The sequence below is a fragment of the Eublepharis macularius genome, chromosome 13 (assembly GCF_028583425.1).
Source record: "Eublepharis macularius isolate TG4126 chromosome 13, MPM_Emac_v1.0, whole genome shotgun sequence".
Lineage (NCBI taxonomy): Eukaryota > Metazoa > Chordata > Lepidosauria > Squamata > Eublepharidae > Eublepharis > Eublepharis macularius.
In genome coordinates this window covers 35,228,255-35,300,077 of record NC_072802.1, presented here as the reverse complement: position 1 = coordinate 35,300,077, position 71,823 = coordinate 35,228,255, and the positions used below count along the sequence as shown (strand labels likewise).

The 71,823-nt window shown below is 46.0% G+C and overlaps 1 protein-coding gene across 1 annotated transcript; it reads left to right on the top strand.

The window, feature by feature from the left end:
• Nucleotides 1-18,570: 18,570 nt before the first annotated feature.
• On the top strand, nt 18,571-62,957 carry GPR50 (G protein-coupled receptor 50). Its single transcript, XM_054996687.1, has 2 exons — nt 18,571-18,730; nt 62,086-62,957. Exons 1-2 carry the CDS (start codon nt 18,571-18,573, stop codon nt 62,955-62,957), a joined length of 1,032 nt encoding a protein of 343 aa, XP_054852662.1.
• The last annotated feature ends 8,866 nt before the right edge of the window (nt 62,958-71,823 follow it).

Here is a 71,823-nt window from a genome sequence, read left to right as displayed (position 1 = left end):
ACCTCAGTCATCCCTGCTTCCTGCCCTGTTTTTCTTGTTCTTATTGTTTTGTATGTGTATTTTAGCTTGGTTTTAATGATGTATTTTGTTTGGTTTTTAATGGTTTTTAAGATGTGCTTTTATGATGTATATTTTTAATCTTTTAGCCGCCTTGGTGACCATGACAAAGGCAGAAGGGCAGGGTAGAAATGTGTAAATAAATGAAAAATATACAGAAGTCTGTCCTTTCTTGCTCAGACTCTTATTGGTACTGACGGCTGTAGTAGCTCAGCTAGGAAGGATCTGCGTGACATGTGCCAAGCTATTCATTCTCATAGACAGCTGCCACATTGAACTACTGTGTTTGTGAATTGAAGCGTTCCTCCAGTGTGTCTGTATATGAATGTATGGACATTATTTTCTGGCCTCTTTTCCTGGGAAATTGAAGCTTAAGAGAAAGGAATGTGAGGGCTACTGTCTTCTATAAGAGATTGGTTCATTGTAAATCTCCTCTTAGCTTCACTTAGGATTGCAGGGAGGGGAAGGGTAATGCGTGGATGTGGGAGAACTAGCAGCAGACACTGACAACATGGGGTCCACACTGTAGTGTGTGTACTGTTTTTGTGCACCACCTGACTGCAGGGATGTTCAGGCTGGTTTGTTAGGGAGATTTGTCTCATGTACTGGCCAGGTGCTCAAGCTCAAGCTCTGGGTTTGGTCTCCTGCCTCTCTGCACATTGGAGCAAGGAAGGAGCTCCACTGGAGCATAACCTAATATATACAGTCAGTCCAGGACATCAAACAGAGTGTTAGGGTCCTTCCCTTGTGTAGCATGTAGAACAGCTTAGAGAGTATAATGGTTTTGCACTGATTGAGAACCTATCTGCACCCTCCACTGTTCCCAGGTCCAATTGACAGATGTGGTCTGGGAGTTCTAGGGTTGGAATCAAGTGCTAGCCTCGAAGGGACCCAATTCAGATCAGGTCGGCATCACGCGAGAGGATGGAGCTTGAGCCTTCCACCCAGGCTGCTTTCCTGACCGGAAATGGCTCTAGGGAGCTGCTGTTTGGGAAACTTGAAGTGTAGTGATGGGAATACCTGTGTACTGCACATACATTTCCCCAGTGGGAATGTCTACATGCATAGAGAGCAAGCATGATGGGAAGGCAAGGTGACTGCACTGGAGAGGATTCCTCCATGGTGCTGACCTTGGGTTCGTTCTTTGCCATGTTTTGTCTCCTGGTGCTTGGCTTGCATTTCCTGTACCCAAGAGTCTTAGTCTGCAGCCTACCATCATGGGGTTGACACTGGTGAGGTCATAATTCTAGTCCCCCCTTTTCCTGTCACATGACTGTGATGTTCTACACTCACCGTTTAGTAGGACTCGTGCTGTGTTACTTTGATTCTTCTGGCTGATTCCTTGGCCTTTATACTGCATTATACTGAGTTGTAGCAGGACTTTAGATGGCAAAAAGCATTCTGTAAGTGGTAGGAGCTTCTTGCCTGCTTCTGGAAGGGGTGACATCCCTGCATGTTCCTACTATGTCAAGTGAGTGCCACTGATTTTGGTGGCTGAGAGCTGTTCCCTTGATCATTCCAAAGGAAAACAGATGTGACTGTTGCCCAAAGATTGTTCTGCCACCCTAAGGAGAGAAATGAGCTTTCCATCTGATTTAATTAAAGGAGGAGGAATTTGTAAGGAAAACGCAACATCTCTACATATTTGATCAAAATTAATTGTGTATTCTACATTGGCATGATTCATGTAACCACCCTGCCTCTAATATGAAAAAGGATACTTCTATTTATAAAGGATTCATTAAGAGGCATTAACATTGTCTCTAAAGACATAACAATCTAATTAAGTAGAGCTTGAGATGGAAGATTAACATTTTACTTATTTTTCAATTAGGTAAGTTGTGTAAATGCTACAGTATACTTGTGGACTTTATTCTGGAGTTATCTTAGAATAGAGGGAGCGGTTACAAATTTAACACATGAAACTGGCTGGTACTGAGTCAGATGCATTTTACCGTTGCTAGTCCACCTAGTTTAGTGTTGCCTGCTCTGAATGGTAATAACTATTGTGTTTTGTGTTCCTTCCACACTCCATGGGTTAGATCCAGACAATGTTTTTTCCTAATGGAAGGCACTTCTGTCAACAGAGTGGAACTTTGCTGCCTCTTCCTCTCCTGCTGCAGCCCAAAAGGCTGCTCCTGGGGGTCAGGGGGCCTTCAGGAACTGCTCGAGAGGCAAAGGTCTACAGCAGAAAGGGGGAACTGGCTAGGGATCACATTCCCCTGGTGGGTATGGGGGATCCACTGCTCCCACTTTTCGTCTCTCCGCTTACTTGGCCAGCAGGGGGAAAGGCAGGGAACGGACTTCCTGGGCATGATCCCGGGGCCGGTGCAACAATGTCATGGATGTCGTTGCGCTGCCCCAAAAACACTCCCATGCTTCACAGTAGGCCAGTTTGGGCCCCAAATTGGCCCGCTGCAAAGTGCATGTGCGCTCCCCAGCCTTGTGCAATAACATCACTTCCTGGACGTGAAATCATCACGCTGTCCCAGAGCACCAGGAAGTTAAGCTCTGGGTCCCCCTGCTCCTGCTGTGAGGGTAAGGGGACCTGGCAACCCTAGAACTGGCAGAAATTGCATCTCTTCTTCCATTTGTGGAAAACGTGATCTAAATCAAACCCTGGCCATCATCACACGGCCATAAATTTAGCGCCAAACTAGTGCCATCTCCCGCTGAATTCTCACCTTATTCCAGCTCTCTTGCGATTTCGCCATTCTCCCCAATTCACGCTTTGTGACTCTTTATGTCGTCTTTATCCACTTCCATGTGAATGCCCTGGTTCGACTATGAACGCTTTGCAACACCAAAACGCTCACTCTCCCTGATAATCTGTCTCACCTAACACTGATTCTCCTGCCCTACACTCCCACAAGCCCCAGTGTGACCCGCAATTAAGCCTCAAAGTAATTTTTAAAAAAGAAGTCAGCCTTATAGCGCTATAGCGCTATTCTGCCATGGGTGGGAAACCTCTGCTACCTATCACGGTTGGCTTTTGGGTTGGCCCAGCACACCATTATAACAGAAGAGTGATATAACGCAAATATGCGAAAAAAATTTTTTAAAAGGGGGCGGGATTTTTAGGGTCCCGTTTCTGGAGGCACTTTGACTGACCGTCAAATTGCGCTTTTCCCTTTTAATGTGACTGACTGGAAGCACAAGCAGTCGTCAAAAGATGGGAGAATCCGTTCTAATAACTGCATTTATTGGAACAGAGATAATAGGACTTGCACAGTTTCCCTTCCCAAACCGCAGGCTTAGAGTCCTAAGATGAGCAATGGCCTAACAAACCGGGGCCTTCCTCGTGGTCCATAAGACTGCAGTTCTTCAGCTAATGTCTGGGATTGCCCCTTACCTGATGTCCTGGAAGCTCTGTCTTCTTGCAGAACCTGGTAGTGCAGCACGGTTCCTGAGCACCAGGCCACCAAGCTGAAGAAAAGATCAGAGGTCCATCTTCTTCCCTGGAAGTAATTTGATTTCAGTGAAACTGAAACCACTCCAGAAGGTGAAGCAATGAAAGGCTAGGAGGGAGGGCACCAGTGCCAGAAGAAATCAGCTCAGCAACGTGGGAGGAATAGCTCAGTAGCAAGATGGAAATCCAATTGAACGTGCTTTTGTCGTAGCTCTTCAGGCTGGGCTTTCAGTTCCCCTGAAGCAAAAAGCAAGCATTCACAGACTCCAGAGAAAGGCTGCTTTTCCAGCCAGCTGTAACTCTCAGGCCTCTCTCTTCCTCTCTGGCTATTGCCATTTCAGCTACCCAACTGTTTCTGTACAGTTTCCACCCAGTCCGTAAGTCCCAGCTAATAGTCCACCAGCCATCATAAGCTAGGCCGAAATGTATTTTTGCCTTTTGTGTGGGCTGAGGAAATATCCCAAGACCAGTTGAAAGTCATTTCTTTGCTTGATGGCTAAGACAATAGAAAAATATATGAAGTCAAATAACCCCCTGGGATGGTGGTGGTAAAGGAGGAGTTCTAGGGCTCTTCAACCCCTCAACATCCCTGCGAGATGCTTTAAGTTCTCAGAGGCTTGAGCAGGCTTATTTTTTCCTTCCCTCTTCTCTTTGCATATAACACTCAACAGTATGGCTGCCAGACTGGGCAGACGTGGGGGAACTTACTGTTTTGTTTCAGGAAGTGATGTCATCACGCCAACCCACCTCCAGGCTCCCTGGGCTGGCTGGCCACTCCTGGGTGGCACCACACAGCCACACAAGGCCAGCCTGGTGCCTTGGCTGGCAAGTCACTTCTCCAGCCTGGAGGCAGCGCTGCGCAGTCACAGAAGGTTGGGTAGCCAGGCTGGGCAACTGAGGGGTCGGGCCAGGTGTCTAGTATTTGGGGGATGTTTTTTCCAGACAGTCCCCCAAAATACTGGACTGTCCTGGAAAAAGCCAGACCCCTGGCAACCCTACTCAACAGCTCTCAATAATGCATGTCTTCTGGAGAACGCTCAGTCTTCATCAGGCTGTTTCCCGCTCCCTTTCTGTTTCTTTATTTACAAAGTCTCACAATCTTGGATTCACTATAGTGAAGGAAGGTGGCATAGTAATATTTTAATAACTCAGTTAATAAATAAAAGTTTCATATTTTGAGCATACCTTGGGTATCTTAAGTAGGTAGACCCCTTGTAATGATTTTAAGTAAATGTGTGTATGTAAATGCTTGGTGTGGTACAGATGAAGTGTGGGGGTGAAAGAGAGGGATGAGTGAGTGATATGATTGGTTGGTGACTGAGTGTGGGCGGAGTGAATGCAGTTTTAGACTGAGAGTGGAGAGAAAAGATTCAGTCAGGGCAAGAAAGGCAAGCTGTGTGCAGCCTGAGCTTGTGTATGGTGTCTGAGAGAAATATAACCTATGTGGAAACCTGAACTGTGTGTTTGTGAAAGAACATTCAGTCATGGAAAAGCAGGCAAACCGTGTGAGTGCCTGAGAAAAGGTCTTACTTGTAACTGAGAGAGAAATTAATACCAAAAGCAGGCAAACTGTATGTAAAGCCTGAGAGAAGATCTGTGTGACTGGGTTTAAGTAACTTTAAGAATTGAGAACTACTCTTTTGAAACCATCAAGTTTTAGAAATAATATGAAACTAATACGTTCTTATAAAAATAAAAGTTTACTTTGTTTTTCTATATCCTAGAGTATCTGTCATTCCTATATCCCATTCCTTTCCTCAGGGCCACATAGTACCACAAAAAAGCCTGACCCTTGGGCACGTTACTAAAAGGAGAAATTTAAGTTATTCTGGAATTTAATTCCTGGTGGCAGAAATCTACCAAGAGGGGCAAGAATAAAAGGCTTAAAGACCAAATCTACCCAAGAGAAAGGGGTTGTAACACCCCCCATTTTTGGATGGCCTTATTCTGTTTTCTCATTACCCACCCTGAGCCATGCTTTATGGTTTGGTCTCTCCCCACTTTCGATCCAAGCACCATTCATTCTTGGTGTAGCACCCTTAGCTGGCTCCTTCTCCCTCCAACAGTGATGTCATCCCTGGGATTGTGGGCCCATCTGAGTGTTGCATTTTTTAAGGGGCATCTGTGGCCCAAAGTACACATCACGCTTAACACATGGTCCCAACAGGGACTTGCGGCATGACACCAGCTGCGAGTTCCCTATAGCGACTCAATTCTATTTAGGAGAATTGGTTAGGATTTTGATATGGGGGCTGGGGAAGAAGGGGCTCCTATCTTCCCTGTCCACTGCAGTCTCCATTGGAATTGAGCCTCTGGGTTGCTTCTAAATTGAGTTGCCACAGAATCTTGCAGCTGCTGTATGGCTGCCAGTCCCCATGGTGATCATGTGTAAAGCATAATATAGAGTTTGGGCCTGTGTGTCTCAGGTGGTTGTCAGAGCAACGGTTCTAGCGTCCTTACTGAGCTGGGAAGCAGACTGTTTTCCCTTCCAGAGGCTTAGGTGTGGTGGGAGGCAGGACCCCCCTTAGCAGGCTGGATGTGGCCTGTGGGCCATATGTTCAACACCCCTGTTCTAGAGTTTCAGTCAGACAAGAGTCTTTCCCAGCACCTCCTACTTAAGATCTCTAAACTGGAGATATCAGGGATTGAACCCTGGGACCTGTGTACAATGTGTGTGTTCTGCCATGGAGCCATCATTTCTTCATATTTTTCAAAGCTTTGTTCTTCTCTTTCAGGCGGAGCATCCTCCAGCTCCCCACCACCACCTGCCACTTGGGTGCCAGCCAGCATGAAGCAAAGAAGATCACAGGACTTGTCTGACATATCCCACATTTCCCTCCCATCCTTGGTGGTTGTTTGACAATCCTGACTTAAATTAGAAAGCCATTGTCTTTCTCTGGTTCATTGCTACAACATGAAAGATATGTCTAAAGCACAAAGGAACGGGGAGAGCTGCAAGCTGCAGACAACCGTTGTGGATTGGCACTGAAGAATGCAAGATGCTTTTCCTAGCAGGATTTCAAGGGTCTCTCTTTTTGACTCTTTAATTCTGCTTCCTCTATTGCTTTAGTTAGATGTGTTGATTGACAAAAAGCTTGGAACCGGGTGGAATTTCAATGGGTGTGTGAAGTCGCAGCTGACTTATGCTGATCCCCTAGGGTTTTCAAGGCAAGAGATGAACAGAAGTGGTTTGCCATTGTCTGATAATGACCCTGGACTTCCTTGGTGACCTCCCATCCAAGTACAGACCAGAGTTGACCCTGCTTAGCTTATGAAGTCTGACAAGATCAGGCTAGCCTGGGCCATCTGGGTCAGGGCAGTAGGATTTCAATAACTGTGCTTTAGAAAATAGGCAGATCTTGGAACACTTCCAAACAAAAGTGGAACTTGTCCCCCCAAGCTCTTGGTCCAGGGCTGGGGGTACAACACATGTAAAAACAACACCAGCTCCTGCAGCCGCTTTTTCTAAAGCTGCCACGCTGAACCCAGAGATGCTGCCTTTCTCCATAAAAGATCTGCAGCCAAAAAAGAGAGGATGTGGTCGAGGCTTCTTTTTCCCACCTCGGTCTCTTGATGGCCCCTTTGCCACCTTTCCCTCTTACCTGTTGTGAGCTCCAGCAGTAGATGAGGAAGACAGATAGAGGGACCTGCTGCAGAAGAGCAAGGCAGCAGTCCCTTTACTTGGATTTGGGGCTCAGATGGGCAGGAGAGTTGGGGTGGGGGGCAAAGGTAGGAAGGAGATGCCATAGTTGCATTTCCTTTTTGTGGATGCAAGGCTATCAATGGAAAAGCCAGGTAGTGGCTCTCCAGTCAATTACCATCAACCCTGTTTATCTTAAGGGGCTGAGAGTGCTTCAATAAACCTTGGCATTTATAAGGCACTTTTCTCGACCATTCATGGCACTTCACACATACATCAACAAATCCTTACAAGAAGACTGTAAATTGGAATGGCACATCGGACAGGAATTTTTTCCCCTGTCCCTTTAACAGAAGTATAATGCGTGGAAATGGGCAGCTGAAGCGTTTCTTGTTATGAATGAAGTTAAATCACATGACCTGATCATTGCTTGCAGATTGCACTGGTATTAAAGGAACAGCTAGGGGGGCCCAGTTTAAAAGTTGGCAACCCTAACTGTAGGCTAGTCTTGTACTGTTATCCCTATAGTGCGATGGCTATGGAGGGAGGGCGAAAGGAGGATCCTGGCCTAAGGCTGATCGAGTGAGCTATGAAACAGACTGCCCAGCTCACAACTCCCCAACACCAATCTGAAAGCCAGTGTGGTGCAGTGGTTAGTGTCTTTGCCTAGAAGTACAGGCCTAGGTACAATTCCCTACTTAGCCATGAAGATCACTGGGTGACATTTGCTAAAGATGGCCACATGGTGGTGCCATCAAACAGCTGAGGAATTTCATTATTTGTCTTCCTCCGCTAAACTGGCTGCCAAAAGGGAGATCCGTCTTATGTTTGACAGATCTGCTCTAAGGCTTATCTCATCTTCCCATTCACATCTTTTCATCACTGCACTCCTGTCCTCATTCACAAATCTCTCTGCTTCTTTCTCATTCACCGTTCCAGAATAGCCCTTTGGCCGAACGTGAGAGCCTGGAAGGATACAGCTTTGTGTGTGCAGGCAGATTATGCTAAACAGAACCTGGAAGCAGACTGAATCCCTCGCTCCCTTTTGGGCTAGTTGCAGACTATAGAAGCCAGCATATTAAGAAATGTGATCTAAGCTTTGGGGGCTAAGAGAAAAATACCGGCGGTGTTTAATTGACCATTAATTAATGCAAATTAGAATCTGAAGTGGAGGAGAAGGGTAGGTGGCAATAGACAGAGAACCAAAGGCATGTGCTCAAATATCTCGAGTCTACTAAAGGTCACAGACACAGAGCCAGTGGAAAGAAAGAGCTACAGAAGTTATACACTGGAGATGCCAGGGACTGAACCTGGGACCTTTTGCATACCATGCAGATGCTCTACCACTCAGCCAGCACCCCTCCCCAAGTGCTATTCTGCACAATTGCTCCAAAGGGGTAAGCTTGACTTTTGTTTTCTTATAAACTTCCTTAAAACATAACAAATACTGATAATTGTATTAGACTAGTTGTGTTCAGATTGTTGCTGTTTTACACTGGCACACAGAACCTCAAGCGTAGAGCACCCATATCTTTCCCCTGCCCCCTCAACACATTCTATGGGCAAATGCCTGCTTACATCATTCTTCTCTTCTCCACTGTATCCTTACCATATCACTGTGAAATAGTTTGGGCTGTGTGTGTGTGACTGACCCAAGAGCACCCAGCAAACTACCATGGCAGAGTGGGGATTCGAACCTGGAACCTAGTTCTTGTTGCGATAAGCAATTCAGCATGCCTTGGACATTTGTGTGTGTGTCACTTTCCTTATAAGCAAGTTGCTTCACTTTGTCTAAGGAAGGAGCACCTCTTGACTCCTTTCTCTCTGTGTCCATTGAGAGAATCTATCTGTCTGTCTGTCTGTCCATCTATCTATCACTGCTCATATGGCTATTGCCTTACGCAGAAATTAAAATGGGAAGAACCTTACTTGATGTCCTTTCTCTGGTGTTTAATTATTGCCCCTATATATTTTGCCACAGAAAGAGTAATGGAATCATTACTCTTTGTATCCGATAATAACCATGTCACCTGCGCTCTTATATTAGGTAGTTCCATATTTTTAAGTAGAGGGAGGTCTCGTGGCCTCCAAACAGAGAGGTCACATCTGCCTCTCTCCCCCCTGCAATGGGGAATTTTCCTCTTGCATCCATGTAGCTTAAATGCTGAACTAATCAGATGTGCTATAGAGAAAGTAATGCTTTAGATTACAACTGTTTCTATCTTCTACAAAATATTGCTGTGAATGGAATTTACCTCAATAAACTCTTTTAAGTTCTATTTTTCTACAATTTAATTGCCTGAAGATTCATTACCGTATGTTGGGGGGAAATGCTTCTGACTGGGTAACTCTGCTACCAAATGAAGTTTAGCTTTTTCTTTTTTTTTTTTTTTGAAAAATTTTTTATTGGGTTAGAACATTTTTATTTTTACATTACAATCAATTTTCCCCTAATTTTTCGTTTCTAACCCCCTCCCTTTCCCCCCCTTTTGTTGACTTCCAACAGCTTTTCCACCCTCTGTCCCTTTTCCCTTACTTCTAATAAATTCCTCTATCTAAAACAGATATACATTCTCCATTATATTAAGCAGTACATCTTTAACTCCTTTACTTATTATACACCCAAACTATACGTCTTTAGATAAACAATTTATCCCATTTTCCAGTTTTGAATATTTCTATATAAACCTATATATCATAAACCATAAAAATTTCCCACATTTAAATCAAACAATTTGATTTGTTCTCTATGTATTACTCATTTCATCTTTTTATGGTAATTCTATATAACTCCTCAGATACTCAATCAATTTAACTCTTCTGTACATTCAGTTTGGTGCGTATAAATCTTGTCAAAGAAAGAAAATATTGTTAATTACTCAATCCTCATGTTTAAACCTTATCATTGATTATTCTCTATCAGTTAACCTATACATATCTATATATATCTCAATCAATTAATCTAACTGCTTATAAATTCACATTTCTCTTCCTCCCCCGGTAAAGTCACCCCTCTCTTTTATACTTTTATTATACTTCAGTAGTTCTCAAACTGCCACAGTTTTCCTCCCACCTCCCATTTCTTCTCCAGATATTGTTTCAGCTTCTCCCAGTCTGTGTTAAACTGCCCTGAGTCCAGATCTCTCAGTTTTCTTGTCATCTTGTCCATTTCAGCCATATACAGCAATTTGTAGATCCAATCTTCAATAGTTGGCACTTCTTGTACTTTCCATTTCTGCGCATACAAAAGTCTAGCTGCTGCAGTCATATAAAAAATCAACGTCCTATGATGGGCTGGAATTCCCTCCATTCCCAAGTTTAGCAGCAGGAGTTCTGGGTTCTTATTTATTTGAAACTGTAAAATTTCACTCATTTCTCTTATTATTTCCCCCCAGAACTGCCTAGCTACCTCACACGACCACCACATATGATAGAGGGAGCCCTCATGTTTCTTACATTTCCAGCATTTATTAGAAGTATTCAAATTCCCTAGCGCAATCTTCTTTGGTGTCATGTACCAACGATAGATCATTTTGAAAATGTTCTCTTTAATATTAATACATGTCGTTGTCTTCATTGTAGTTTTCCACAAGTATTCCCATGCCTCCATTGTTATTTCTTTATTGAAATTTATAGCCCATTTCACCATCTGTGTTTTAACTATCTCATCTTCAGTATACCATTTCAGCAATACTTGGTATACCTTGGATATTCTTTTCTTGTCTTCTTTAAGAAGGGTCTGCTCTAGTTCCGAGTTCTCTGTTCGTATGCCCCCTTTTGCAAAGTCTGAGTTGTATAAATCTCTAATCTGTCTATACTGAAACCAATCATAGTTAGGTGATAGTTCCTCTTGCGTCTTTATTCTAAGTTTAGATACTTCAATCTTAGTTATTTCTTTATACGTTAAACATTGTTGTTCATTATCCACAGCTCTCGGATCTATCACCTCATATGGAACCACCCACAAGGGGGTTCCTTCTTGTAAGTAAGTTCTATACTTCTTCCAGATTGTAAATAGACTTCTCCTTACAAAATGATGCAGGAACATCGAGTTGACCTTTACTTTGTCATGCCATAGGTATGCGTGCCATCCAAAAATTTTTTTATATCCCTCTAGGGCTAATAGTTTCTTATTCTTTAATGTCATCCACTCTTTTAGCCAAACTAGGCAGATTGCATCATGGTAAAGTCTCAGATTGGGCAGTTGCATTCCGCCTCTCTCCTTTGCATCTTGTAAAACTTTTACTTTCACTCGAGGCTTCTTGCCTGCCCAAACAAAATCTGATATTTTCCTCTGCCATTTTTCAAATTGTTTAGAGTCTCTGATGATTGGTATTGTCTGTAACAAAAACATTACTCTTGGTAACACATTCATCTTAACTGCTGCAATCCTGCCCAACCATGACAGGTTCAATCTATTCCATTTGATCAAGTCTCTCTCTATCTGAGTCCATAATTTTTCATAATTATTCTTGAACAAATCTATATTTTTTGCAGTCAGCTCAACTCCCAAGTATTTCACCTTACTAGTTACTTCACAATCCGTTGTTTCCATTAACAATTGTTGTTTCTGCTTAGTCATGTTTTTGCATAATATCTTTGACTTCTTTTTGTTAATGAAGAAACCTGCCAAATCTCCAAACTCCTTGATCTTGCCTATCACTTTTGGCATGTTCTCCAGTGGGTCTTCTACAATTAACATTATGTCGTCTGCAAATGCTCTGACCTTATATGAGTAGTCCTTTATTTTTATTCCTCGTATTTCCTCATCTTGTCGAATTTGTATCATCAGAATCTCCAATACTAAAATGAACAACAATGGAGATAACGGGCAACCTTGTCTTGTTCCTTTACTAATCGTCAATTTTTTGGTCAATTCATCATTCACTACAATTGCTGCAGTCTGGTCTCTATAGATTTCCTTGATTACTCTGACGAATCTTTCTCCCAGTTGTAGCTTTTCCATAGTGGCAAACATAAAATCCCAGTTTAAATTGTCAAACGCTTTTTCAGCGTCTACAAAGAAGAAACCAACCTCTTTGTCACAACGCTTGTCGTAGTATTCAATAGCATTGATCACTGTCCTTAAGTTGTCTCTTATTTGTCTGTCTGGCAAAAAGCCTGCTTGTTCCTCCTCTATGACTTCCGAGAGCCACCCCTTCAATCTCTCCGCCAATATCTTCGCAAAAATTTTATAGTCATTATTGAGTAGTGATATAGGCCTATAATTTTTCACGCTAGTCAGATCTTGGCCCTCTTTTGGGATCAATGATATATTCGCTTCGCTCCAAGTGTCTGGAATTCTTTGATCCCTAAAAACTCCGTTCATCACCTCTTTTAGGAATGGTGCCAGTTCATTGGCCATTGTCTTATAAAATTTAGCCGTAAGTCCATCTGGCCCTGGCGCCTTTCCTAGATTTGCGGATTGTATTGCCATATTTATTTCCTCATCAGTTACTTCACTGTTCAACTTATTTCTCCAAGCTTCCGAGATCTCTGGAAGTTTGGTTTTCTCCAAATATGATGCTATTGATTCTTTGTTTACTTCTTTTTTATTATACAGCTTAGCGTAAAATTTATAAAAGGCTCTGCTAATGGTAGTCTGCTCCAAATACGTTTTGTTTTCTTCACAAATTTTATTTATTATTTTCTTTTCCCTTTTCTTCTTTAATTGCCATGCCAAATATTTCCCAGGTTTATTAGCACCCTCAAAAGCTTTTTGATTCAGTCTTTTAAGGTTCCACTCCAATTCTTTGTTACTCATTGCTGTTAACTGTTCTTGAAGAATTTTGATTTCCTGATGTATTTTCTTTTTCCCTGGTCTCTTTTTTAACTGTACTTCTTTGGCCTTTATTTTCTCCTCAATCTCTTGTCTTTTCTCCTCTTTCTTTTTCCTTGCTCTACCATTTAAGTCCATTAGTATGCCCCTTACAACCGCCTTGTACGCGTCCCAAACTTTACTGGTTGGTACTTCTTTATTCACGTTGTATTGTATAAAAAACTTAGTCTCTCTTCTCAGTGTTTCCATATTCTCACTTTCCTGTAACAGGTCCTCATTTATTCTCCAGGCTTTCCTTTTTCTCCTTTTTCCAAATTTCCACATAATTGGGTTGTGATCTGAGCCTACCATCGGCATTATTTCTACCTCCTTAGTCCATAGCGCTAAGTCCTTTGAGGCCCAGATCATATCAATTCTTGATAATGTAAGATGCCTTGCAGAATAAAAAGTAAACTGTTTAGTTTTAGGATATTCTCTCCTCCATACGTCTTCGAGAGTCTCTTGTTGAATCAACTCAAAAAAAAGCTTTGGCAATAGTCCTCTTTTCTTTTGTGCTTTTGTAGTCTTTTTGTCTAATTCCAAATCTGTCACTCCATTGAAATCTCCAGCAAGAATTATCTGGTCATATACAAGATCGTCTAGGTGCTTCCTTAAGTCCTCAAAGAAGCTTTCCTTTGCACCGTTAGGTGCATAAAGTCCGACTACCAACACTCTCTTTAAGTTCCAATTACATTCCACTGCTACAAATCTAGCTTCCACATCTCTCATAACAAATTTTGGCTGCAGCTCCTCTTTTATATACAACACCACTCCTCTTTTTTTCTTGTTGGAAGCCGCTACAAATTCTTTGCCCAATTTTCCAGATTTTAAATATTTTACATCCTGTTTTCTAATGTGGGTCTCCTGCAAACAAACAATATCACATTTTTGTTTTAGTAGCCAATGAAAAATATTTTTTCTCTTATTCGGTGAGTTTAGTCCATTTATATTCCAAGATAATACTTTACACTCCATATTCATGGTTTTGTTGGTAAGTCTTTTTCATTGTCCTTGATAAATCTCTCCATCTCCCGCTCAGATCTGATACGTTTTTTTGCCCCTCCAAACTCAAAGGACACTCCTTCCGGTAACTCCCATCTGTATCTGATATTCATGTCCTTCAAAGTCTGAATTAGCACTCTATATTTTTTCCTGTCCAATAACACTGATCTGGGCAGTTCCTTCATTATAATAATCGTCTTGCCATCAATCTCCAATGGATCTTGAAATTGTTTGGTCACAATCCTCTCTTTCATATTTCTAGTTGTAAACTGCACAATCACATCCCTTGGTAGTTTCCTCTGGGTTGCAATTCTCGAGTTCACACGATACGCCACATCTAGGATAGCCACAATTTCCTCCTCCTCCTTCCCCAGGTAATCAGCCAACACCTCAGTCATCTGTTCTTGCGCTGACTTCCCTTCCACTTCTGGCAGACCACGAAAACGAAGCTGCTTCTCCATGTGTTTAGTTTCTGCAACTGACATCCTCCCCTTCACCAGCCTCATCTCTGTTTGTTGCGTGTCTATTAAATTCTCCATCGCGTCTTCTACTGTTTTAACTCTCTGCTGCGTTCCTTGTAATTCACTGCTAATCGTTTCCACACCTTTTTTCACTTCTGACAGCTCCGACTTTACTGTCTGTGTAACTTCCTTGACCTCTTTAATAAGCTCCAATTTCGTGTCCTTAAGTTCTTTCATCATGTCTATAAGTTTTTTGTCCAAGTTTTCTATTGCCGATTGCCACTCTTTTTTCGACATCGTGGGGCTTGCTTTAGCTCGCTCCCACGAATCTGCTCTCTTCCTCAGCTCCGTGGCGTATAATTAAACGTTTTCCTTTTTTTTTTTAAATGTCCCAATCTTTGCCAAAATTAATTTTTTATATCCAAAATGTCGGGCGTCTTTTCTCTATGGTTTCTCTATGTTATTATAATCCAAGATGGCCTACTTCCTCTTCCGCTGAAGCCACGACCCTTCCACTTTCAAAGATGGCGATTCCCCACTTCCTGTCCTTTGGCAAGGGCCGCTTCCCTCCAGCCACTCTATTGTTGTTACGCACTTCCTGTCTCCCGTCTTCCCACAGCAGGTCTCGCGATGGTGTCTTTTTCCCACAGCTCCAAAACCACAGGTATTCAAAACAATAGTCCGATTTTTGTAATAACTTCTTTAAACTTAGTCTCTTTTAAAATACAACTCCTGCCGAGTCTTCACCTCCTTTTCGCTAGTCTGTTGCAGTTTAAAAGTCTACTTTCTTTCCTCTCTGTTTTTGTCAATCTGTCCCGTTTCAAGAGATAGCGATCTTTACCTTCTCTCCAGCTTTCTCGGGTTGTAATCGCTGTTTCGATCTTAAATTCTCCTCTCGACTTCCCTCCCCGATCGAAGCTTGGGTATGTAGGTCTTATGCCAGCCGAATTGGCCCCAAAATTGCCGCAGAGATTATAGCCGACCCGTCGCAAGGTGGGACCTCAAGGATCGGGGGGGAGACTCCTTGTGTAGAGCCCCCCCTCGTCCGAGATCTAACTCACCCTAGGGTCTTGAGCGTTCTTTGCCTGCTCCCCGCCTGAGAGCAGTCGGCCGCGGGTTATTTTCACCCCTCCGGCCGGTTAAAACGGCAATCCGGTCAGCTCCACAAATGGAGCTGCGTTAGACCTCCATGAATCCCAAACCGGAAGTCCGAAGTTTAGCTTTTTCTAATGGGTCTCTCAGATCCTAGTCCAACTCTCTAACCACTACACCATGCTGTCTTACCTGCATGGGATTGTTTGCCACAGAATTTGGATGTCTTTGTCCTGTTGGGAAGCCCCAAACAAAGGCACAGATGCTGTGTGGGTCTGCCCAAACTAACGAGTTCATTCAAGTGCTGCTCTTTGTACATAATGCTGTATTCTGCTTCATCATCGTTCACATTTTTGTTGCACACGGGTACACAGACATGTATAACGCACCTCATAAAGAGTACATTCATAATGTATAAAAAAGGAACCATGTAAACATCCACCCCAATAACATAAAAAGAAATGTGAACAAAAGAGAATAAACGTTGTTTAAAAATAAAGAAGACAGAAGCTGTCACTGTCCAACTGCCTAAGTATTGCACAGCTGGGGCACCACCACAGAAAAGGCCTTGCCCCTCAGAAAGGAGGGAACCTTGAACGGGGCTGCAGATGATTCAGATAAGTAGCAGAAGGCCCTTCCATAGGTTCAAATTCCAGAGGGGTAGAGCTTTGTTAGTTTGTTGGAGCAAAGATAAAATAACATATTACGGTACCTCAAAAACTCACTGACCTATTGAAGCAGGAGCTTTTGTAGACTGGCGTGCATTCCATTGGTTGTGAAGTTAGAACTGATATTTCCCTTTCACCACTCTGCAATCTGAATGTAAAATCCAAATCTGTGAAGAATCTCCAGTTAATTTTTCTGCCATAATCCATTCCACACGGACAACATTTTCATGGCACGAATGACTCTCAGAGACAGCATTCCATATATAAAGCATCACCTTAAATTCTTAGCGATGGGTTTTGAAAGAAGGGTCTTGAGCTTCAGTAGTAACATTTGCTTCTCCTTGTGTTGGCAGGTTCACACATACATATACCCTGCCCTTGACAACTGGCAAATAAATGTGTAAAGTGACAGTTCAAAAGCTGTGCATTTGAAATGACATGCCTTTTATTTATGTGTTTTAAACTTTTCTGTCCTAACTAGGGTCCCCAAGGCAGTGAACATCAAAAAATTAAAACATTTTAACAATAAAGTATGTATAAAATAATTCAATAAAAACATCTAAACACACAAAATTCCAAAAACAGAGAGGAGGGCCAACAGACTTGACAATGAGAGTTCTGTCTCTAACAGCCCGTTCACACGTGCAACTTTTTATTGGATGCTGTAGTCACCTAATGACAAACACCTATTTGTGAGCTGGCCCATAGGAAACTCCATCTGGGATCAATGGCTGGGGACAAGCCAAGGTAATTCCTAGAACACACAGCAGTCACTTTGCTTGCAGCCAGAGGTAACTCTAAAGTCACTAAAAAGCAATTAAACACCATTGAACTCAGTAGAATGCAATTAGAGTAAATATGGCACAGCACACATGAATTCTTCCTCCCGTTAACGTGGAACATCCATGTTTGGAGGCTATGTACTACCAGCCTCTGGGAGGCAACAACAGGGGGAAGCTTTGTCCTCTTAACTCCTACTGTGAGCTATCCATGGAGATCCGGTTGCCCTCTGTGGGGAACAGAACTAGATGGATTTTTCATCTGATGCTGCAGGGCTCTTCCCATGGTGTTAAGGGGCACCAGGCATTTCCAAACTCTCATGAACCCATGGCGGAACATGTCCGGAAACACAGCCCCAGCTGGCTTTCCCAGCTGTGTCTATCAGAGATGCTCTCCTCTTCTGTACGGCAACAATGAGTGCGCTCTTGCTGTGTGCAGTAGAGGCTGATCTGAAGGATGTTCATCCTTCAATACAGGCAGCACCGAGGAGTCATCCTAATTACATACTACAGCTCCTATCACCTCAGACTTAAAGCTTTCCCATGGAGTCACAATATACGTGCAGGTACGAAGAACCCCTGGCTTTTTAGTATCCAAGCAGAGGTCAAGGAGGTGGCATTGCTCGTCAAGCCGGTCTGGGCAGACAGATGCTAGGACAAGACCAGTGAGGCAGAGGGGTGTTGGGGTGGTGGGAAGGTGGAAGACCCAAAAGCCCTTGGGCTAAATGCCTGGTCTTAGACCTGCAGCAGGCTGACCTGGAAGAATTCTGAGGCAGTAGTAAGAGCGCCAGCCTCAGGTTGGGAAACTCCTGGAAGTTTGAGGTTGGAACATGGAGAGGGCGGAACTTGGGGAGGGACCTCAGTGGGGTATAATGCCATAGAGTGCATCCTCCAAAGCAGCCATTCCCCCCCACCCCCGCCCGGGGAAATTGATCTCTGCACCCTTGAGGTAATTCTGGGTGATCGCCAGCTACCACCTGGAAGGGCTGTACCCCTAGAAGAAGAGTCGCCTTTTTAAAATGCTCCCCCATAAAAAATGTCCCTGCAAATAACACATTACCACATTGGGATGAAAGGTTCTCTCCAAGATCTCTGCACGCTGTGTTAGTTTTCTACTTGCAGGGAAGTATTGGGCCAGTGGCACGCGTGAAAAACACGCTCCCGGCAATCTGAAGCGGTACAGTCCATTCTACCACCGCCTCAGCCCTTTACCCGCTCAGCCACCGGTATGCGTGGACCAAACCAACGTCTCCGGGGGGGGGGCTCACAGGTCACTGCCACGCGCTCTGAGTTGAACTCGGGCGGGCCAACAGGGACTCCTTTGGGCTGGGAAGTTTGTCTGAGGCGCCGGCCGCGCTGCTGCCAGGGCCGTGCGCGCCTTTTTGCGCGCCCCGGGAAAGGAGCCGCCTGAGGCTGCCTTGCGCGCACGGCCGGGGGACCCGCCGACTCCTCCGGCTGGCTCTTCGTCGGGGCGGGACTGGCGGGACTGGCGGGCGGGCGAGCGCTTCTCTGCGCCTCTCTCCCCCTCCGCGCCCCGCCCGATGAGGTGGGCGCGCCGCGAAGGGCTTTTCTGCCCCCTGCCTCCCCCCCCCCGCCCCGCTCCGGTCTCGCTCCCGCTCGAGGCTGGCGGCGGGCTGCGCGGAGATGCGGGACGGCAACGGGACGTGCGCGGGCGGCCGCTTCTCCCCCGCCGAGGCGCGCCACTCCTTGGCCGCCGTGCTCATCTTCACCATCGTGGCGGACATCCTGGGCAACGCGCTGGTGATCGCCTCGGTGCTGAGGAACCGAAAGCTCCGCAACGCCGGTGAGTGCTGCAGCTGCGAGGCGGGCGGAGGGCGCCTCTGCTCTGAGCCCCTTGACACGGTCCCTCGGAGGCGGAATGCCGACCGCCGTCTGCGTGCGCCTCTTCGGAGTCTGCTAGGAGAATCGGATCGCTGGGGGCAAGATCGCGGTCACGGCTGGGCAAGGAGCGAGGAGCTAGCGAAATGACAGCTCGCTTCCCGACCCCTCGGATTTCCAGGCAGAGGGGGCTGAGATGTTCCTTCTCTCCTGGCAGGGAAGTACATAGTTGTGTGCACCCACAGCCGCCATCTGATGGGGTCTTTATATTTTAGCCAGGGCTGGGCATCCCAGTGCCTTATTCGTAGGATGCCACCGCCCCATCTCAATCAAGGAAAAGTAACCAGGAACAACTTAGAGACCAGCAAGATTTCCAGGGTATAAGCTTTAGAGAGTCACAGCTCCCTTCTTCAGATGGGATTCTAGATTCTTCAGATCCGAGGAAGGGAGCTTTGACTCTCCAAAGCTTATACCCTGGAAATCTTGCTGGTCTCCTCTATTCTTGCTTTACTGCAGACCAACCAACACAGCTGCCTACCCAAAACCAGGTACAACTTGTATGGCAACCTCCTATCTGCCTGTTTCAGGATTCCATTGCTACTGATTTGCTTGTTCCAGGGTGTGTGGGACGTGGCTTGTCTGAAGTGGCAAATTCTTCTGGCTGCCTTCTGCAGGGCTTTGGGGACCTACAAGGGCTTTGTTTTCGCTACTCAGGCCTGAAACAGGTAAAGTCATGGTGGAGAGGGATCCAGTGCGTGTGCAGTGACTGAGGTTACTCCAAATTTTGGGATATTGTTGGGGAATCAGGTGTTAAAGGGAGAGGAGAGGAAATTCTAGGAAGCATTAAGCTTGCAAGTCTGTCCCTTTCAGATTAAGCCTGTGTGAGACTTAACACAGTTCTGTGTGAGAGATGCCGAAGAATGCTTTTGATGGGAGAGAAGCAAGTGTTCAGAGTCTACACAGATCGGTGAGAAATGTCACAGCCTTAGTGTACAAATGTGAATTTCAGAGCCTGCACAGAGAGGAGATTCAGCCTGCAGGAGAATCATCTTTCCGAGATAGTTGGGCTCTTAGTGTACTATTGAATCTGCTCTTGAGACAGCGATGTGAGTTCGAAGTATGCTCGAGCATCTTTCAATAGCAATGTGCTCTCTGCTCAAATCTGTTTCAAATGATAAATCAGCTGCAAGATTGATTGCTTTGAGCAGAACTGTTACGGGTGGGAAATCCAGCTAGCAAACCGCAGCTGCAAAATCCATTTCTGGGAGAGTAAGTCAAACTAACGGGACGTCTTGTTGCCCTTGGAATCTGATTGCAGTTCTGTTCATGCAGCTGATTCCTAGCAAGCAGAAGTGATTGATACCTGTTTCTCTACAGGGGTGGGGGGAGGCTGAAGAGGGCTGGGGACAGAGTCAAAAGACCCTCCCCTTCAACTATGGGACTGTACAATATTAATTAATCTTAATTGCCTGTTACTCAGACCGCAGTTGAGGAGACTGTTAACTTCTGTGACTGTGGAAGATATATAACTTTGCACTGAAGTTTACAAAAGCCTTGCGCTTTGATCTGAAGTGTGTCTTTAGATTGTAGGTGGTCCACTAAGGATTCCAGTTTAAGGGGACCACTTATGATAGCTATTGCTTAGTTGAAGCAGAGGAAGCTGATTTTCCCCTTCTGATTTGCTTACAGTCGTCAAAGCTCTTGGCAATAGCCTCCGGATTTAATTGGCTCCAAATTCCAAGGAGTACAGCCGTGTTAGCCAAACTGTTGCAGCAAAACCCAAAAGGGGTCTTGTGACGCCAGTTGCAGTTGCCAATTACAGTTGTGCAGATGATTACTGTTTGTTTTGTATACTTCCAAGCTGTACAAAGATATGACACTACCTCTTGCATTTCATGGCACCATTTGCATCCCTCCCCACTTCTGTATCCTAGTCTGCCAACTGAGGGTTCACTTCATGCATCTAATGAAGTAGGCACTAGCCCACAAAAAGCTTATGCCTTTCAATAAATCTGTTATTTCTGAGGGTGCCACAGTGCATCAAGCCCTAAAGTATCTTGAGGACCCTCCCTTCAAATAGGAGAGGGACAGTGGCTCAGTGGCATGTGCTTTGCATGCAGCAGATCTCAGATCCAGTCTCTGGCATCTCTGATTAAAGCATCTCAGGTGGCCTGTCTTGGGAAAGACTCTCTTTGATACCCTGGAGAGCCACTGCCTGTCAAGAGTAAACCATGAAGAGCTATACTGACCAGTGGTTTGACTCAGTGTAAGGCAGTTTCCACCAGTTCCCCCTTGCCACTGTAGACTCCCCTCATTTCGATCCCCAGAGACCCCTGTCGTCCCAAAGGTGCAGCATTTTGTGAAGATCTCTGGGCTGCAATGGGGGATGGGGAGGAATTTCCATTCCACCGATGGAAAATTTAGGCTGCATCCAACCTGTTCTGTCCAGCTTGAATGATTCTCATATAAAGCTTGGCATCTCTGCTGTGGGGTGTATGGACCAGTTGTGTTAAGAAAGAAATTATCTTCTCCTTGAAACCACCAGCGTTCGTTCTTTCATTCATTCATTTCCCGCCTTTCTCCCCAGTGAGGACCCAAGCAGCATACAGAATTCTCCTCTCCTCTATTTTACCTTCACAACAACCTTGTGAAGTGGGTTAGGCGGAGAGTGTGGGACTGGCCCGAGGGCACCCAGTAAGCTTCCGTGGCTGAGTGGGGATTTGAACCTGAGTCTACCAGATCCTAGTCTGACACTTACCACTACTAACATTACACCACCACTGTAGGCAGTAAAAAGCCAAGGAGGGAGGAATCAAATACCAGATTGATGTTTGGGGCTTTGGCATGTATCACTTGGCTGGGGGGCTCTCCCGTTTGAGTGTGATGTTTATGGCTTAATAAAAAAGACTTGTTACTTTGCCGCTGTTTGGAGACTTCCAGCCATTTGTCGATTCAACATTTCTTATTGCAAAGGCTGCCTTTTCCTGGAGAATTTACTCTCTTTTTCTTGTGTTGTTCTTTCTCTTTCAAAATAAAAACAAAGCATGAGTAAGGCTGTAATTGTTCTATTCTGACCCTATGGTGGAGTGATTATCTCCGATTGAAAGTACTGCTAGATTTTAAAACTGGATGGAAAACTACACAATGGATTTCCTCATTGGGAACAGGGATGCTCTTATTTTTTTCTAAGCAGCAATTAATTACATTCTAATTGCTTAGCTTGAGTCGTGGGCAGTTGGAATAGATTTTGAAAGGCATGTTGAGTAATTGCCATGTCTAACTTTGTTCCTTTGTTTTTGTATACATATAGTGAAGTTGGAGAGTTTGGAGGTTTGCTGCCATAGAAGCCACTTGAGCAACCAAGAGCAGTGGAGGGGAGGAGACCTTAGATGTTTTTATTTTATAATTATAGTATTTAAACCTCTTGGTGAAGAACCCTGTGGCGCAGAGTGGTAAACTGCAGTACTGCAGCCCAAGCTCTGTTCACGACCTGAGTTCGATCCTGGCAGAAGCCGGGTTCAGGCAGCCGTCTCAAGGTTGACTCAGCCTTCTGTCTTCCAAGGTTGGTAAAATGAGTACTCAGTTTCCTAGAGGTAAAGTGTAGATGACTGGGGAAGGCAAGGGCAAACCACCCCGTAACAAAAAGTCTGCCAAGAAAACGTCATGATGTGACATCCCCCCATAGGTCAGTTATGACTCAGTGCTTGCACAGGGGACTACCTTTACCTAAACCTCTTGGCATTTGCATGTTTTTCAACAGCATAGCATTTCTTAGTAAATTTTTTTATGTGGCTTGGGAGGGCACTTGGCCCCTGTTCACACATGCAGCAGCAAAGACAGGATCCATAAAATCCCCACTTCAAATTTCATTTCAGCCACAAACCCACTAGATCTCCAATCCTCTGCACACATACCTGACATAAGCCTACTGAATACAGTGCAACTTACTTCAACAGATGTTGAAAAGGACTTTAGAAAAGCAAGCATGTTCAAAGGAGGCAATTCACACAAGATCAAGTGGTAAGGTTGGGGGTTGGCAAAAGAGGCAGGAAGTGTATCGCGTCTGCTTTTTGTGCACACATGCCAGCAGCAGGTCCTTTAAAAATGCCCCGTCCCCCTGCTCAAGGCAGCTCTATAGGGCCTGGAGATCCAGCATGGGCTGAAAAGCACTGGAGTTGGGTGGCTGCTTAAATTAGTGGTGTAACAGAAAGGTTTTTTATTTTTAAAAAACATTCATGTACAGCAGCAGCCTTGAAGGGGGGAGACAGCCTGGTCAGCCTGGGTAGGGCAACCGTTGAAAAAGATTTTTGAGCAACTAAGGGGTGTCAGAGAAGTACACTTTTAGCACAGGAAGATGAGTGAACTTGACCAGTTACGCCAAATCAGAGATGCTAGGAAAACATGTGCTGATGCTATGTTGCCCCAGATTACAGCCAACATTGATCCAGTGGGTCGCAGTCAGATGCGCACTAGAAGAACACTGCGGGGACGCTTGGCTAAAGTTTATGCAATGCACTGGGGAACTGATTCCAGGCTTCTTGTTAGTGTATTACAGGATGGCAAGCTTATTATTTGGGACAAACAGGGTCCATGCCATTCTTCTGCACTCATCCTGCGTGATGACCTGCGCATACACTCCATCTGGAAATTATGTGGCCTGTGGTGGTCTTGATAACATCTGCTCCAGCTACAACCTTTTTTTACTGCATAGTGGCTCACAAACAAAAATAGAGGACAGAGCATTCTTTATAAGGGGATACCAGTGTCTGTGACTGACTTGGCTGCCATCAGTGAGAAATTGTTTTGTGGTTTGGGGCCAGGTTTGGACACAGGGTGTGGGGATAAGCATAGAGCCAGAAATGGCACTAGAGTGGCACATGCCCTTTGGTTTCCAGTTTGAATTGGAAAATCTGTCAACGTCTGCCTGATCTGCCCTGCTGCGTGGGGCCTGCCCTGCTTCTAGGATCAAGGCACAAGATGGAGGGTGGTGCCGGCAATGCTTTTAAAAAAAACCTGTGCTCTACACTTTGTAGGAGAAGGACACTGCTGTACATTATGGATGCTGCAGCAGGTGTGAAGGAAGTAGATGAAAGGATGGGGGGCAGGGAGATGGCAGCTATGGCTGCTTTGAAGTCTGCCCCAAGTTGGTTGGGGGATGGCAGGGTGGTTGGGGCTGAAGTATTAAACCAGAAGAAATACAGATGATGTCTCTTGTAGATCGAAGACACAAGAAGGGGGAAAAAAACGACACAGGGTATCTGTGTTCTGCTGAGGACAGCATGGCTCTTGGTCATGAGAGGACACTGGGCTTACCGAGCCACTGATGCTCTCTTCCATCCGGGTCATTGATAGAATAACTTTCCAAGTCAAATCCAAATGCTTTTCTTGGCCAGCCTGAAGGAAAACAGATTACAGTGTGTTCAGAAGGATTCACTCGTGAAATTAATGTTAAAAGAACCAATACGCACATTTTCACAATTGCCTTCATGCTATTCCCTGTACCGCTGCCTGCTTGTCGACTGCAGAAGTTCGTTATGCCTAAAATAACACTTAAATGTGTGTTTCTTTGCATGTGCTTGCATTAAGATTGCCAACAGGCTAAGAGGAAAATGTCCAGTCCCTTTAACAGAGGTTTACTATGCAGAAATAGGCAATTGAATCTTTTCATGGCATACAGCGCAATAATGGCACTACTGCAGTTTAAACTGATATTAAAGGGACAACTGGAAGATCAGTGTAAAAGTTGGCACTAAAATCAAGCCCTACAACCACATCGGCTACTCTTCGTTTGCAAATTGGGGACAGGGTAAGAGAGATTCTTCAGGCGCATAAACTTAAATTAATTGTATTGATTTATTTAAAGTATTTATATGCCTGTCTTTATCCTGCGCGTTTCTATACTCATAGTATGTGTTCTGACTGAGCTCTTTTAAGCTTGAAAATTTCTGGAATAAAATTATTCCAAGCATGATTGAGTAATGTCCTAATAGTCAGACTCTAAGGAAGTTTTCCAAAAAAAAAGCTGGCAACTCAAAAAAGAAGACATTTTCTCTCCAATGAATTTATTGCCGATAAGGCCAATTCTTTGGCACAGCATAAAACCAACTGAACAGTCCTGCTTGTCCCAAAGTGGGAGGGAACAAGAAGCAGCTAGATCTCAGGAACTGAGAGCAAAACTGGAGCTTTGCGTTCTTAAGTGGATCAAGAGCTCCCTGGTTAATGAATTGTGATATGAGCATCAGATAACATTTTTATTGGATCTGTTTCTGCTGTCTGCTTGATACACAAGTGAAAAAAGAGTTGCCAGCTTCCATAACTGCAAAGGAATGTGAAGTTCTATTCCAAGTATTGTGCACAAATAGAATATGGTGGCTGGATCTTTTCTATTGCCCCAACCCCCTCCATCAAACAGTGGTCTTTCTTTAGCGAGTGTTTTGCCAGGAACTGATGTGGATCTCCAATCTCTTCTTCCGTGATCATCCACATCCCTCAGCTTCTGCCCTCTGCTGTTGCCGTTGCCTTCAACACTTCACTTTCCCTCTCTCTTGCCACTTGACAGCCAATTCTCTATCATGCTGACAGCATGGCTGAGCCAAATTGTGATAGAGTCAGGATGTTGAGCTGGCTGTTGTATACATATAAACAAAAGGCCTTCATTTGATAGATGGGGTGGGGATGGAAAGCCCCCCAGCCCTGTCTCTGACACCCATCCACCCATCATTTAGATCAGTGCTATGGTGGAACGAAGGATGGGACCAGTCCTGTTTTCCCAACCCTTTTCCTTCCCTCCAGCATGGATGTGGGAACCAAGATTTAGCTGATAAAGCACACACTTTACACACGTAAGTCGCAATCCTGATAAAACAAGGCCAGGGGACAGCTGACTTTTCTGTGCCTCAGACCATTGAGAGCTGTAGCCAATCAGAGTAGAGTATAGTGAGCTAGGTGGAGCAGCCGTCTGATTTGGTGTAAGGCAGCTACATACGGCCTGAGAAGAGGTTTACCTGCTTTTGAAGCAGTCCTCTTACAGTGGCTTGGTCTACACAGCAAAGACCCGGTGGTCCTGTTTGCCTCATTGCCATGAAAAGCTTCATCTGCTAACTTCTGCAGTTATACGTTTGGTTAAGGCATAGAAGCAAGGCTAGCCATTTTATTCCTGGCTAGTTGGTTACCCTGCCTGCCTTCCGTCTGATTAAATGCCCCTCCCCTGCAATGATGTAGCAGAATTACCTAACCCTCAGCAGAAGCTGGAGGGAGGAGACAGGCCAGAGCAGAGAATTATACACAAAAGATAGCATTATTTATAAAAATGATTTCTCACAGCACACAGCTTAAAAATGACTGATGAGGGGCTTTACATCAGCTCTCGCAAAGAATACCACATCTCCTCCTAATAAAGGGCTACTGCTTGCTGTTGTGTTTGCCTTTCACTTTTATGGCTTCGCTACTTCTGGCAGAGTTTGTTCTCTTGTCAGTAACACTTTGAAGAAAATGACAAGGGAAGGTGTCCTTTTCAATTCTTTCTAAATGTAGCCAGCTTAATATCTGAATCAGCAGATCTGAGAAATTGAGTCCTTTGGCAGAATTAATAGAGGACGCCTGTCTTTAGAATGTTCTGATCAGACTATTAAAAAATTAAGGAAACTTTGCTTTGGGAGTACGTACCTCGATGCAGCAAATCTACAATGCAGTGTTGGTGGAGATGGTTTTTAAATTGCCTGTTAACTAACACACACAAAAAACAAAATGGGGAGTGGGTGGGTCTTGTAGCACCTTAAAGCCAAACTGAGAGCGAGACCACAAGGGACGCCTGACACAGGTTGGACACTAGTCAGCTTCCCTCAAGTTTTGATGGGAAATGTAGGCATCCTGGTCTTGCAGCTTGACTCTCTGACTGCTGTCCAATGGACTTTTCAACTGTCACTTGTCCAACATTCCGCCAAGCTGCCTACATTTCCCATCAAAACTTGAGGGAAGCTGGCAAGTGTCCAACCTGTGTCAGGCGTCACTTGTGGTCCCGCTCTGATTTATTGAAGCATAAACTTAAATGTTCATAGCTTAGAGCTTACTTCATCCAATGCATGAAGTGAATACTCAGTCAACACACATGCACACACACAGAAATGGGAAAAATTGTAAACAGTAGAGTTAAAAGGCTACAAAAGGCAAGTACAGTTTGTGAAATTTCTATGCAAACATCAGAAATATAGAAGATAAACACAGTGGCCGTTCACAACAGCTATAATTGATGATAACACAGCCTCTCTGGTTATGTTAAGCAACTGAACACATGGAGTGGCTAAGAAAGATGTCTTTTCAATATCAGTGGAGCACAAGAATTCTTCACTCTAGCTGGACTCTGTACTGTGAGCATAACCACTTTTTAACTGCCCTGTTGAGGTGGTTGGGTCATTTTAGTCCATAGTGTGATATAAGATCTCCAGCATCTCAGATCAGATAAAGTGGGCTCTGTCTAGGGTTGCCAGGTCTAGATTGGGAAATTCTTGGAGATTTTGGGGGGTGGAGCCTGGAGAGGGCAGGGTTTGGGGAGGGGAGGGGCCTCAGAATGATATAACGCCATAGACTCCACTTCCAAAGCAGCCATTTTCTGCAGGGGAATGGATCTCTGTCACCGGGACATCAGTTGTAATTCTGTGAGCTCTCCAGCCATCACCTAGAGTTTGGCAACTCTAGCTCTTGTCTCATGAATGCCAACTCCATAATCAATTTGTTAGTCTTGAGAGTGGCCACAAGATGAGCAGCATGGCTAAGAGAAGGAACTGTGATCCCTAAGGGCCTTGGTTTGTACTTGAATGCCATCCCAAACTTCCTGGGTGCTCTTAAGGCACGTCAGTCTTTCTCAGCTTCATTTCCCTCCTGCAGTAATACAAGGATAATAATGGTTGCCTACCATACAGGACTGTAGCCACTAGAAGAAAATGTGTGTGGAGTGCTTTGAATATTTGCTGGGCACTTCACAGACAGTCATTCAGCAGCAGAAGAGGCTGCATAAAGAAGCCTTTGATCGCCCGATGTGTTTCTGGCAGTATCTTTAGAAGTTTCTGGAGTGGAGATGTAACCATCATGTTGTTACCAGAACTGCTCTTTCTTGTAATGGGGAATTAGCTGTAGCAGTCTGTAACTATTAATATTAAGCGAGGATCATAACCTATGTATACGGAGGTCCTGATCCCAGACACTCTAGTGAAAAAGAGGCAGACAACGAGTCAGGTCCAAACACGTGTATTGAGTGTAGCGTAAGCCTAGCTTGCACAATCATACAAGGAACATACAAGGTCTAAGAAATACAGAGTAGGAAATACAGAGACATTCGCATTAGCTGGTTCCCAACGATGATAAGGGAAATACTCACAATCCTGGAGCGAAGCAGAGACACGGCAGCGAGGGTGGCCCAATGCCAGCACTGGGACCACAGACGGACAGCAAGGAGGTCTGGATAGGGAATGGCCGAGGCACCGAGTGGTCTGAGAGACCAGCTTAAATACCCCAAAACGTACCCTGGGGCTGGTGCTGTACTTGGTGGTTCTCACAGATTAAAACAAAGGGTCTAATGGGTCACTGAATGGCTTGGATGGGCCACTTTGGTAATCAGATTGTGATAAGTGACACCTCAGGAAGAGGGGACAAAGGAGGGAGGGGGAAATCCAAGTGGGCTGAAAGGATGTTCCAGCGGACAGGGCTTGTCCTGATGTCATCAGCTTTGGAATGCGGAGGTTTCTTTGAGATGCATTCTCTAAGTGCTTGGGATGGTCGGCACTTAGTTCCTTCTCCGGGGCGGCTCCTAAGATATGCAGAGCGGGGCGAGGGGCTCTCGCTGCGGACGTGGTGTGCCCGCTTCGCCGAAATGGCTTCTCAAAGCAGTCTTCTTCCCAGGGTCTTCTGGGTGCCTGAGAACATGGATGCCGGCTGGGCATAGCTGGGGCTGGATAGCAGGCTGCCCGGTAGCAAGGGCGAGCTCGGCGACCTACCCGCGGGAGGCTCCAGGCGGGAACTGACCAGGGAGCGCCTAGCCAGGCTTGCTGGAGGTTTCCCCGGCAGGCGCCCGGCTGCTAGCAGCGGCTTGGGCCCATATGAGGCAGGCTTCCATGGAGGCAGCGGGAACAACACTTTAAGACACAGTCCAAAGCAGGGAACAGGCACGGTCCGTGGCAGATGGCAAAGCAGGCACGGGGAACACAGTCCAAACACACACTGGGAAGTCCAGACACAGGTCAGGGCAGGGCTGCCCAGAAAGAGAGTCCTTTTGTGCAGTTAACCAAACATGGAGTCAGTAAACTACACAGTCTATTACAGCAGCAGGGTAATTGGCACGCAGGCAGGAAACTGACACGTGTATCAGAACACACACGTGCAAAGCAGTCTTTGTGCAGCAGTGAAACAGTAACGCAGGAAACTTTAGCACAGTTCATAGCAGGCTTCAAAGCAGGGGAGGGGGCCTACTTGGCAACAATTCCCCCCCTCGGAGACCCCGGGACGTCAGGCGCGCGGGTCTCCGAACTTGACTTCAAAGGCGAGGTGGTCGGCAATGTCCGGTGGTCGAGCTTCGAGCGAAGAAGGAGTGGGAAGGGAAGGGGGAGGAGGCGTCACTCAAAAATTTAGTTTGGAGAACCACCTAACCAAATAAGTGCAATTTAGATCAGCCAATGGGCTGCAGGTCTCTGGGTTCACACCAGGGGGTGTGCTAAGTGCAATCGTCAGAATAAATAGTAATAATTCATAGCAATAGTAATTCATAGTGGTAGGCAGCAATGATCAATTCATGCATATAAATAGCAATAATTCATAATTGTGTACATTGAGTAATTCATGGCGGGAGGTAATTCATACGGAATTCATGGTGGGTTAAAAGCATTAAAAACCAGGAGCAATTAATATACATGGATTAATTCATAAGCAGAAGATTTAAAAGCAAGGACAATTCATGGTTCAATTCATGAATGCAGGGTTAAAAGCAATTCATACAAGGTAAAAGTGAAATGTGCAAGCAGGGCATAGACCAATTCATCAAGGGTTGAACAATTCATAGATAATTAAAACCATAAATACATAAATACATAGGATTAAAAGCAATGATTCGGGAGGTTAAAACCAATAAAAGCAGCAAGAGTAAAAGCAAGTGCGTGGAAACAATTCATGAGGGGTGAGCGGCGGAAGGGCTCATAGGGGGTCAGAAAAATAGAATTCTCAATTAAAAGACCAACTCATACAGTCAAATTAAAACCAAATTCATACAGGCTAAAACCAATGTTTAAATACCCAGTAAAAGAGACCGTTCAGGAGGGGTCTCATTTAAAACCAAATTCATAAGATAATAGATATGCTAGAATTACCTCGGCGGAGGGAGTCGGGTTAAAAAGGCAATTCCTAAGGTTAAAATCAAATTCATAGGGATAAAGTTCATGGGCGCACTTGCAATAGATAGAGAGAGGGACTAGTTCGGGGCTAAATTCATGGGAGTTAAAATTCATAAAAGCAATGAGAAGAAATTCATAAAACAATAGAGTAACAAAGATCACAGACGGCTCAGTCCGCAGTACAGCTGCTGGACTGGGTTGCATATATACAGGAACAAGCAAACTTAGTCCATGTGTCCCAAAACACACTTCCACCCCCCCTTGCTGTCTGCGTCAATCCGCAGAGCAGGGTCGGCAGGCGGCGAGAAGGGCTTCAGGCACACAGTTCTAGTCCTCATGGAGGTAGTGCCGCTGGCGGTCGTTTGGAGACGGGCCGTGGGCTGGGAGGCAGAGAGATATGTCCCCCCCTAGTCCACAAGAGGGCCTCGGAGCGGAGTCCGGCAGCAGAGCGTCCATGGGGCCGGTGCAGGATCCGTACACATAATAAAACATAGTCATAGTTCATGACAACATAAGCAATAAAACAAACAAGGGTTAAAGGAGGGCGCCAAGAACGACCCTTAAGGCAAAAGAAGGTCGGGGTTATAGTGATCCAAGCGGTAAGACAGCTGGAGTTGCTGGAGCTGTCGGCGGCTCCAACAGCCCAAATAAAGTAATGAGGCACATAATAAAACTTGGAAGGCCAGAATAACGACGATCGGGTGCAAAGCCAAATTGTAAATTCCAGTGGCAGTGGGGCTCCAGCCAAAGAGGGTCTCCCACCACGAGTGCTCACCGGTGGTCTTAATCCGCTGGGCAAGATCCAAAATCTCCTTTCCGTTGTGGGACACAACCAAAGCAGTGGTGTCCCCGTCCCTCTGGATGCTCTGGAGGGTGCGGTGGAGCTGCGGGTGGGCCAGGAGCTCGTGGATTAGCTCCAGGCCGATGCCAAGGGAGACAGGCTTCACATAACGATAGATGGAGGGTGCCACCAGGATCTCTTCTTGGGTCCAGACCGGTACCGTGTAGGTGAAGTCGCAGGCTGCCACCGAAGACAGGTTACAGAAGCAGCGGTTGACTCCCGGGATCACGGGCTTCAGCTGGAACGAGTTCAGGACCACAAAATCGCAGGCCGTTCGCACGCAGGCACATCCTTTCCCAAGGTAGACCACAGCGGAGCTGTTCTCCCGGACGACCTCGAAAGGGCACTCATTGAGGGCATCGACTTGCGGGGCTACACAGGGGTGATGAGGTGCAAAGGCTTGGTCCTGGCAGATGAAGCCGGTCTGGTCTCGATGCTGGCACCCTTGGAGGCTGACGAGCTGCCATCCGGTCGGGGTGAAGCGGGCCCAATGGTCGGGGTGTCTGGCGTAGAGGACTTCGGTGTCGCTGACTTGGAGTCCCAGAGGCACGACTGGATACACGTGGAATGACTCGTGCGCACTGGCCGTTAATAAAAATAATTTAAGTTCCTGGGTGGTCGGTGAGAATGAGGAATTTACGAGAGACCACCAGGATTCAAGCTCCAGTTCTATGGGTGACAATTTGGGCATAATCAATCTTTTAATTTCTAGGGGCAAATGCCCGTCCGTGGCTTGCCGAATTAGCCCCATGGCCACAGCCTGATTTAATTGTTGGGCTTGTATACATGCCATGGCTATTGACAGGTTGCGTTCCAAAGACTGTGTCCCTTTGAGCAGCAGAGAAAAATCTCTTTCAATTTGACTCTCCCAGTTAACTAAAATGGAGCTGATCTCGTGTTGCCCATTCGAAATGGAATTTAGGGACTGCACCACCGGTTTACCTAAGTCGGAGATGCTAGTCGTGACATGGGCAAACTTATTAGCGAGAGTCTCAATATTGACCGAATCCATGATTGCTAAGCCTCCGGCTGCAGGAGCAGTCCAGTCGGCAATGCTTCGTCTGGCACGCGAGAGAGAAGGAGAGGGATCGATCCACAGTTGTAGCCATGCATTCCAACCCTTGCTACCGGCCTCCAGATAGGGAGCGCACTGCGGCAGCCTCTGGGTTATATTTAACTCAGCTAAGTCTATGCGGATCTCTTTTAAAGACATTTGCGGGCGGACTAGAACTCTCTCTCGAATGTCAGTTTTCAAAACATGGGAGCCCACTATATGCGTGCCGCCTTGGCTCAATTGTTCATTGCTGGCAATCAAAGGGTCAATTTGGATGGTGTGGGTCTCCTGGGTCCGGATCAGCAGGGAATAATTGCCTGGTTCGTGAGTCAAATTTACAAAGAGCAGCCCAAGCCGGTGAAATTTCTCTACAAGGGGCTTGGTTTGGGATTCGGGCGTCTGCTGAACCAGAATCCAATCGGGTGGGCCATGTTTGGCTAAATCTTCCTCCTTTACAATCCAGGTCAGGTTCTCCCAGTGCTCTATAGCGAAGGAGAGAACTGCGCCTGAAGGGGGCGTGATAGTGACTGATGCAGACTCAGTGGCAGTGGTGCCTAGTAGGATGGTCATTCTAAAGGGGTCTCCTGCCTTCCATACTGCGGCCGACACTAAAATAACTTCACAGTATGGTCCGAAAGCCTCAGTAACAAATGGCGAGGTTTCGAAATTGGCAGGGGTGGTATTTTTGTCTACCACCGGGACTGCGGTGGGGGCTGGCCTGATACGGGGAAGAAACATACAAGGAATCGGAGCAAGTGGTGAAACTGTGTCAGTAGGCGAGTAACACACTAGCTCTTGGGACAGAGTTTTTACTCCCACACATAAAATAACAAGCTCTGGGGGTCGGATCCACTGCTCTTCGCAACTGCGGAAGTTAGTGCGGTCCGTGGGGGTGGTCATATTGCTCTGCTGCACAACTTTGCAGACCATCATTTCGTTTCCTGCCAGTGTATTAATACATCTCCAGTGGGGGTAGGGCATTAATTTGGACGGGCGTCCCTCTATTAGGGTGCCTGTCAGCACGAGCAAACACAGAGTAGCCAGGTGCCTCATCTCCTGGCCTTCCTTTCCTTTCTGTAGTGAAAATATCCTGGGGAGACCTGCGGATATAAGTACAGGTTCCCTGAGTTTATTGCAGCAAAAATGAATGAAGTAAAGCAGGGAAAAAGAAGGGTGTATTTCTGCCAGCACTGTATGTTAAGCGGGGTTCGAACGAGAAGTCCCGGAGCACTAAGCGAGCCTTCCAGCTTGTTGCTCTGGGGAACTCCTGTGCGAGGGTTTCTTTCTAAAGCATGTATATTTCGGGGGGGACGTCTTTGCGTCGAGCAAGGGTTGGCTGTGCGTTAGGCGGGATTATGCAAACTCGCCCCAGGGGTCCCTGGGTGCCTGGACTATGTGGCTTTCAGGTGCCCCTTGCTCGGTGGCGGGCTGTTTTTATTTTGCGGGCTGAGAGCTGTCGGTCCGGCTCGGCCTGGCCTTGCCGTTTTAAAACGAAAAAAACTAAAGAGCGGTTTCCATTAACTATAAGGGTTGCTGCAGACGGGGGCCCTTGTTTTAATTTTTCAAAAATAGGCCTTCGTCATATGTTTGCAGGACAACCAATTTTTGGGGGGGACTCCCTCGGGAGGCCCCATTTTCTGGTTTAAAAAAAAGGTACACCGGGCAAAAAAGAAAAATACACTGAGCAAGAAAAATGCACTGAGCAAAAAGAAAAATACACGGAGCAAGAGGCATACGGGTGTGGGGTGCTTTTAGGTTGCCCTCACTTGGAAGGCCTGGCAGGGCTTCATTTTTAACTTCAATATGTCTCCCCCCTTCTTTTCCCTTATACGGTACGGGCAAGGGAAAAGATTACGTGGGGCGGGCGGCTGCTGGCGGAAAGGGCCGAAATGGAGCCGAAGGTGCTCGGCAGCGTTTATCGAAAAGCGGCGGAGGCGGCCGAGATCTGCCGGCGCCACTGGGTCTGGGTGAATCGGGGGGTCATCTTGGCGCGGGGGATTCTGGCTATGTAGATGAGGCATGCTGCCCCTTGTGCGTGGCGAACGCACCCCAATAACATATTCCAGAGGGCACATATTTACAAAATACTGGCGGGTCTTTTACCTTTGCACTAAAGCGTACTAGATGGTGGCGCCGTATAGCAACTCACCATGACGAATATGAACATTAGTAAAAGAGGGATGTTGGGCTATTTGGGGATCCTTTTCCAGGGGAGGCACGGCCCTCAAAGCCAAAGCCGACCATCATGCGAAAGCGTGGGTCTGGCAGGTGAGACCCCGAATCTACGTAGATGCGGGATCTTCACCAGCACGGCGGGTGAAATGTTTTCAAACAAAGAAATCACCTTATTTGGTGGTTTCAACGTTGGAAGACTGCATTCACTTCTGGGCTAAAGCCTCTCCAAACACTTTCACACAGCAAATCTCTTTTGCCTGTGCAATTTTTTTTTCCGAACATGCGGCTTACAATCCAATCAAGAATCACTTTCGGTGGTGGTCCTATTTGGCTTTGATTGCCGTGTCTTTCCCTAAGGGTCCCAACTGTGGGGCCCGCCTAATGAAGTTAAAGAATAGAACTGGAAAAACTTTTAACATTTACACCGATATCTACATATTCTATTGTTTCTTTTACTCTAAAGCTACAAAAGTCTGGTCTAAGGGGACACACGGTATCTCTGGCCCAGGGTGGAGTGATATCTGGCGAATCACTGGGCAGAGGGGGGCTGGGCTGGTGGTGGTTCCCCCAGGGTCATACACAGGGGGGGCGGTTTGCAGCGGCTTCCCTTTCCATTCTTTTAATTGAGAGGCATGAAAGTATTTTAGCCACGTTCCTCCTGTCTTTCTCTGGATGGCTACCTGATAGACAGCTGGGGAGACTCTTTTTGTGATAGGGACTGGGCCTTGCCATTTGGCTGCTAGTGAATGCGCCTTTTGCGAAAACTTCCTGTACAGAACGAGCTGTCCTTCCTCCCACTGCCTGGGGTTCCTGACCCATCCCAATTTGCGGTCCATATCCTTCTGAGCTGTGCCCAACTTCTGGGCCACTTGCATGTGGACGGCGTGTATGGATGAGAGCAGGTCCTGGACCCAAGCATCATTAATCACTACAGGCTGCATATCGGAAGGGAGCTGCGTATCTAGCCAGAAGGCCTCCGGGAGCTGCATTCTTCGCCCTGTCATTACCATATGGGGTGTTAGCCCGTGAACTGCGGTAGTGCCTCTAATGGCCATCAGGATTATGGGGAGTTTTTCATCCCAGTCTCTCCCGGAGGAGCGAACCATCTTGCGGAGAGCCTCCTTGAGGGTCCGGTTGGTTCTTTCTATGGCGCCTGAAGCTTGAGGGTGGCCGGCTATGTGGAAGCGTTGCTGGATGCCCAGTGCTTTACAAAGCTCCTGTGTTACTTCTCCGATGAAGTGTGAGCCTAAATCAGAGTCCATGACTCTCACAATGCCCCATCTTGAAAAGACATTATTGAACAGTAGTTTGGCTGTGGTGGCTGCATTGTTGCTCTTGCACGGAAACGCTTCGACCCATTTGCTAAAGGGGTCTATGACAGTGAGGCAGTAGCGATTGCCGCGAGCAGTGGGGGGAAGAGGGCCGATAAAGTCAATCTGTATGCGAGCCCAGGGTCCATCAATTCTCTGATGCTGGAGGGGAGCTCTAGGTCCGGTGGGGTCTGCATTGACCGTAGCGCAGGACAGACAGTTGTCCACCCATTGCGCTACTTCGGTGCGCATGCCAGGCCACCAACCAACCTCTTTTACCCTTTCCAGAGTCAGATCCTTGCCTCGGTGTCCCTGCTCGTGGACAAACTGAATTAAGTCAGCCCTAACTTCCAATGGCACTACCCAATGGCGTTCGCCGGCTGCATCTACTGCCCAAACTATGTCTTCCTCTTCTCTGATCATGAGTCTCCCTGTCTGATCCCTTCCTGCGGCTAGGAGGTCAGTTATTTCTGGGTCAGATTGCTGCAGCTGTGCTAGGTCTAGTGTTCCTGCGGTTCCCTGAGCTTGGCTGCGGGCTTGTGCCCGAGTGGTGACAGGGCGGAGGGGACAGTCGGTGGCTGATTCCGGTAGGGGAGCATTTTCAGTGGCGGCTGCCTTGGCTGCAAGGTCTGCCTGGTCGTTCCAATAAGCGGTCTCTGAATTTGTCTTCTGGTGTCCCTTGACATGGGTCACCTGCGTTGGGCCTGAGCGGGACTGGAGGAGTGCTGCTACCTGCTGCCATAGCTGTAGGTGGGCTACGGGTTTCCCATCGCTGGCTCTCCACCCCTGATTCTGCCACACCGGGAGCCAGACCGTGGCGGCTTTGGCCGTCCAATCCGAGTCTGTATAAATGGCAAGTGGGCTTTCTGGGGGCTCAAACTCAAGCACTGCCAGAAGCGCCTGCACCTCAGCCGCTTGGCTGGAATGGGGGCGGGCTGGACCTTTGAGAGTGTGGGCGTCGCTCACTCGCACGGCGCCGTAGCCTGTCCGAGGGGAGCCTCCAACGTGAAAGGAGGAGCCGTCACAGAACCAGCATGTGAAGCCGTTCTGTCGGGCTTCCTCTAGCGGGACTCCCCAAGTGACTGGCCAGACAACCTGTGGTGGCGGGTCCAGGGGGCACTCGTGCTCGGTCCCGGTTACCAATAGGCCATAGGGGGCTGGTGGCTCAGTGGTCTCCTTTTTAAATTCCACTCCGCGGTTGACTAGGGCCAGGGTCCACTGTGCTATGCGGGCGTTTGAAACTTGTCCGTCTTGTATCTTGCCAGACAGAATATATTTGAGAGGCGTGTGGGTAGTTTGAACTATTGTGCGGGAGCCTCCTATGATAAATTCCCAATGGGTCAGACTCCAAACTAGAGCAAGGCATGTCTTCTCGCATGGGCTAAACTTAGTTTCTACTGCGGTTAGGTTGCGAGAGGCATAGGCTACTACTCTAGCGGTCCCCGCTTGCTGCTGGGTGAGCGTGGCTCCTATGCTCTTGTCTGATGTTGCTAGCTGGATAAAGAAGGGCTGGGTAACATCTGGATGGGCTAGGGCCGGGGCTGCGGCCAGGCTGCGCTTTAGCTCGGCTAAGGCTGTCTGTTGCTCCAGTCCCCACTCCCAGGGAGTGTTCTTCTTGAGGAGAGCATAAAGGGGGCGAGCTTTGTCTGCAAAGGACTCAATGAAGTCTCGTGAGAAGTTAAAAGTTCCTAAAAGGGCTCTGAGGGAGGGGACATCGGTGGGTGCAGGCAGCTTGGAAATGACCTCCATTCGCTGGGCGTCCGGGGTACGACCCTCGGGTCCCAGGGTCAGACCCAGGTACTTGACGCTGGTCTGAACCAATTGGGCCTTTTCCCTGCTTGCCTTGAACCCAGTCTCGCGGAGGAGTTCCAGGACTTCCCTGGTGATTTGGCGGGCTAATTCTTCCGTGGGGGCGTGGACTAAAATGTCATCCACGTAGCTCAGTACATGGGGCCTCGAGGAGGGTTGGAGGCGTTCCCACATCTGAACTACATGGGCATGACAAATACTGGGGCTGGAGTGGAATCCCTGGGGGGTCCGCTTGAATGCGTATTGCTGGCCGCGGAAAGTGAACGCGAACTTGTACCAGCAAGACTCATGCAACCGGATGGAGTGGAAAGCATTGGCCAGGTCTATGACCGAGTAGAACCGTGACCCAGCGGCAATGGCCGTCAGGATCTCATTATACTTGGCCACAACCGGGGCAACTGGAGGGGTGGTGGCATTCAGGGCACGGAAGTCGACCGTCATTCTCCAGGTCACTCCATCTGCTTTCAGAACTGGCCACAATGGGGCGTTGCAGATGGACTGCATCGGGAGTATGACGTCCCACTCAAGGAGTCCTTCTATAGTCTTGGCTATCCCTGCCTCAGCTTCTGCTGGGTACTTGTACTGTCTTTGGGGAGGGGGGTCCTTTCCTTCAATCAGGACGCAGGCGCCCTTCACTATCCCACACTCGGCCTTGTCTGTCACCCACACTTCGGGAAAGTCCTGAACCCAGGGGTCTCCTGTGATGGGGGCGAGAGGAAGGGGGGCCTTGAGGGCTGCGCATCGATGGACTGCATTAACAAAGTCTGGGCCTCCCGGGATGCGCCACAGGAGCCCGTTCGCTAAGTCAATGGTCAGTCCCTCGGCACGGAAAAATGGCATGCCCAAAAGTCCATCGTCTTCTCCCCGGTTTGCGCACGCCGAAATCCGGGTGGCCAGGCTCCCAATGGAGAGGGGGATATCCTGCCAGACCGGGGATTCCTGCATGCCGCCTCCAAAACCGGCGAGCTGCATGGTTGTGGGGGTTTGGGTGCCCTTTGCAACTAAGGTGGGCCGGAGTATATTAAGAGAAGCTCCGGTGTCTATAAGGAGAGTGGCAGGCTTCTTCTTTTCCCCGGGAGTCCCGATCCCTGCCTTTACTGTCGGTCTCCCCCATGTGTCCGGCTTTAGTTTGGCAACTATGCCCACGGAAGGAGACTGGGACTCGGGGCAACCCTATGCTGATCCTGCACTCTGGTCGGTGGAAGCGGCGCTTCCTCTAAAGGGGTTGTTGGGGCTCGGGCATTCCCGAACCGCAGCTATCGGGGGGCTCGAGAAGGGAGGGTCTGGCGGCAAAGGGGGCGCCGACGGAGGTACTGGGGGCTGCTGCTGGTCTTCCCATTCCATGATCGCCTTCATTAGAACGGACGTGGGCTTTCCGTCGAAGAGCTCCATGTTCGCTCCAATATTTTTGAGGCGCATCCATAGTTCCCAACGGAGGGAGTCCCTGGACTGGGGCGTGCTGCCGCGGTCCCGGTAACCCTCGTGGTCGCCCTGCGATGCTCCCCAAGCATTAGACTGATCTGGAGGCGGGTAGACCTGATGGTGGTACGGGTGCGATGCTCGCGAGTGAGAAGGGGCTATGGGTGCATCCTGTAGTCGGGGCTCGTGGGGTCCTTGCTGGGAGGAGGAACTGTAACTCGGGGCGGGTGCAAAGGAGACTCCCGGGCGGTAGTCCCTTGGTCCTCTTCCCCGGTTAAAGCTACTGCTCCTTCCCCTCAGGATTCCTCCCCTTGCCTCCGGATACGGGCTGCGTCCCTGTGGTCGGTACTGAGAGTGAGGGCCATGATTGGCATAGGTAACCGCGCTAATCGGCTCGCTTTCCTTCCTACGAGAGGCTGGGGACTTCACATGGCGGATGGCGCCGGTCTCTCGCAACAGGCCAGCAATGCTCCTGATGCGGGATTCCAGCTCTCCCCATGTAATGCTCCCGGGCTCTACTCCTGCTAGGGCTAGGCGAGTGGTGCTGTTGAGTCCATCTATGACTGCTCTCCTGAACTCCAAGTCGTCGAAGTCCGGCATGTCACTTAAATCTAAATCTACCTCGTCTGCTAGTTCGGCTAGGAGCTGTTTCCTGGCCAAATATGCCTCTGGATCCTCTCCGGGTTTTTGAGATTCTGCAATATATAGGGCCTTTAAACTCTTGGTGGGCCACAGGAAGGCGCACAACTCTTTCATGGCACCATACTGACTGCGAGTGGCTAGTCTCCGGTTGGAAATATATGCGTTAAGAGAGGTGACTATTTCGGGGCTGGCACAATGGCGAGCCAGCTGAGCTACATCAGAGCCACTGGCAGAGGGCTGGGACATGGTCACGTGTGCAAACCATTGTATAGCTGAATCTCGGTTCAGGGGTCCCATGCGGTCCGCTATGGCTTGGAGCTCATCGGGCCTCCAATTGCGGGTTTCCTTAACTATTCGGTCTGTCTTCCTGCCATCATCGTCTGTGGTGACAATTTCTTTGGTAGCTATCGGATGGAGGGGCTGTGGAGCTCCCTCGGGCTGGGGCAAAGGGGGTGACCAGTTGTCGGTACTACCTTCGGGGAGGGCCAAGAGGGCTGCGGGATGCACGGCGGAAATTACGGCCTGCTGCATCCCCAGGTGCTGCTTTAGGGCCTCTAGCTCCCTCTTACAAGCGGAGTGGTCTGCTGCGGTTATCTTTGCAACTTTCTGCTCTGCCATGAACTGGGCAGCATGGGTTAATTTTGCAATTTTCTCCTGACCTTCAATTACTGCGTGCTCAGCCATATCGGCACGAGCGGTGGCTACTTCAGCCTTGTGCTGGGCGTCCTGGAGGGCAGCGGCTAGTCCCTGCTTCTCCAGCATGAAGTTAACGCGTTCTGAACGCCACTCGGCTGCTTTTTCCTCATGTTCCTTCTTTTCTTTCCTTAGCTTTTCTATCTCCTGCTCCTGTTCTTCCTGAGCTATCTGTAGCTTATTAATTAGGGACACGCTGTCCTGTAGGGCGGTGAAGAGTGCCCAGGCTCCATACCTATCTTTCTTGCTAGACCTAGGTTTCTCTTTTTCGCAAAAATCTTGGAAGGCGCTTCTGACTATCTGGAGCGGGTCGGGTCCCTTGAAGGAACCGGCTTCCCAGGGGCAATCTCCTTTCTTAACTAGCCACTTCTCCAGGCGGGGCACGGTGGGGGTTGCCCGGTACATTTTTACTTTTTAGTTTAAGGCTGATCTCAGGGGGGGTTATAGAGTGGATCAGCGACACCAGGGGTGGGGCAATTAAAGCTGCTCAAGGGTTTTAACAACTTCTTCCTCTCTATGTCCCTTTTGGGAGGTTTATCCTTCCCTCAGGTCCTCAAGGGTTTTTACCAGGGGGTTTTAAGGTTCTACTTTTAGGTTCACAGGGTATTTTAAGGGTCCTACACTCGGCTCTTCTCCACCGGGGGAGAAGGAAAATTCCTATTCCCGTTTCAAGCTTGCCTACAAGCCACGGGACCAGGAAAAGTTTACTGGCTCAGAGGGTGCTCTCAAGCTCTCCAAGCCCAAGAACCAAAAACACTCAGTGCTTCCAAGCCTCTGCTCAGAAGCCAAAGCTCAGGGGTCTCCCAAGCCTATACTCGGAAAACCAAAAAGGGTTCCCAAGCCTTTGCCCGGAAACTGCAACTAAGGGGTCTCCCAAGCTTCTGCTCAGGCAACCAGAAATGCTCCCAAGCCTCTGCTCAGAAACTGAAGTGCTTCCAAGCCTCTGCTCAGAAGCCAACAATGCTCTCAAGCTCTCTGCCCAAGAACTAAACTCAAAGTGTCCCCAGGCCTCGTGCTCAGAGACAAACGGTTAAACTGTCTCCAAGCCAAGACCAAAAGACTAAATGCGCTCAAGGACTGCCTCTGCAAGTCCCCAAGCAAAAGTGCTCAGGAGTAAAGCTTACTGTACTCCCAAGCGACGTGCGCTCAAGAGTTTTAACAACTCCCAAGCAAAAGTGTGCCCAAGAGTCCCACTGACTCCCAAGCGAGGTGTGCTCACGAGTCTAACTTAAAACTCGCAAGCGGAAAGGCGCCCAAGAGTCTACCTTAAAACTCTTAAGCACGGTGCGGCCGGCTGCCGCGGGGCTTCAGGAACCTGGCTTTAGATTCCCAAAGCTAAACTGACTGAACGAACGGACTATCGATCCCTTCACGTTTCCTCCGGAGCGGGGATTGAAGCCTAAGTGCTGGCAGGAACGGGGGGTTTGGACGGACTTAGGAGAGACGGGGGAGGGCGGAAGATAATTTTATATGTGCTGCTTCAGGATATATATATCTATAGAGCCTACTTCTGGGATCCCACCCACATAGACGCGTTTAGGCGGCCCGGAAGGTGGCCAGGAACTTCACCAGTTCAGAGGTCCTCACCCACAGTACACCGGTTATAACGGCTGGAGGGCCTCGCGGTGCACCACAAAAGGCAAGTAGTCCAAAGCTGGCTGAAGGAGGAAATGGGGGAAAAGCCAACCCACAAGATAGAAATGCTCGCTAGAGCCACACACACTCACACTTTTAATTCCCTGAGCTAAATTGCGCTCTTTACACTGAGGTCTGGAAAATTTTCCTCTAAGTCAGTTCGCTGAAGACACGCGTGTCGACTCACGTGTATTCACACGAACCGGGTTATGCCCGCATTCTCCACCAGTAAACTGTTACCAGAACTGCTCTTTCTTGTAATGGGGAATTAGCTGTAGCAGTCTGTAACTATTAATATTAAGCGAGGATCATAACCTATGTATACGGAGGTCCTGATCCCAGACACTCTAGTGAAAAAGAGGCAGACAACGAGTCAGGTCCAAACACGTGTATTGAGTGTAGCGTAAGCCTAGCTTGCACAATCATACAAGGAACATACAAGGTCTAAGAAATACAGAGTAGGAAATACAGAGACATTCGCATTAGCTGGTTCCCAACGATGATAAGGGAAATACTCACAATCCTGGAGCGAAGCAGAGACACGGCAGCGAGGGTGGCCCAATGCCAGCACTGGGACCACAGACGGACAGCAAGGAGGTCTGGATAGGGAATGGCCGAGGCACCGAGTGGTCTGAGAGACCAGCTTAAATACCCCAAAACGTACCCTGGGGCTGGTGCTGTACTTGGTGGTTCTCACAGATTAAAACAAAGGGTCTAATGGGTCACTGAATGGCTTGGATGGGCCACTTTGGTAATCAGATTGTGATAAGTGACACCTCAGGAAGAGGGGACAAAGGAGGGAGGGGGAAATCCAAGTGGGCTGAAAGGATGTTCCAGCGGACAGGGCTTGTCCTGATGTCATCAGCTTTGGAATGCGGAGGTTTCTTTGAGATGCATTCTCTAAGTGCTTGGGATGGTCGGCACTTAGTTCCTTCTCCGGGGCGGCTCCTAAGATATGCAGAGCGGGGCGAGGGGCTCTCGCTGCGGACGTGGTGTGCCCGCTTCGCCGAAATGGCTTCTCAAAGCAGTCTTCTTCCCAGGGTCTTCTGGGTGCCTGAGAACATGGATGCCGGCTGGGCATAGCTGGGGCTGGATAGCAGGCTGCCCGGTAGCAAGGGCGAGCTCGGCGACCTACCCGCGGGAGGCTCCAGGCGGGAACTGACCAGGGAGCGCCTAGCCAGGCTCGCTGGAGGTTTCCCCGGCAGGCGCCCGGCTGCTAGCAGCGGCTTGGGCCCATATGAGGCAGGCTTCCATGGAGGCAGCGGGAACAACACTTTAAGACACAGTCCAAAGCAGGGAACAGGCACGGTCCGTGGCAGATGGCAAAGCAGGCACGGGGAACACAGTCCAAACACACACTGGGAAGTCCAGACACAGGTCAGGGCAGGGCTGCCCAGAAAGAGAGTCCTTTTGTGCAGTTAACCAAACATGGAGTCAGTAAACTACACAGTCTATTACAGCAGCAGGGTAATTGGCACGCAGGCAGGAAACTGACACGTGTATCAGAACACACACGTGCAAAGCAGTCTTTGTGCAGCAGTGAAACAGTAACGCAGGAAACTTTAGCACAGTTCATAGCAGGCTTCAAAGCAGGGGAGGGGGCCTACTTGGCAACAATGTCCAGATGTTAAGTGCATTGTATTAGCAGTGTTGTAAGGAATCTAAAACATAGCTGGTGGCAACGGAGGAAGAGGGTGCAGGAAGGTTAAGTAAATTAAGGCAAAAAGAAAAAAATTCAGAAGCCTTTGTGATGCTTAACTTTTCTCTGAAGAGTACGTATTCTGAGTCGCTCTGGTTTAACCAGTCATTAAAATGAGCTAAGCTTCTTTTAAAAAGCAAATTCACAGGAATGGAACAAAATGCATGCCCTTCAAGAGGCTTTTGACAGGGTTGGCAAGTATTCAAGGGAACTCTCATAGCAAAGCAAACCTTACCGGTTGTCTGTGTAAAGTGTAGTCTCACAATGTTTGGTGCTGCCATAAAGATGATTCATACATGCAAAACTTACGCATGATATCGCTCTCCTGGGACTCTACCACTTCAGAACTTGGTGGGGGGGGGAGGTATGACAGAATGTTTGAAAGCTTCCCTGCATGGATAAGCTTCCTGCATGGCAGGACAAAAGGTTTTACACTGGTGTTATTCAAAACATAATCGGTTTCCCGATGCAGAATTTTTTTTAATGTGGAAGGGGTTAGTCAAACCTGTTCCCCCTCGCTTACATTCTGAAGTGGTACAGTCCCTAGAAGACTATAACATGTCCTGCATATTTGCACTGACTCTAAAAATCACAGAGTTAGGAAATCTCGTGGATTATTTAACTGAATGGCATTCAGTACCTAACGCATCCCTGATAAACCGTTGTCTGTCCTTTTCTAGAAAAGTCTTCCTTATTCCGCAAGAGAGTTGTGCTTACACCTAGGAAGCCCTTTCCCTCTTGTCCTGTCCTTAATGGATAAAATGCACAAGCTCCCCCACCCCCACCCCCACCCCCACCTCAAGAACTATGTAAATAATCAAGGTATATCTCACTTCTCTAGTTTCTTTGACTTATAGCAAAATATACAATCTGGTTGAGGCATCGTATATTCAGGGCTTTTTTTCAGCTGGAACGCGGTGGAACAGAGTTCCAGCACCTCTTGAAAATGGTCACATGGCTGGTGGCCCCGCCCCCTGCTCTCCAGACAGAGGGGAGTTTAGATTGCCCTCTGCGCCACTCAGCGGCATAGCGTTAACCTCTCACAACGAGGGCGTCTTCCTGGCGTGATTTCTGATGTCATCGTGCTACGATCCTGTTTTCATGGCGTGATGATGTCAGAAATCATGCCAGGAAGACATCCTCATTGCGAGAGGTTAGCACTATGCCGCTACGTATGGAAACAGCCTAAATCTGCTCTGCTTGCATATCTGCAAATAGACAGATACAAGTGTGGACCAACAAAGATGCATGGGAGGCATCTAATGTTCCTCTCCTGAACCACGTCCCCTTTCCCTTCACTGCTCCCCGTAGCCTCTTCCCCTTTCCTGCTTCTTTTTCTCCTTCCCACCCTTCTTTATTTGTCCCCCAGTTTTCCCCTTTCCCCCTTCCATCCCAGCCATCCTCTCTCCTATGGCCCAGTAGCAATGGTGCTGGCTAAGTCAGGCCCAGTTGCGTGGTGGGGAAACGGCACGTACTTGCAGTGGGTACTTAACTTTTCCCTATATCCCCTCCCCCACATTATTTCCTCTTTCCTTTCTTCTGGCAGCCACTTCTGTTCTTCAAACTCACTAAACAACTCACCTTTTATCTGTCCCCCATCTTCCTTTATATTTATTAATTTTCTGCATTCATATACTGCCATTCTCTGCAGTGGGGAACCAAAGCAGCTTACATCATACTTCTTGCCTCCATATTATCCTCACTACAACCCTGAGAGTAGGGTTGCCAGCTTTTTATACTTTCCCGGCAGGGGCGGGGGAAGATTAGCACTTACCTTGCACTCCCCTGAGTCTTCTCTTTGCGTGTGTACAAAACCCGTGCTTGCTCCTGGTGTTTGCATGATGACATCACTTCCAGAAAGTAACATCATCACACCGGCCACAGCTGTGCTCCCACTCTTTGCACAGGGTCCGTTCAGCCCATTGGGGGCCAAAATTGGCCCCAGCAAAGCGCAAGAGTGTGCTCACAGCTGGCGTGATGACATCACTTCAGGAAGTGACATTGTCACACCTCGCCAGGTGTGCTCCTAGGGCGCGCTTTCCTGTGTTGCGTGCTGGTGGCAGGCAATTGTCAGGGAGTTTGCCACTTCCTGCTGATCACCAGTGATCAGCAGACAATGGGGCAAACCCCTGGGAGATTGCTCACCACTGGCAGACACCTGGGAAGTCTACCTGAAAGTTAGGCTGAGTGTGTGTGACTGGATCAAAGTCACCCAGTGACTTTCCACAGCAGATAGTGGTAATTCGAACCTGGGTCTCCTATATAACAACAACAACAACATTCAATTTATACATCCTACTCTGAAACTCTAACCACTAAGTATACTGGCTTTAAGGGGCTGCTTTTGAGCAGTAGCAAGCAGCCAGGCCTGGGAGAGTCATGTATGTCATATGGTATCAAGTCATGTGGTGGTTGTTTCTGGGCCTGGCCCCACTGAGTCCTTCCTCAAAGACCAAAACAGCCCTGGAAAGGTCCCTGCCCTTCCTTGCTTTTACTGACAGAAACCAAGCCTGTAATACTGACCTGTTACTTGGTTGCCTAGCAACAATCACTGAGGGTATCTGGTTAAAACTATATGATCTCCTTTAATCATTGTGGGTTTTTTAAAAACCCCAATGCTTTTTTTTTAGATTTCAGGTTTTTCTACAAACATGGGACATTTTTCAGGTGTGTGGGAAGATGTCTTCTCTGTTCATGGCTCTAGACCCCCATATTTAAGTATCCACAGATCAGGGCCTCTTCACTATTAGTATGTAAGATTACAAAGACACCATAAAACTCTTTCTGTAAGGAAGTACACCCTGTAAATAAGTAACCTGAGAACAGCTCAGTAAAATTGGGCAAGCTCCTCCTGTCTGATTTGTGTCAATATTAATATTTTTAGCAATCGTAGCTCAGTTCACAGTGGTTTTATTTCCTTCAGAACCTTAAATAGCCTGGGACCAGGGTATCACAGTCTGTCTGCTCCCAAAGAAGACTGTCTAAGAGTTTAAAAAAATCTCCAAAGGCCCTGCACCATGCCCCCCCCCCACCATCTAAAGTAGGGTTGCCAAGTTCCCAGAGCCCAAACCTGGAAACAGGGGAGTGCACACACCAGGAGGATTCACCTTTGCTCATGCACACGCACTCCAGAGGACTTCCTTGTCATGCCAGGAATGACAGACAGGGCCTTCTTGTGTTGGCACCTCAGTTGTGGAACTTCTTCCTTGCCACTATTCACTTGGCCCTAGGTTAAGACATTTTTATTAGGAAGGCCTTTTCTTAAGTATTTTCTCCATCTGGCCTTTTAAAACATTTTCTCAATAGCCTCTTAAACTATCTCTTTACAACCACAGAATATTGCTAATATGCCATTAGAACTGGTTCTGAGTTTCAGTGCTGTTTATAATGTGTTAGTGGTGCCTTTAGAACGCTCAACTATTTATGCTCTTTTATCACTAGTTTAAGGTCCCTCTTGTCCTGTGTATCATTTAACATGGTTATATGGTGTAGCTGACTTACAACTGCAGTCCAAGGCAAGTTCCTCCAGTCTAAGCCTGTTGACTTCAGCTGGAGTAATTCTGCACAGGATTGCACTGATAATTATTTTAATATTCACTGTATCACCAATAGTTATTTTAAGTGATTTGATTTGCCTGTATGGCATTATGCGAAATTTAACTCGAAAGCTGTCTGGAGAGAGATTGTGTAACTGAAAGCTGAGCATGAAGTCAGACAAAAAGGAAAGGAAAAAGCAGGCTTAGAGCACCTGTGACATTTTCTTGCAAGAGTCATCAGTTGTCGCTCCTATGATTTAAAATGGATGCATTTTAAATCATAGGAGAAGGCTGGAAGGCAAGGGTTAAACACACGGTCCTTAACAGCCCTTCCCTGATCTTCAAAACAGCTGCCTGGGGCTGCAGATCAGCATTTTAAAACCTCAGAAGTCTAGAAACATGAATCTTTATTGTCAAGTCTGCTTTGGCCCTTATTGTAACATAAGCGCTTGTCAGCTGGAGCCCACGCTTGTCAGACATACCATGAGATGCATCATCTGATTTTATCAGACGCCTTTTTGCTTTGTTTCAGCAGCAAACTAACTCAGCTACACTGGACTATGTAATGTAATCTTTGCAAGGATTTTATACAGTGCACCATTATTATTATCCCCGTATTACAGATGGTTGGAGGGAGGGGGATAGAGACCAAAAGAAGAACGTCTTCTCCTGAAGCTTGCAGCTGCATTCACATTTGAACGGTTGACTTCCTGCCATCTCCGTCACTATACTGCTCCAACTCTTAATCAAGGCAGCCAAAATTTAATTAAAAATGCATCTGTAACACAAAGCCCTGTTCGAGCTGACTTCCTTTTGAATCGCTATTCCAAAGCCATTTATCTTTGAAGTTCATCAGTGGCAACTCTGTCGCTGTGCAACTGAGTGTATGGATCCTCCTCTCCTTTTCCCTGATGGAAATATGTGTGTTTGCGGCTTTTCAGATATCCAGCCCTACAGGAATCATTTCAGCATTGATTCGAACATAAAAAGAGTGCTGGTGGATCTAGTTCTGCGTCCTGTTTCAGCCACCTGCTGTGCTGCCTTCCCCTGATGTAGCCCCCTTGCAATGTGAGATGGAGTTTATTCGAATTGAATTTATTTGTGGTCAGAGACCATTACAATGGCAATACATCCTTAACCGTCAGTAGAATAATTAATTCCAGCATAAAAGTGTAGAAGGACATAGAAAAATACATTTAGCATTTAAAATCTTAAAATGTATATAGTTCTCTGGGAACCGCAGTAATTCTAATATTTAAAATATTGACATTAAAATAGTTAAAAGCGTAAAAAGAGCAGGTCACACTACGTATGGCCATACCTCTTATTATGGAATTTAACCAAATGGAGACAGAATTTGGCTATTTGCCTGGAGATAGTTGGATTTTCATCAGTTGGGAGTTTCTCCAGGCAGGCCTTATTTGCCTCTGCAATTGGTCTGTCTAAGAGTGGGAAAATAAACTTGTCCCTATAAACTTGATGGAAAAGACAGCGAAAGAACATATGAATAAGTGATTCCACTTCACCAGTGGAACAACGGCAGCGTCTGTCCTTGTATGGGATCTTTCTATATTTCCCTTCGATGACCATTGAAGGGATAACTTCACATCAGGTCAGGGTGAAAGCCCCCTTGCACTGGTATTCAGAGGTTTGCTGGCTCTGTATGTTCCCCTTTAGTTGCTATATATCTATTTCCTCTGGTCATTGTCTGCCAACACTGCACCCCCCCCCAAGAACATTGTAAGGAATTCTGGCACACATCCTAAAGCACAGTCTCATAAGAAACTGCCATATATCAAATAAAATGATTGGTACTGGCAGTATGTCTCCAGGATTTCAGCCAAAGTGAAGTCTTTTCCAAGGACCTGCCACCTGAAACCCTTTGAAGATGCCAGGAATTGAACCTGGGATGTTCTAAATCATAGAATTGGAAGGTATCTCCAGGGTCATCTAGTCCAGCCCCCTGCAAAATGCAGGAAATGCACAACTACCTCAAAACAGCCTAATCTACAGCCCTGCCTACAGGGCCTGTGTGCCTCTGCTTACATGGAGCACCAGCCAGACCTGTTGAGGAACACACTTTATACGACCCCATATCTGCCAGCAAACTATATTTTGAGCAAAATTCAGCAGCTGTTGTAATAGAAGCAGTTTCCCAGCAGATTCAAAGCATACATGTTGATGATAGTATATTGGCAGGGCTGCCGTTTCTGGGGCTCATGGCTTGTGTTTGGTGTCCAGCAGTATTATTATTTTTGTCTCAGATTAGACACTGGCTGGATATTAGAAGGGAAAAAAAGTTTGTTCCATTGCCTTCTGGTTCCAAGTTGACAGTTGCAGAGTGATCCTTGTTATCTGTTCCAACTGGTCTGTCATCTTGCTTGGAGGAATGAGTTTACGCTTTTCATAACCATGACAAATCAAATGAAACCTCCTAAGGGGGAAAAAGCACATGAGCTGGATCCAACCAGTTTTTCTGCTGGTGAAAAAGGAAAACAAAGTCCTCTTTGACCACTCAAAGAGCCTGTATTCAAGCCCAGTAGTACCTTAAAGACTGACAAGATTTTCCAGGGTATAAGCTTCTGCGAGTCAAGCTCCCTTTGTCAGATATCTGATGAAAGAAGATTGTCTCTTGAAAGTTATACCTTGGAAAATCTTGTTGATCTCTAAGGTGCCACTAAACTTGAATCTTGCTCTTCTACTGCAGACCAGCATGGCTACCCACCTGAAACTGTCTGCAAAGAGCTTATGTTCATTATCATGGGACCTGTGGGATAGGGTCTGTTATATGATGGAGACTTGGGTAAAATAGAGAAAAAAAGCTGGATCTGGATCCAACTTTCTGTTATTCCAGATAGCCCAAGTGGTGATTGTTGAAAATGTTAATCTATTGATGTATGCATAAGAGCCATATTCAAAGGGAAGATATATACAAGCAACGGCAGCTGGGAATTTGGGTAATTGAGCAACGCTTCAGAACACCTGGATTTACTTTTACCTTTTGGGTGCAAAAATGCATTAAGCCAGGACAAGGCAGAGGAAGTTGGTAGGTGCTTTGAGAGTGAGAGGTGACCGGGACTTGTTGGGTAAATTACTTGCTCAAAAGGAGACATGAAGGAGATAAGCAGCAGGGAGGGCTGCAACAGACCACTTTCCTAATGAGCTGCATCTTCCTTCTTCAGCGGCATCCTGATCTTTGGCACAGAACTGAGCTTCTCCCAAAAAGAAAATCAAAGCCAGGGGCTTACTCTGCATGACTTCCCAGATAATCCCTAAAAGGATTCCTTTCTTAAAGGCATGTTCCCAAGCCCATCGTCTTATGGGAACAACACACACCAGCCCTCCCAGTGTTGAGGTAAATAATTGCTGAGCTGATGGGGTAATCTGGACTCTCCCCAGGCAAAGAGAAATTCTTGCCTAGCTTCACTTCCCCAGACAGGATAACTCTGTCCCACTGGACTGCTAGTTCACAAGGCCTGTTACCCCTTTTCATCAGCAGAAGAATGATACCATTTGATGCATTCAGACATATCATTAGATGTGTTCCCCTCCTGCTGCCTCCTCTCATATAAAACCTGGGTCTCCAAAAGAAAGCTGATGGCCCCCAAATGCTTAACCCAGTTCTTGATGGTGGGTCATCTTTCGTAATGACCCAGTGGCAGAGGTGGATGATGCACTCCTTATCATCTCCTTGTTCTGCTGTTGACATAATGGAGAAGACAATCAAAAATGCCAGGAGCCGCCATTACCTCTCCTTCAGAGATATGCCTGCCTGAGAAAATCCAACATTATTAGCCATAATAATACTACACAAGATTTTATCCATAGTAATGACAAGGGGCCTGGGAATTGTTCACAAAATGCTGATAATGGACTCAATAAGCAGCATGAACAGCATTAACATGCTCCTTTTAGAAAGCATTATTAGGTCCTTCACACATCTCCTGTCACTGAGGCTTAGCAATTTTGTCTCCAGGCATCCTATCTACTGAAAAGTTTTAAACTCTTGAAGGTGATGACATTCCCAAGAATGAAGTCTAGCGATGCCGTCACTTCCCAAGTGTTAGGAATCTGGGCCGAAGTTTGTCTTGCATCAGTGTGGGATGTTATGTGAAGAGTCAGTCGGTGCAGCAAGGTCAACCTTTGGACAAAGGAGGAAACACAGGGAGATCAGCCACAACAGCCAACGTTCTCTTCTTGCAGCAATAGGTCCGAGGGATACATGCAGAGGAATGAGCCGGTGAAATGCAGCTGAAGTGATGGAATGGAAGTGGTAGATCCCAGCTTTGAATGAAACCACAGTGAGAAAGGAGAGGGAATGAAACTTCCCTCCCTGCAGTTGCAATTTTTTGTTTGCATGGAGTTTTTAATATAGAGGAGCTTTCCAAAGCTTGATTCTCTCTGCCTGCAGTCTCAAGTTGGGTACACATCTATTCTACCACACCGTTATCCTGAATGTATAAACCAGGCCTAAATATCTAGATGAGATTTGCTTAATGTGCTGATGATCCACTCTTGTAGTAGACCAATATCTTTGCCTCCCCCCCCCCCCCGGCATTGCTTCTCCCTCAACTTTGTGTGTGTGTTTTATTATGAAGAACACTTCTTTATGAACATATGTTAAAATTCAGTTATTGTATCATGCCAATAAATAAATACCATGATTGGTATGGGAAAGTGCCACCCCGCCATCATAGCAGACTTATGGTGACCCCTGCGGGAATTTTTCAAGGCAAGAGACTAACAGAGGTGTGTGACGGACTCAGCTTCAAATGCTGGGATTGCTGGACAGTAAAGGGGGATGATTGACAGGTCTCCCTCCCCCCTTTGTGGCTAGCCTGAAATGGCAGTTGGTGATGGAATGTTGAGGGGGTGACAGTTGGAGAAAAACTGAGGAGTGAGAGGGAGTTGGAGTCTGGCTTCTGACCAGAGAGGGTCAGCCACAGAGTCCTCTGTGGAAGGAAGGAAGGGAAGGTGTACCCTTAAAGAAAAATCAGTACATTCATGAAGCACTTTTAGTCCTTGGACCAAAGTGGGAAAGACAACACTAACTCCTGCATAGACTCAAGAGATCTGGGAATTGTAGTGGGCCAAGGAAGTGGGTAGAAAGGAGTCTCCCCTTTGGCCAAAGGAACAAAGTTATAGCTTGGGCATAACTATAATGCCTGCCCAGTATTTTAAACGGGTTTTGACTCAGTGAAGTACGCTAAGGATAACCATACTACGTATATGTTCCTGAAGGGTGGGACAAGAAAGAAAGTTGAAGCTAAATGTCAACCACGCTACTAAAGGCTTCCCAGCCCAGTATTCAGCTTCATAGGCTTAGAGAGGAGAAGTTTTACCTCAGGGTAGAGGAAGGTCAGCCCAAGCCTGAGTTAGATGAGGATTTGTGACAAAGTGGTTTATCATTGCCTACCCCTGCAACCCTGGTCTTCCTTGGAGCTCTCCCATCCAGTTACTAACCAAGTCCAATCCTGCTTAGCTTCCATGATCCGACAAGATTGGGCTTTCCTGGGCTATTCAGGTCAGAGCAAAAAGCATGACTACCCTGTCATTATATTTAGAAATAATATTTGGTATAACATCATAATCAACAACAACTGTGTGCTTATATACCTCCCTTCTGGACAGATCAGTTCCAGATTAGTGGTGAAAAAAGTCGGTGTTATTATCATCCCTACAATAGAGCTGGGGAGCTGCAGCTGAGAGGAGTGGTTTACCCAAGTTCACCTGCAGAGTTCATGGTAGTAGTGGAAGTCAAACTAACAGAGTGCTGATTCGCAGCCGAGCCACTTAACCACTATGTTATAGCAGTTCTCCTATACTACAGCCAGTGTGGTGTGGTGTAGTTAGAGTTGGATTAGAAGCTGGGAGACTTGGGCCGTTTCCACACGGCTTACCACTGCTCGTAACAACCCAGAAGATCACGCGAAAACCGCAGAAGATCTCATTTTCTCATGTGAGATTTGCACGATGTCACGTGACGTCGCACAAATCTCGCGCGAGAAAACGCGATCTTCCGTGTTTTTTGTACGATCTTCCGGGTTGTTACGAGCAGCGGTAAGCCGTGTGGAAACGGCCCTGGGTTGAAATCCCCAGTGAAGCAGGAAGTTTTGGGGTCATCTCGGACCGGTCACTCTCAGTCTGACAGGACTGTTGTGAGGATAAAAGAGGCAAAGGGGAAACCATGTATGCTGCTGTTCTGAGCTCCTCAGATAGAGAATGGGATCAAATGTGTAACAGCATTTTTACCGATTACACTGTAGAGGTGTAAAGGTGTGGAAAAATTTGGGAGAAAAGTGTCCCACTGAACTTTTCTGTTGGAAAAGCTGGAGGGGGGGGGAAGTTATGGAGAGGAAAGTTTTTTCCCAATCCTTCACATCTCTATCAAAGTGCTGTGTGATGTGTAAACCTTACAACTCTGTATGCTAGGCCAGTATTATATTCCTATATTGCAAACGTGGAGGCTCAGGGATAGTGGCTAGCCTAAGACCCACTAATGAGTGTATGACAGACAGGAGATTTGAACATGGAACCTCCCGGGTCACAGCTGATTCTTTTAGACGCACCAGCTTATCACAGTGAAGCCCCACTTAACAGTTTCTTTCCACATCGACCACTGTTATCTACATGGTTGTTTACTTCAAGCATACAGAGTTTGTACATCCTTTTTCTTACTACTTTTATTCATGCTAAAAGCAAGCAGTGGACCAGCTTCCATCAATATAATATTCACTGAATTTCTAGGTGATCTACAGAGACTGATATTTTTGCTTATCTTGAACCCAAACTGGATCCAATAAGTGTATTTGTAGGGAAGTCCCCTTGAGAAATACATGAAGAATGGATCTCGGTGCTATCCTGGGATTGCTTTGTGCTAAAATTAAAAACACTTGAGGTTTGCCTCATTCTTTGACTACGAAGGAAAATGTTTTCATTTGCTTGTATTGTATTTCTGCCATCATAAATCAAATTATTCTTAAGTGGAGAAAGTCTTCTTAATAACAACAACATAAAAGGGACTGAAATGCTTCACAGGGTTGGATGATTTAGGGTAGGTTTTGGTTGGTGTGCAAAGCAGACATCCAAATCATGTTTACATCTATCTGTCTGCCTACATTTGGTCAGTTGATTGATCGTTACCATGTATGGTCTGAACGTGTGTCTTCTGTGAATATGTCCCAATTTCCCAAACTGGCCTCAGAATTGCACAAAGTAGCCAAGCATAGAAGATGCAGAGGAGTTACCCGTGTTAGTCTGTGGTAGCAAAATCAAAAAGAGTTCAGTAGCACCTTTAAGACTAACCAATTTTATTGTAGCATAAGCTTTTGAGAATCAAGTTCTCTTCGTCAGATGCATGGTACAGAAACTGGTCAAATATAGAAGAGGAGGGGGGAGGAGGGGAGGAGAGAGAAGATGCAATTAGGGGGGGAGAGGGAGGATGCAAGCAAAACATTCCTTTGCTAGTAAATGTAAACATCTCCTTTTGGTATGGAGATTAATTGGCTTGTGTGAGGCTTCAAAGGAGTTTGCCGTGTTGGTTTGTAGCAGCAAAACAACCAGACCATCCAATTCCAATGTAGTATAAGCCTTCGATAACCACAGCTCTCTCCGTCAGATGAATCTGACAAAGAGAACTGTGGTCCCCGGAAGCCCATGCCAGGTGCCACTGGGCTCCCCCAGACCCCGCCTCTATAAAGGAAATCTGTTACCTGTGATAATGTGATAACCATTCATAGTCCCTATTCAGTCCCAGCTTGACAGAGTCAAATTTGCATATGAATTCCAATTCAGCAGCCTCCCATTGGATTTTGTTTTTGAAAGGTTTCTGTTGAACTACAGCGACCTTTAAGTCTTTGATGGAATGTCCTGGTAGATTGAAGTGTTCTCCCACTGGTTTCTGGATGTTTCCATTTCTAATGTCAGATTTGTGTCCATTTATTCTTTTGCGTAGAGGTTGGCTGGTTTGTCCAATGTACAGAGCAGAAGGACATTGTTGGCACATGAGGGCATATATCAGATTGAGCAGCTGTAAGAGCCAGAGACAGTGTAGTTGATCCCATTGGGTCCTGTAATTGTATTCCCTGGGTAGATATAGGGGCAGAGCTGGCATCTGGGTCTGTTGCAGGGCCTGGTACCTGTGCTGGTGACTCTGCTGGCCGATTCATGATTGTGAGTGAGAAGTCGTTTAAGGTTGGGGGGCTGTCTGTAGGCAAGGAAAGAATAAAAATGACCTCATTTGTGGGTTTTTGTCAAGATGGATAGGCATTATATTTTGTCTATTAAAATTTCTCTGTAAAATGGAAATTATAGCTTCTAGTGTAGTAACAGGCAGCCACATATGAATAATCCACTTTTACAAGTATGGGGATGATTTTTTTTGTTTAACTTGGGTTTTATAAAATGCTTTAGCAAATGGAATAACTTCAGAGAGACCAAAACCAACCCATCAGGGATTTTGGCAATGCCTCGATTGTAATAAAATGTCAATTTTGATTGACATCTGAATAGAAATTGTCATTAGTTTCTTTTGATTGGGCTGCAGTCAGAAGAATGGAGATCCAGAGACTGGAAAAATTGAATAGACAGGAAGATAGCCAGATGTTAGTCACAACGATGCTCCCTTCACTCACTTTATCCAAGCCTGGGAGGAGGTTGGTGTAAAGGTTATATAGCTGTCTCCAATTTCCTTTGCTGAAATACCTTCATGGCAGAGCTTGAGACAGTTGATAAAATTTCATCAGACTTTTCACTGCACTTGAAAAAGGGTTTTGGTGAGGTTTTGGTGTGGGAGATATTTAGGGTAAGCTAGACAGGAGCGGGTACCACGAGTGGAGGCAGGCCCAGTGGGGCAGAGCCCATTTTTGAAGAGCTGCTAGTGCCTCAGTGGCAGATTGGCAGCAACCTGGCTGTGCTTTAGGAGAGCCAGCTTAAGCATGGTGCCATGTGAGCAGCTAGATGACTCCTGACTAGACATGGGCACGAACGCGGGGAAAAAAACCCGAACATGCTTTTCGTGGTTTGTTGCTTTCCACGAACATTGACGAACATGATGCTGTCACGAACATGTTTGTTGTTCGTTGCTCGTGGGGGCCTGCAGCCCCCCCACCCCAAACCCCCCACTTAGCCCCCTCCCTGCTAATCCTCTTACCTGGCCCTTTAAAGATCCCTGCTCACACCTGGCAGGGCCTGTACCCTGGGGCTGCTCCTGCCCCGAGTAAGCGGGGCAGGGAGATTCTCCTTGTCTCGCTTGCACCCGGCAGGGCTGGCGCCCCAGGGCTGCTCCTGCCCTGTGTGAGCGAGGCAGGGAGATTCTCCCTGACCTGCTTGCACCTGGCAGGGCTGGTGCCCCAGGGCTGCTCCTGCTCCATGCGAGTGGGTCAGGGAGATTCTCCCTGTCCCTCTTGCTCTGGGCAGAAGAAGCCACGCAGCACCGGCTCTCCTGGTGCTAAGAGGGGCGGGGAGATTCTCCCCATCCCTCTCGCACGAGGAGAGGGCAGCCGGCACTCAGCCGCTCATAGGGAAAGCCCCCGACAAGCAGCTGATTCAGGGGTTTAAATGCCCCTTTCCATGCCGCTGAGCAGCAGCACAGAAAGGGGCATTTAAACTCCTTTTTGATTCCAGGTTTCCAGGGCAACAGCAGGAGTTCAGACAATCCCTGCCTGAGTTGCCATGGGAATTGATTGCAGGTGCCAGACTGTTTGGCTTGACGAACAGCAATGAACAGCAAGAACGAGGCTTCCAACGACCACCTGTTCATTTGGAATGGGGCCTCACGAACAGGCTGTTCATGGGCATGCTGTTCGTGCCCATCTCTACTCCTGACCTCATGCACCTGGCTTTGCTCTTGTAAGGGTCTGAACCGGTACAACCTGGATATGACAAAGAAATTGTTTCCAGCAATTCCTAGAGCTACCCTTTGTCACTTCTGGGTGAAAGTTTCTAGGGTAGGAATGTTTTGTTTGTTTATACCCCACTTTTGTCTCCAATAGAGATCCAAAGTGACTTACAACATAGTTTTCCTTTTCATTTTATCCTCACAAAAGTCTGGAACAGATTAGGCTGAGAGAGAGTTTGTTTGGTCTCCCAGTGAGCTTCCATGGCAAAACAGCTATTTAAAACTGGGACTCACAGATCCTAGTGTGGCACACAAACATGCTCATTGCAACTGAATTCATGACTTCTGCCATGCCAACTGCATGCTGGCCTCGCCTCAACTGCGAAGTCGAAAGGGTGAGGAGAAAGGAGCCCTTGATTAATTACCACTGTAAAAAGTGGATGTTATTACTAAACAGCATTACTCATTGGCCCTCATGTTGAGATTGTGGGAAGTAGATTTAATGAAGAAGACTATTTTATGTACCTTTATGTACATTTATTACTGCCATGCATTATTATTCTCAGGAGCTAATGTAGTATTTGTAATGCAACTTGCAAGAGAATGAGACTTGAAACAAAATGACCAAAGCAGAATGTATGTTATGTATACTAATTACTGTGAAGACTGAGACCAGCCACTGTGAAGCTTGCTATAAGGTAGTTACACCTGCACCTGCACTTACTACTAGCTAGACACTGCTTATAAGTTGATGCTGAAACTTCTTAGTAGAACTGTTCATGCAACTGTTCTATGTAGCCATAGAAGAATGGGAAAGAAAATGTGTTACTGAAAGAAGGAAGCTAGCTGTGAATTAATCAGATTAGCAGTACCTTTCAAGGCTGAGAAGAAGCCCCAGAGCAAGGGGAATGGATGCTAAATGCAACAGCAAGCACATTCCTCAGGAAGGGAGAGCGCTCCCCACCGCATGAAACCCAGAGAAACAATCCCTGCCTGTAGCATACAAGGTTGCCAAAAGCGACATTGGGGCACCCTTGGTAAAATGTTACATAGGCCAGAGAAGTGGGCAAAGTGAAAAGCCTATGAAAGCAATGTGTGGGAAAGGAAGAGAGATGTTCCTTCTAAAGATAAAACAAGCACTGATGAGATAAGCAATGGCAATCGGGAAATATTGTAATTATGCTATTGACCAAAGTTATTTCTTCCAATAAGAATACCCCTGGAGTATTGTATCATTAGAGGTGGTAGCCCACTTGAGCCAATGGGGACCACAGTAATATCTGAGCCAATAGAATAACAAATATTGTAATTAATCAAAAGGTATAAAATGCTTTGCACAGCTATTGTAGCTTTGATGAGCATTGGACACAAGGGAACCCTTTACTCTCTGTGTAACCTCCCTTCCTCCACGTTTAATAAACATAGTAGACTTGCTTCATTCACAGGACTCTGCGTCTGTCTCTTCTTATAATTGGCTGAGGGACATTCAAACCACAGATTGTATGGAACAAACTTAATCAGTGTTTTAAGCAGCTGCCCATATTTAAATACACATGGTTTAAATAGAATACACTGTGGCTGCAATCCAAAGAAACTAGCTATATAGGCATGCACAGCCAGGGCTTTCTCTAGTAGAAAGGCAAGCCACTGATGGGAGTTACAGTGCAAGAATTAGAGATGAGTGCAAGTTCTCAGAAATGTGAAAAAATGCATTGCAAGGTTACTTGTATGCTGGGTTGAAAGAATTATGAGGATTTCCTACAAGTCTAGAGAGTCTGGGACTTTGCAGTGTAGAAAAAAGTCAGCTAAGGGGACATACAAAAGGTTTATAAAATTCTGCATGGGGGTGGAGAAAGTGGATAGAGGAAGGTTTTTCTCCCTCTAGTGTAATATTGGAACTTGGGGCCAACAATGAAGTTGATGGGCAATAGGTATAGGTTAAGCAGACAGAAAATTTGGAAGAGAACCCTTGAAACACCATGTTGAAATCTGAAGGGGGAGTTAAGTGTCTGGAATTTGGAAGAAAATCCAAAGAGGTATATGGGGCGAAAAGTGGCAAAAATCACCTGTGCGAGAAGTAGCTCACACACATTGGAAAATGCACTTTAGCAATCATTTGCAACTGGATTTTCATGTGTGAAACAGGAAAATCCAGTTGCAAACGATTGCTAAAGTGCATTGAAAGTGTATTATCCAATGTGTGTGGAAGCTGCCCACAAGAAGCGCTCTGCAAAGGGCTCTGTTGCTTTCCATATAAAAAGAGAGGGGGTTAAAGAGATCTGCTCATGCCTCATCCTGGGATAAAGTGAATGAATGTGCGGAAGAGGTGTCCTTGGAGACGATGGTTGTTATACAAGAATCTCTTGAGGACTGAATTTAATACTAGTTTCTTCAATTGCTTCATTTCCAGTCTATGCATTTCATAAGTTGAGCAGTCAAAACAGCTCTTAAGCAGGCACACACTCTTGATCTTAACCTCACAGAGTTGTTGTAAGGATAAAATGGAAAAGAGGAGAACAGTGAAAGCTGCTTTGGGTCCTCGTTGGGTAAGACCGCAGGGTGTAAATTAAGTAGGTAAATACATACATAAAGATTCTAGAAAACCAGTACCGCTGGGTGCATTCAGCATATGGGGAATATTATTATAGACTTCTGAAATCCTTTGGGAGCATATCAGAAAGAGAGGAACAGAGTTTCACAGGCTTAATAAGCATGCAGCTGGGGGTCTAGATGAAAATCTGCAGGGAAAAAAAACTCAGCATGAAGAGTCAGCAGCAGCAAAAACATAAATCATGTTACAGGGAGAAAATCTAGGCTTATAAAATAATAGTAACCAAAAAGTTTTATCAGGAAGTTTTGATAAGTGGCCATAATTTGCTTCAGGGAAACAGATCAAGCAAAACTAAATGTGGATTTAGTGGCTCTGGCACTCCCCCGGTGTGATGTGATCATATTAAGAAAGCTAAAGGCGAGAAACAGCAGGAGATGCCAGAGAGGGTTTGATTTAGAGAAATGGCACCTTCATTTCATCTCCTAAAGCTTATTGCAGTAGAACGGGGGGGGGGGGGGGAGAATAGCAGAGATTTAAAGGGCAAAGAGATGTCCAGCATGGGACAAAGAGACCTTATTTCGAGGATTTCAAAAGATTTACTCTGAATTTACTCCGTAGTTAGTCTGTAGGATTGAGGAGCAATTTAGCTAAAGCGTTTTCTTTTTTTATATGTTGAGTTTTCACATGGTTCTTACAACAAAACACATGTGTATGGGGGGTATTTATGTGTACATTCCTCCTTTCCAAGCATGGCACAAATTGATTATCTCAACAACCCGGTAAAAATTGGGCAGAGAGTGTCCTGGTTCCACAAACACAAGGGAATAAGATGCATCACTTCAGACTGCACTTACATATTCATGGAGGCTCATGTTTTGAAATGCTTCTCACTAAAAACTCCCAACAAAGTAGGGCTGCCAGGTCCTTATAGCCTCCCGGAGGTGGGGTGGTGGTTGGCACCTAGCTTGTGTCCTGAGCCTGGTTCTCTTCATGTGCACGTGAACTGTGCATGCACTCCCGCGCTTGTGTGATGCTGTCACTTCCTGATATCATGCCAGTGGGATGACCCAAAACTTCTCGCTGGTTGCCAATGACAAGCAGGCAAGAAGGTAAACCATCAGAAGATTGCCCACCACTGGTGGGCACCTGGGATCCCTAAAACAAAGAGAATACCCGTAAGCAGAGAGAGACAAGAACTTTCTCCTTGCTGTGCTCATTTTCTGTTTGCAAGGAGTTTTGTATGCAAAGGAACCCATCACCTGCAGTCTGAAGTATTGCATTCCATTCTACCACCTCAGAGTGTTGCCAGCACTTTCTGCGTGTGTGAACCTGGCCAGCAATTGGTCCAGTGATCACTTAGTTGAGCTTTATGGCTGCATTGGGAACATACCCCAAACAATCTCCCTCAGTCTTAAATCCTACAGATTGTGTTATGCTGGTTGAGGAATAAAAATTTAGTATAGAAAAGGACAGGAGGGGGTGGTAGGGTACCAGGGAGAAAGGACAAGGTTTAGAAGAAGCAGAGAAGGTTGAAGTGTTAATGGAGAATGAGTTCATGTGGACAAGTGCAGGATGTTCTTTCTGTTTTTCTACCAGGCTGCTGAAATCAGGGCCTTGTTGATCAAAGTTGATCAAAGTGTGTCTGGGTAGTACCACTTCAGACCAAAGTTAGGGATGACAGGACTGAAGTCCTGTACAAAACCATGCCAGATTTGAAAATTAAGGGAAAGGTTGTAGCCTAGTTTCCTTCCACCTCTGGACATGCTATTTGTCTGTATTAAGATTTTTTTTTGTATGTGTGAGGAAATGTTCTATCTTGGGCGCCCTCACATGCAGTCCGAAGTGGTACAGTCCAAGAACAGATTATTACTTGCTCAAGTCTAGACACTGGCAGTTCAACAAGGGATTCTGCCTTGAGGCTACCCTCCCAGCTACTTCTCATTGCTACTCTGTCCACCACACGGCCCAGAGTAGATAATACTCTTGCCTTCTTGTTCCCCAGGCATCTTTAAACACAAGCAGCACGTGCCTAATAAGCCAGCTTCTCAAACTCTCATATATTGGGTACGTATGGCTTGCTTTGCTGTGTACAAAGATACAGGGGAACAAGCAAGGAAGGCATTTGAGGTGCCCCACCTTCTAGGTGGGATGGCAGCCAGGCTGGGAGCGAGGCAGAAGCTGCTGCTGTCTCCCCTGAATCCGCTGCCCACTCCCTCACTTTGCTGCACTGTAGAGCCAAACAAGAGTCCAGAATGGATTGTTCATTGGAGGCCTTTTAACATCCTTAATAGGAATTCCTCCAGATTTAATCCTGTTTAGGATTGAAACCTGGGGCTGGCCAGATAGGACTATGATTAATAATAACATTCAATAATAACATTCAATTTATATAAATAAATTAATAAATCAACATGCCGAAGATAAGTCCCAAATCAGGATCCTTTCAACATGGTCAGTTTCCTCATTGCACTGAGTGGCCGCTGAGTTCATCTAGAACTATGACTTCAGTTTCTGTGACCTTTCTATTTTTTATGTTGTTGGTCAGAGACCTGCCCTTGCATGTTAGTAAATGTGCATTGGAAGTCATTTTAATTTGGTCCTTTGAACTTTATGCAATGTTTTCATTATGAGTTGTTGGGTTTTATCCATAGTGGGTTTTTTCCCTTTTGAGGGTTGTGATAATTCACGACATAACTAGACCTGGCAGTTCCTTGACCATTTCTTTGTTTTTCTCACTATGTAGGCAATCTTTTCGTCGTTAGCCTCTCTGTGGCAGACCTCGTGGTGGCAGTGTACCCCTACCCTCTCATCTTAAGTGCTATCTTCCACAATGAATGGACAATGGGGGACATTCACTGCCAGATCAGTGGCTTCCTCATGGGCTTGAGCGTCATTGGTTCCATTTTCAACATCACCGCCATAGCAATCAACAGGTACTGCTACATTTGCCACAGCCTCTGGTATGACAAACTCTTCAATCTGAAGAACACCTATTGCTACCTTTGCCTGACATGGCTGCTCACCCTGGTGGCGATTGTGCCAAATTTCTTTGTGGGTTCCCTGCAATACGATCATCGGATTTATTCCTGTACTTTTGCTCAGACGGTCAGCATGTCATACACTATCGCTGTGGTGGCTGTTCACTTTATCATCCCTCTTTCCGTAGTGACTTTTTGCTATCTCCGAATTTGGATTTTGGTGATCCAAGTCAAAAACCGGGTGAGGCAGGACTGCAAGCAGAGGCTGAGAGCAGCAGACGTCCGGAATTTCTTGACCATGTTTGTGGTGTTTGTCCTCTTTGCAGTTTGCTGGGGGCCCTTAAACTTCATTGGCCTGGCCGTCTCCATCAATCCTTCCAGAATAGTACCACGGATTCCAGAGTGGCTTTTTGTAGTGAGCTACTTTATGGCATACTTTAACAGCTGCCTCAATGCCGTGATATACGGCCTTCTCAACCAGAACTTCCGAAATGAGTACAAAAGAATCCTGATCGCTCTGTGGACTCCTCGGCTGCTGTTTGTTGATGTGTCAAAAGGTGGGACGGAGGGAGGGAAAAGCAAACCGTCTCCAGCTGTGACAAACAACAACAATAATCAGGCTGAAATCAACTTGTGAATAAAAGGAAAAACTATTTATTTAGTTATGTTTGTATTTAGTTATTTAGTGATGTTTGTGTATACTATGTAAAACTTTTTCTACATACATTTCTCCAGGGCCCAACGTTGCCAGTCCTTATACAAATAATTCCTCCATTTTCTCTTTTAAAAATAGCGGCCCAATCACTATGTTTTATGGAAGCTGGTTTGTGATTTATTAGGGATGTTGGCTCACTGTGTGAGGTGGGAAGTCAGGTGACTATTTTAGCCAGAATTTCTGTCCCCCCCCCCCAACTTTCCACAATGTTTCAAAGGGTTAGCAACCAACAGTCCCTAAAATCTCTAAGTGCCCCTCCCCCTGGGTGCACTGAAGTGCCATGAAAGAACTGCTCTCGGGCCACACACAATTGATTAAACAATTAAGGGCTCCAGTGAGCTTGAAGCACTCCTCCATGGAGGAGGCTGCTTTTTGCATCCTTAGATCGGAGCTTCCTCTAGTAAGTCACCCAGATGCCAGAATCCTACCAGCTCCCTAACCCTAACCCAACCAACTCACCTATTCAAGATCTCCTTCCTGTTGCATCCAGTTGCATGTGGCTTCAGGTCAGTTTCCCCCAAACACCCCAACACCCACGGCACTCTCAGTAATGGCTGGATCATGGCATTTTTTTTCCTGAGTGCAGCTAGAATGAAAGTGTTTTTTTTTTCAGATGATTTTTTTTGCCACTCCTTGCAAGAGGCATAAGATCACACATAAGGCTGCTTATTTAAATCTGCATGCAAATCTTTGTGAATCTCATTTGCCGATCTAACTGCATGGTAAGCTCAGATCCACAACAACTTCATTCAGATTTAATTGAACACTTTCCGCAATGAAGATACAGATTTGGCTCCCAAAGTGGGAAGTCCTCCAGAAAGATGTAATTTAGTTGTGTTTGAAATAAGACCTTTTAATGTCATTTGGAAGACCAAAGAGGGAGGCAGCAGTCACCATAGACTTTTCGACTTCGGTAAGTTTTTAAGGTGCCATTAGACTTCCTTTTGTTTCTGCTGCAACAGAATAACACAGCTACCATTCTGGGAGAAGACTGGAAGTCATTCTTCACATTTCTCTCTGATATTTTAGCATGGCACATTATTCTGGTGCCTAAGCTCAAAAGCAACCATCTGCATGACATTTTACTCCCTAGGTTTTGTTCCCAACCATGGGTATTCCATAATTCTTTGCTTATTTAACATTATGAATTGTGTGAAAGAGATATTCAGTAAAATAAGCCTGGACCATACACCAGTTATTTACATGGGCCATCCATCTCTGATTTAGGATTTAATTTGGTGTGTCTCTCAGCTACTAGGAAAATATCTCAGTACCTTGAAAATGAGAAAACAGAAGCCTCTTTAATAAGTACAGAAGTCTTTATAGCTCTGAAAAGAAAGCAGTGTAGTCATTTCTAGTGCAGTATGAATCAAATTGTTGGTTAGATTAGCAAATATATGCAGAAAAGGAAAAATACAATTAACTTTTTTTTGCAGATTTACCCATCTGATATCTTCTGCAATAACAATCTTACTGTGCAAGATAGAAATAATCTTAATATTGGATCTTGATATCACAAAATACCTAATTGGTGGAATACACACATTTTAGTAGGATTCTAGTTAGTAGTGTGAATTCTCAAAGGAAACATTTGGATGCACATCTTCTGTTTCTAGAGAAGTTTCTGCCATATTTCTTCCCAATTTAAATTCTTTAAAATTATTGTCTGGACGGTATTTGAACCCAGCTCCTCTTGCTCTCAAGCTGGGTTTTAGAGAGCAAGCCAAAGCAGGTTTGCTTAGAATTCTGCTCAGGTCTATTCAATGGGCTTACTCCCAGGGAAGTGTTCTTAAGATGGCAGCCTAATAAACTACCTGGGACACTTTATGTTCCTGCCACGTAACATTTTTCAGGCATAACCGGAAATGTAGGCTATACCAACCCCTGCGATGGGCAGGCAATATGAAGCTTCTACATTGGCTGGGCCCAGTATAAATACAAAGAGTTGGGTTGTCTGGCCTTGCTTGGCCCTTGAGACAGTACTTTCAGCCCTCCTGCCCCAACTGCTGGCTTCAGGGATGCTATGATGGGAAACCCTGCTTCTAGTTCTAGATTAAGGAATGGCTCTTCCCAGGAACTGGCCTAACATGGGGATGAAATTAACAGAAGCAGTTCTCAATATTGTCAGTAGGTGGCACGTTTTTTTAAAAAATTAATGAAAGTAATGGTAAAGGGATTTAACAGAAAACTCTTCAGATAGGGCAAAGAATAAAGAAATGAACGCAATATTTCTGTCTAAAATATTACAAATTGAGAAATCACCGCAGATTTTGCTTGTATACGTGAAAGTTCAGAATGGGGGTGGTTAGGTCATACAGTTACTAAGTTTAGCCTTTAGCTTTCCTCTGGATTGGGGAGTTTTTCTGGGCAAGTCTTTGGTTCTCCAGTGTTTGGAAAAGGGACTTACTTCGAAAATTACTACAGTTCTGTGGGTTCACTTGCAACCTCCCTCCGCACTAAACAGCATAGCACAGGAATCTCATCTCACTTAATACTACGCACTTTTTTGTTTTACCATATTTAGCACTGAAAATCTTTGTATTATTGAGCAACAAGCTGTATTTTGTAGCCATTTCACAAATTATGCATTGGCAAATCCCAAATTTGCTTTCAACAGTGCAGGTGCAATTCTAAGCCTGTTGCCTTCAGTGGCTGGAGAAGGCTTTAACTCTCCTTAGAATTTCTCTGTAAGCCTGCCAGAACTTCCTCTTCCAGTTCCCTGTATTCTTACTCCTTCCTCCAAGCCTTAAGACTGCAAGTCTTACTTGTGGCTCTTAACCCACAATTTGAGAATCATGGTGGTGAGTGAATATATAAAAAAATCAATGCTCCTCAAGCTTTAGCGCACAGTAATATAGTCCAGGAAAAGCTTTACTTTTAACCAGGGCTTTTTTTCTGGGAAAAGAGGTGGTGGAACTCAGTGGTGGAACTCAAGACCTCACAATAACATCACTTTGGGTCAGCTGGAACAGGGGGAGTTTTTTAAAGTTTAAAATGCCCCCGGCGAAAATGGTCACATGGCTGATGGCCCCGCCCCCTGATCTCCAGGCTGATGGGAGTTTAGATTGCTCTCTGCGCCGCCAAGCATGGGGATGCACCAAGCGGCACAGAGGACAATTTAAACTCCCCTCTGGAGATCAGGGGGCGGGGCCACTGGCCATGTGACCATTTTAAGAGGTGCTGGGACTCCGTTCCACCACGTTCCCACTGAAAAAAAGCCCTGCTTTTAACCCTCCTCAATGTCAGCCTTGAACTGTTAAATTAAAAAGGGGAGAGCTTCTCTGAGCATGTGTAGATTGCCCTTCCCTCACTGAGTAATTACAGATTGTTACTGCCTGCTGGACATGTGTGCTTGAAAATGATTAGTATATTTTATCAAAGAGCACCTGCTTACATTTGTTCTAATTTTATTTAAAAACAAAATATGCTGCCTTTCCATAGACTTGCTTGAGGTTTTATTCTCAAATGCTGTTACATGTGGGCCAGAACATTCTGCAATGAGTTCCATGGATCGCGGGGGTGGGGGGTGGCCTTTGGACCTCCATATTCCAAACTGTAGGCCTCCTGGCCATATGAAATGTCTGATTTGAAACAATTGCTCCAAAGTTATGCCACAATGGGGGTGGCGGGAAGGGGGAAGTAATTTGATGTTATGCAATTTATTACTGATTTAAAGATATTGGGGTAAACTCTATTCTCAGTTAACTCCTTTTGACATCAGTACAGTTGCAGTGAAATAAAATGCCTGCTTTGGCTGGTAAGTCTTTTTGCTGCTGTTCAAATGTATTCTTTCAGCATTCACACACACAAAGAGATACTCTACTACCAGTTTGCCTGTGCAATTAATCAGGCACTGTAGACATTTTGAGTATTTCAGTTTAGCTTTATTGGCTACCTGGGTCTGCTTGCTAAAAATATATTTTTTGTCTCACAGAGTTTGTTTTTCACAAACATGGTGAACTGACTAAAAGCACACATGAGAAACAGTAAAATAAAATGGAACTGTAAACTATACCTCATCAAATGTGCTTTGGACCCTTAAGAAGCAATTTAACATTTAAAATGCGTCTGATCTGCTCTAATGCTTTCATTTCATAAATTAGTTGACAGAATACCAGATTGTTGCTTTTGTACATGAAGTTTGCAATTTAAGCATTTGCATCCCTTTGTTCTGTATTTTTTTGTTTATGTTCTCCTTTATGTATTGCTACAGGATAACATCTTTGGCAATGAACAATGTAGTCCTAAGCAAAGTGACTCCCTTTTAAGCCCATTGATTTCAGTGGACTTAGAAGGATTTAACTCTGCTCAGGATTGTACTGCAATTTTCTTTAGTTTTTTTGGGTTTAATAGAATATAGATGTGTCTGTTTACTATCTTTTTGCCAATGCAGAATTGTTTCTAATTTCATGCCAGATGTTGTGTTGCTTGAAAATGAAAATGTGTATTACTAAAGTACTCAATTCTTCTTTAAAATAACAACAAAGCATAGGTTAGCTTAGTCACCAGACAAGGGCATAAAACAAGGCAAGTTTGCATTTGTGTTAAATTTGTGAAAGTTAAAAGTCAGGATGAATATAAAATAGTGCTTCAATATGACTCTTAAAGGAGGCTTTTAAGTTATGTCAGTGCTTGCAGTATTTAACAGAAAGGGATGATATGGTAATTCAAAGGAAATTAAAGAAAAGCAGAAAGCAATATAGGAGGATTGCTGTGGAAGCAGATATAGTAATCATATTAATCATATAGACAGTAAAGAGTTTACATGAAGAAAAATGTAGTACAGTTGCAAAATTAGATGGTGGTGGTTGGCAAGCCAGCATCTATAACAATAACAACAACAACATTTGATTTATATACTGCCCATCAGGATGACTTAACACCCACTCAGAGTGGTTTACAAAGTATGTCATTATGATCCCCACAACAACAAATACCCTGTGAGGTGGGTGGAGCTGAGAGAGCTAGAAGCTGTGACCGACCCAAGGTCACCCAGCTGGCTTCAAGTGGAGGAGTGGGGAATCAAACCTGGTTTTCTGGATTAGAGTCCCGCGCTCTTAACCACTACGCCAAACTGGCTCTCTAGGACTCCACCCCATAATCGTCCAAAAGGGTAGTATTTTTAATGTCCAATTGGCAATCCTAATGGTATGCATTCTAACACACGATGTAGATTTCCCTCAATAGACCCAAGGAGCAATCTGTAATGTTTTGCTGTTGTTTGAATTTATGCGCCCATCACGTCATTAGCATTCTTTTCTCTTCCTGCTCCTCTTCATCTCCTTTGACATACAATTGCCAAAGTCTCTCTTTTCTTACTCTCATGCTGCAACTAATTTTTCAGAATGGCCCAATGAGAATCATTCATAAGCACACCCTCTGCTTATTCTTTAGATGCAGTATAGCTTCTGTTTCTGTAATCAGAGGTTGGTCAGCTTACCTTGACTTTTATTCCTGATTTCCCCAGGAACAGTCTTTTGCATCTTCCTTTCTCATTTTTGATGGGACCTCAAAGCTCATCTGAAAATTATACATCGTGGACCACCAGCGGTCTGTGGAAAATGGCGTGAAGTCTGGTTTACAGATACAGGAGAGAGACATGAGGCTGGATTTTCTGATAAAAAAGAAAGAGGGTTCCCTTTGACTGCCAAAAAAGATTGTATTGGGGGTCATGGAACCTGCATATACCAGAGTCACAAAGGATGGGGCTGTAATACAGAAGGGAATTGCGTGAGAGTCAGTGATCCCACTCATGAAGTGGTAGAATGGACTTCACCACTGGAGACTGCAGGTAGTTTGTTTTAACTTTAAATGTTCCTCTGTGTTTAAAAAAAAAGCTCTTCACAAATAGAAAACCAGCAGTGCAAGGGGAAATGGTCTAACCCTCTGCTTACTGTGTGAGCTTTCTATTTGCAGAGGTCTTTTAACATAGGTGGAACATTCCATGATGTAATCTGGAGTCCAAAGTGGTGTGGTAATAGAATAGAATCATAGGGTTGGAAGGGATCTCTAGGGTCATCTAGTCCAACCCCCTGCACAATGCAGGGAATTCACAGCCCTCCCCCCCTTCTGCCACCTCTGGTCTTTGCAATCTCATTGCCGTCTCATTTTCCTGCAGGAAAGAGCAAAGGGTTAAGAATAAGCTATTCCAGTTTATTGGGCTTCTGCTGGTGGGCCCAGACCCATAACTCCTTAACAGTGGAAGCACTGTCCCCGCTTCCCCCCTCTTGTTTATTAAGAGAAGGAAAAAGAGGAAGGGGAGGAAGGAGGAAGAGCAAGCAATGAGTGCAATTGGGAGGGGAAAAATAGCAGACCCCCATGTTTCTGATTGGGGCTAAAGGCAGATCCTGCCATCCAGGGTCTAATAATGTTGAGGAATGCAGCTGTGGAGTGTGCCCCATCATTATTGGTGCAGCACTGAACTCCTCTATCACTTACAATTGTCTGAGAGTTGAAAAGCGGCATTTAGTGGAAGGTGTTGAACTGCTTTTCAAAGAGTCTAATAGACGTCCAGTGCCTTTTCAATTCATGCCTTTGAGCGTCTTGAGCACCTGAAAGATACAATGTAACAGTATTTCAAAGCAAGAGTTACCTAATCATTGCAAGATGCTAAAAAGCTTTGTGCGCCAATCTTGTGTGTTTGCCGAGCTTTATCTAACAGCATTTAGGATTCCTTCAACATTCCAGTTTGGCCAGCTCGCTCAAAGCCACGGGCTGCAAGGCAAGAGTCCTTTGGCATGTGCCCCTGGCTACTCCCAGACTTTGATACCTGCAGGGAAGGGAACAGATGATTATGTGCTGCGCTTCTGGTGGATAAGCCAGCTCGGTTGTAGAACTCCCTCGTTACATTTCACCTCTAAATGTCAAGTGAGTTTTGTTTCAGAGGACTTTTGAGGTCAATAAACTGGTTGTGTCATGACTGCTTATTAGCTGCTGGTTCCATCTGCTGGCTATTGTTCCTGCTGCCGTGGCCTCTCCCTGCCTTATAGTGGTTTGGGATCCGGTATTGTTTTTAAGGTTTTTTTAAAGTTGATCAAGTGAGGCCTTTGCAGCCGCTGCAGATGTAAAAATTCAGTTGAGCACCATTTGTTATTTTTGCACAGCGCAATTAATCTTTGGAGGGGGGGGTGTCGACTCTGCAGTAATTGCTTTTGCTGCTTGATGCAAAAATATTCTGGCAACTTTCTCATTAGGACCCGACTTGCCTTCTGTGAGTTGAACTATAAAAACAATGTTCAGGCTGTATCTGGAATTAGTAAAATGAGAGCTAAGATTGTCGCAAGGGGAGGGGGGAATCATGTCTTCATGGAGAAACAGTGGCAAGGAAAAACACAGTGTTTGTCTTATAATGAGCCCGTCTGCTCTGTCTGGCAGCCACTCTCCAGGCTTTCAAAATACAGGAAGTGTTTTCCCCTAACAACTGCTACTAGACATTAGTGAACTGGAGGTGCCAGGAATTGAACCTGGAACCTTCTGCATGCAGAGTGTGCACTACTGCTGAAACATGCCCCTGCATCATATGAAGTGGCTCAATACTGACTTGGATAACTGGTCCATCTAGCTCAGTACAGTCTACTCAGACTGGCAGGAGCTCTCCAGAGTCTCAAGCAGAGAAAGCCTGTTAGTCACATCCTTTCGCTGGTGATGCAAAGGATATGCCAATGAGAAATGGCCCTTCCCAGGCACAGGGCTGTCTGCTTGCTGCTGTTCCATTCGCTTTGCTGACTTTGTGTCTATTTTATGCAGGTGTTAGCGACTCTAATCAATTAATTTTGGAAATTCGGGAGTCTCTCTACACAAGATGCCTCGGTGTGTGCTCCTCAAGTGTAGGGAGACCCAATGTTAGCCGGGAAGCATAGTTTAAAAAGACAGCCAACAGAGAGCACTCATCAGGGGGTTTGTTGATTTCATCTTTGCCTCCCTGAAGACTCTTCAATCTTGCCAATTTAAAACTGTGTGGGATGGCAACTAGAGGGCAGAGAGGAATGGAAATGAGCTGGAGCTGCCTTCCAGAGCTGGGCTTAGACCTGGGGAGGTTATAATGGGCTGAAGTTTCCCTTTTAAACTACCCTTCCCGGCTAACATTGCATCTCCTGACACATGTTCTTCAGGTGTCAGATGGCTCATGTAGAGAGACTCTTAAGTTACTGTTGTGGATCAACTTTCAACCTGTGTCCGTTTTTTTCCAAGTCCGCACATGGTGTTGTCTGCCATTCATGGCCCTTCCGAATCTGGGTTCAAATCCCCACTCTGCTACAAAACTCATATGTTGATCTTTGACCAACCACTGTCTGTTAGCCTAATCTGCTTTTCTGACAATGCAAGCCTAAGCAGAGTCACTCCAGTATAAGCCCTTGAAATCAGTGGGCTTAGACTGGTGTAACTCTTTTTAGGATTGCGCTGTGAGTTGTTGTGAGGCAGGGTTGTGTCTTCGTGGCCGAGCATCTGCTTACATGCATCTCCCATTCAAAGGGTCAGGGAGTAGCTGATGGGAAAGACCCCTCCCTGAATCTCTGGAGAGTTGCTGCCAGTTCCAACCTTGAAAGCAAGGGTCGGACTCAACAGAAGGCGGCTTCATGTGTTTTCCAGATACAACGAAGGTAGGGAGAATCACGTGTGATTCCTCTTGGAGGAAGAGGGGGATGAAAATGCAATAGTTACCTCCTCTTACTCACATAGTCACCAGAATCATGTCATGTGGGACTTTTTGTGTTTACTTGGTTCTCATAGAAATTGCGAACAGAAGGGCCAAAATTGCCCCAAGCAGTTTCTAAGCCGAAGATTCTTT

Bases quoted from the DNA above. Each gene is read 5' to 3' on its own strand.
- GPR50 (XM_054996687.1), top strand. From the start codon at position 18,571: ATGCGGGACGGCAACGGGACGTGCGCGGGCGGCCGCTTCTCCCCCGCC. The intron at 18,731-62,085 runs GTGAGTGCTGCA...CTCACTATGTAG, and splicing joins CCGAAAGCTCCGCAACGCCG to GCAATCTTTTCGTCGTTAGC.